The 70,365-nt window shown below is 50.4% G+C and overlaps 2 protein-coding genes across 3 annotated transcripts; both read left to right on the top strand.

The window, feature by feature from the left end:
* Positions 1 to 4,895: 4,895 nt before the first annotated feature.
* On the top strand, positions 4,896 to 5,818 carry LOC133762376 (small ribosomal subunit protein uS5-like). The gene is given in 2 exon segments (XM_062195375.1): positions 4,896 to 4,982; positions 4,985 to 5,818. Coding segments are annotated over 2 exon segments (846 nt in total). The 5' UTR covers positions 4,896 to 4,915; the 3' UTR covers positions 5,764 to 5,818.
* A 9,414-nt stretch (positions 5,819 to 15,232) lies between these two features.
* Positions 15,233 to 45,515, top strand: ALOX5AP (arachidonate 5-lipoxygenase activating protein). 2 transcript variants are annotated; one of them, XM_062195376.1, is made up of 5 exons: positions 15,233 to 15,316; positions 22,862 to 22,961; positions 32,154 to 32,224; positions 36,080 to 36,161; positions 45,043 to 45,515. In XM_062195376.1, the coding sequence occupies exons 1-5, from the start codon at positions 15,247 to 15,249 to the stop codon at positions 45,203 to 45,205; spliced, it is 486 nt and encodes a 161-aa protein (XP_062051360.1). In that variant the 5' UTR covers positions 15,233 to 15,246; the 3' UTR covers positions 45,206 to 45,515. The 2 variants fall into 2 exon arrangements, with proteins under 2 accessions (XP_062051360.1, XP_062051361.1); XM_062195377.1 differs by lacking the exons at positions 15,233 to 15,316; positions 22,862 to 22,961 and adding an exon at positions 31,840 to 32,038 and having other exon boundaries at positions 32,158 to 32,224.
* Positions 45,516 to 70,365: the final 24,850 nt, after the last annotated feature.

Here is a 70,365-nt window from a genome sequence, read left to right as displayed (position 1 = left end):
CTCTTCCCCGCACACTGCTGTACCACTCAGTCCTGCTCCCGAGGTCTCTGACTGCCCTTCAGCCCTTCCTCCAGCCTTCTCTGCTTCCCCAAGCCTTTCCCCATGCCCTTTGGGACACGCCCACCATCCACCACCAATGCCACTGCCACCACAACCTCTTCTCAGAGTGCTTTGCTCACCTCTTGCTGTCACTGGAACCTGGCACCCCTGAAGCCTTCTCACAGACGTCATTTAATTCTTGGCATCCTGAAAGCCTTAGGATAAAAATTGGGTCTACACTGGGGGCCGAGGTCATCAGGAGGTGGGATTTGGGTAGATGTGGCTTCCCTCTGCAGCTTTCAGACCATAGCCGCTGCGAAACCCTTGACCTCTGAGGTCACGGCAGCCCTGTGTTCAGAGCTGTCGCTGACTGCCTTCTCCCCCACTCTCATGGACCCACACCTGTGGCACATCCCTTGTCGCTTTCCCTTGCCGACTTCTGCCATCATCTTGAGTGACAGCAGCATCTTCTGGATGCCTTAGCCGGCACAGCTTTGTGTTTGTGTTCTAGTTGCTTTTAAATTGCAACAGTTGATGTCTTGCCACCGAGTTGCCACTTTTTGCTATTGCCATGTGTGTGTGCCCCCAGCTTTCTCCTTTCCCTGCAAGAGCAGTGCAGGCTGAAACCCCAAGAGCTGAGGATGGGTGCTGACCGGAGGCTGAGTCCTGTCTTCATTGTTTACTGGTTGTGTGATGATGGGAAAGGGACTCAAACTATCCAAGGCTCAATTCGCTCATCTGTGGTGCAGTGACAAAAATGGAAGTTGACCTAAGTCCTTTGTAAGTATTAGGGGTTCTAATGGCTCTAAGAGTTCAGCATAGGGGCCAGCACTGTGGCGTAGTGGCCTAAGCCTCTGTCTGCATCACTGACATCCCATGTGGGTGCCAGTTCTAGTCCCAGCTGCTCCTCTTCTGATCCTGCTCTCTGTTGTGGCTTGGGAAAGCAATAGAAGATGGCCCAAGTGCCCATATGGGAGACCCAGAAGAAGCTCCTGGCTCCTGGCTTTGGATTGGCCCAGCTCTGGCCATTGTGGCCCTTTGGGGAGTGAACTAGCAAATGGAAGACCTCTCTCTGTGTCTCTCCCTCTCTCTGTAGCTCTACCTCTCAAGTAAATAAACAGAATCTTTACAAGGGGGGGGGCATGTTTCAGCACAGTATCTGGTACACTTAGGACATATCAATAGATGTTAGAGATTATTTTTGTTATGATGATGACTCGAGCTAGGATTTCAGCTTCAGCACGTGTTCACCCTGGGATCTTTCTTGGTCTTCTCATCTGCCAACGGGGGGCGGTGGGGTTATAATGCCTCTTCATAAGCTTATTGTAAAGATCTACATGAGGCAATGTGTGTAAGGTTGCTTCCTTTTAGCTTCATCCAGTAAATGTTCTCTTAGTTTTATTCTCATCTCTCTTTATACTTTTAAAAGTTATTGATTGATTGATTTGAAAGGCAATAGAGGGGGAGAGAGATTGCTAGAAAGAAAGATGTTCCTCCCACAGTTCACTCCCCTGTGTGAAAATTGAGGACAGGCCAGGCTGAAGTCAGGAGCCAGGAATTCCATCTGAGTCTCCCACATGGGTGCCAGGGACCCGACTGCCTCATCCGTGGTCTGTTCTCTCCCAGGGTGCACACCCACAGGAAGCTGGACCGGAAGCGGAAGGGCGAGACTCCAGCCCAGACAACTCTGATATGGGATGTGGGTGTCCCAAACAGCAGCTTGCCCCACTACACCACAACACTTGCTCCCATCACTTCTCCTTCTTCTTTTGCTTATTCTCTGCGGTAGGTATAGACTTAGGGAACTAAGCTTATTACAAACCTTTGTAAAATGACCAGGCCCCTTAGGGCCTTTCCAAGAGTCAAACATTGTTTAATGAATAGTCTCTGTTAAATCTGTTTTGACTGTGCAGGATCATCTTGTGCTGTGTCCCAGTTCGTTGGCTGTTCTAGACAAGTGGATGAGCTCCAGGTGAGTGAAGCAACTGTTCAGGACATTCTGCCGATAAACTCGTGTCGGTTCCGATTTGTGAGTGTGATTCAAACACAGCCTGGCAACAGTGGAACTGTAGTTCAAATGCTTTGTTTTCCTCTCTGAAGATACTTTTAAAATGTGTGTTTGCATTTGGAAAATGCTATGTACAAAGCCCTCTGGTTACCCAAAAAGATCTTTAACTAGCTTCGTATATAATATGAATTGTATTGTCTCGCAGGATATGTGAAAACATCTGTTTTCCTTTGAATGCACAGTAAACATGGAAGGACCTCTTGGGATATTGTGTAAGTCGACGTAATGCAACATTCAGGAATGATAAACAAAATATAATCACAGTCATCAGGGCATGTGCACATTTCATATTAATGACACCGGAGCCTTATGTTTAATGCAGTGTTAAAAGTCGACAATTAACCATGGTGGAGTCAGGAAATTCAATTAAAATTATCACAGTCATATGAATTTAGCCACATCCTGTATTAGTTTAGTTATGAAATCCATTTAACACCACATGCAATAATGTTTTCAGCTAGTTTATTCAAAAGGAAAATAAGAACAAAACCACTAATGCCATGTATCCTCTGTTAATGGGGTCAGGCTGATTTCTGGGGGGGGAGTGGGCGAAGCTTGATTTCTACATATTTGAATGGCCAGTCATTTAATCTGAGTAGTGCATTTCCTTGCTTGTTGCATAATTTCTGTCAACAGCAGAAAAGAACAGCAAACAGAGGAGCTTTTCTCTTTCCCCTACTCCTTCCTGAGAGCTGTGGCTAGAGTACTGTCTGCAGTGTCAGCATCCCATATGGACACTGGTTCGAGACCCGGCTACTCCACTTCTGATCCAACTCTCTGCTGTGGCCTGGGAAAGCAGTAGAAGATGGCCCAAGTCCTTGGGCCCCTGCACCCATGTGGGAGACCTGGAAGAAGCTCTTGGCTCCTGGCTTCAGATCAACCCAGCTCCAGCCATTGCGGCTATCTGGGGAGTAAACCAGCAGATGGAAGACTCTCTCTCTCTCTCTCTCTCTCTCTCTCTCTCTCTCTCTCTCTCTCTTCCTCTCTGCCTCTGCCTCTCTGTAATTCTGCCTTTCAAATAAATAAATAAATCTTAAAAAAAAAAAAGGGTAACCAAAGTCAATAAAGTGCTAGAACTTCAGCCACCCTCTCAAATGCCCCGGACCATATACTGTAAGAACAATGATAGAAAAGGGGTCTCTAGAAGGACTTCTTGGGGATGGCACCTGTGTTCATCCAGTTGCTCAAGTCAGAAATCCGAGAACCATTCCTAATCCCTAATCCCTCACTCAGCCTTGTAGCTACTATTTAGTGAACAGGTCTCAAAGCCACTCGATTCTGCTGACTCCCCTTGCCACCCTACGAGTTTAATGGGCAGTCATTTCTCCATAGATCTCTGGAACATACTCCAGCCACTCTTCCTCTGTCCTACAGTGCTCCTCCTCTTAAAGCCGCCGGGTGACGTCTCTCTGACCAGGATCATTTAATGGGACTGGCAAGGCCCTTTGTGATGGACTTCTCCAAACTCCTCCCTCACCACTTTTCAATCCAGTTTCCAGATCAGTGGCGTTGTTTTCAGTTCCTCAGCTGCTTGGTGACTATCATGTGCTCAGGATCATTGAACACAGCATCTCCTGTTTCCTTGTGTCTTTGCTAAGGCACCATCTCCTCTGGGAAGAGTTCTCTGATACCCTCTGTAAAGAATGTTGAGATGTTGCCTACTCAGCATCCATTTCCCATCCATCCAAGCTCCATGCAAGGCAGTGATGTGCCCAGCTGGAAGACTACATTTCTAGTCTGTTCTGAAGCCAGGAGTGGTCATGTGACAGCCACCTGGCCAGTGAAATAATTGTAGAAGTTGAAGGGTGAGATTTCCAGGGAAGCTCTTCAAAGGAGTAATTCCTCTTTTCTCATTTTACTCTTTCTTTCCTTCTTCCTAAATGCAAAACAAATGTCAGATACTCCAGAAGCCATCTTAGACAATAAGGTGATGTTAAAGTGGAAATAGCACCTTATGATGGTGAAATGGAAAAGACATCTGGCTCCTGCATGGCCTTGGAGTTGCCACACCTGCTCTGGTTTACCTATCAATGGAATTAATTTGCATGAAAGAAAAAAAAACTTTATGAGTTTAAATCCTTGCTAATTTTTTTGTTTATAGCTAAATGAATTTAATCCTAACATTTTAATACTAACTGGATCTATTGCTTAGTACCAAGCCAATAAGTCTTGAAGTTGGGTAGCATCATTTCTCTTTGTTCTTCCTCAGTTTTCTCTTAGCTATTTTGGGTCTTGTGCCTCTCTATATAAACTTTAGAATCGGTGTGAAATCTGCAAAGATAACTTCTTGGGATTTTATTGAATTGTAGTGAATCTGTAGATTGAATTGTGAAGAAATGACATCCTGACAATATTGAGTGTTCCTATCTGTGAACATGTGTTATGTATCCATTTATTTGGTTCTTTCTTGGTTTCTTTTATTAGAGTTTTTAATTTTCCTCATTTATAGCTTGCATACATTTTGTTAGGATTATATCCAAATGTATTATTTTAGGGGGTTCTAATATAAATGGCATTGTGCTTTTCATTTCAAAATATCAGTTGCTTATTGCTGGTATAAAGGAAAGTGATTGACTGTTGTGTCTTAACCTTGTATCCTGCAACCTTGCTTTAATTGCTTATTAGTTTAAGGAGTTTTCAGTTGATTCTTTCAGAATTCCTTCACAGACAATAATGTTTTTATTTCTTTCTTCCCAATATGTATATTTAAACTTACTTTTCCTGTCTTATTTCACTAGCTAGGATTTCCAGTACAATGTTGAAGTACAAAAAGAAATTATGGCTTCTTCTTCTCCGAGAGAACACCAAATGGCGGATGACGCCGGTGCAGCAGGAGGGCCCGGAGGCCCCGGGGGCCCTGGGATGGGAGGCCGCGGTCCTTCCGCGGAGGCTTCTTCGGCAGCGGCATCAGAGGCCGCGGCGCCCGCGGAGGCAAGGCGGAGGACAAGGAGTGGCTGCCGGTCACCAAGCTGGGCCGCCTGGTTAAGGACATGAAGATCAAGTCCCTGGAGGAGATCTACCTGTTCTCCCTGCCCATCAAGGAGTCCGAGATCATCGACTTCTTCCTGGGCGCCGCCCTCAAGGACGAGGTGCTGAAGATAATGCCGGTGCAGAAGCAGACGCGGGCCGGCCAGCGGACCCGCTTCAAGGCATTTGTGGCCATCGGGGACTACAACGGCCACGTCGGCCTGGGCGTGAAGTGCTCCAAGGAGGTGGCCACCGCCATCCGAGGGGCCATCATCCTGGCCAAGCTGTCTATCGTGCCCGTGCGGAGAGGCTACTGGGGGAACAAGATCGGCAAGCCCCACACTGTGCCGTGCAAGGTGACCGGCCGCTGTGGCTCTGTGCTGGTGCGCCTCATCCCCGCGCCCAGGGGCACCGGGATCGTGTCCGCCCCTGTCCCCAAGAAGCTGCTGATGATGGCTGGCATCGACGACTGCTACACCTCAGCCCGGGGCTGCACCGCCACCCTCGGCAACTTCGCCAAGGCCACCTTCGACGCCATCTCGAAGACCTACAGCTACCTGACCCCCGACCTCTGGAAAGAGACCGTGTTCACCAAGTCTCCCTACCAGGAGTTCACCGACCACCTCGTGAAGACTCACACCAGGGTGTCTGTGCAGAGGACCCAGGCTCCAGCTGTGGCCACAACATAGGTTTTTACACGAGAAAAATAAAGTGGATGGAGCCTGCAAAAAAAAAAAAAAAAAAAAAAAAAAAAAAAAAAAAGAAATTATGCCTTGTTCCTTAATTTAGTAGAAAAGCTCTGATTTCTCTTCCTTAAGTCTGAAGTTCACTGTAAGGTTGTGTGTGTGTGCGTTTAAGTTCTTTTTTATGTTGGAAAAGTTCCCTGTATCCCTAGTTGTTTGAGGATGTGCTGGCCACAGAGGGTGCTCACATTTCGTATTAACCAGTTGATAATTTATGAGAGCAGCAGGGGCTGGGGCAGAGCCCGTGGCAGGTGAGATCCAGAGCAGCAGAAGGCCACAGCTCCTCCCTGCAGTGCTGCCATCTCCCAGCTGATCATCGTGGCCAAGTCGTGTGAGCCTCCGGTTCCGTCTTGTAAAATGCGCTAAATAAGGGAAGGCATGCCGAGGGCTTAGAATCTGGGGACGTGACGAGTCCTCAGTGGACTTTTGCTGTTACTATTTATTCTTGGGTGGGGTTCCTGTCCCAGGATGTCCTGCCCTGTGCCCTAGGACCAGACTCCAGAGGCTGTTCCATTCTCTCTTGATTTGAAATACTTAGACCCTAAGACTTTTTCAGGGTAGTAGGTATATAATTTCCTGAGGACTTTTCTCTGAATTCCCAACCGAATCAGGAAAACTCCTATCTTTTAAGCGATTGGTTGCTTTTTAAAGATGGTTTATATTTAATGCCTTCTCTTAGATGTCATTTTTCTTCTTCACCTTACTTCTTTTGGAACGGAGCAGGTAGTCCAACCTCCTGGCTGAGTGGCTTCTGGTGAAGATGGTGGAGGACCTGAGACCAGGGGCAACTTCCAGCAATTTCTTTGGTTGTTTTCCATAGATGCAGAATATATTTATTGTTTGGGCCAGTCCCAGACATAGGTCACCTGACTTTAGAATCACAAATGGATGCTTGTACCACCCTACCTAAAACAGAGGAACAGGGGTTATACAATGAGATATTGATGTACCTGGTGTGGTCCCAGTGGCAGCATTGCTGGTCCATGTAGGAAGGTGAGGTGACAGAGCTTCCCAGCACCTGCTACTTCTAACCTATCGGAAATGCAAAGCCAGGAGCCTCTCCGATCTGCACATTCTATACGTTAGCTACTATGAATTTCTTTGTTGAACCTTTACTAGATAAATTATTTCCATGCAATATACTCTTACCCCTAAATGAAAAATGACTAAGCTGATGAAACATCCATGGGTTTTTGAAATGCTCACTTAAATTCAGTGATATTGAGGTATAATTTTTAAAAATATTTATTATTATTTGAGAGGTAGAATACAGACAGAGAGAGGGAGAGACAGAGAGAAAGATCTTTCATCCACTGTTTCACTCCCCAAAAGGCTGCAAAGGTCAGAGCTGGACTAATTCGAAGTCAGGAGCCAGGAGCTTCCTCCAGGTCTCCCATGTGGGTGCAGGGGCCCAGGCACTTGGCCCATCTTCTGCTGCTTTCCCAGGCCATAGCAGAGAGCTGCATTGGAAGAGGAGCCACCAGGACATGAACTGGTGCCCATATGGGGTGCTGGAGCTGCAGGTGGAACCTTAGCCTACTAAGCCACAGTGCTGACCCCTTGAGGTCTAATGTCCATACTATAAATGAATCCATTTTGACAAATATGTGCTACCATGTAACAACCCCAAAATAAAGATACAGAACATATTCATCACCCTCAGAAGATTCCCGTATGAGCTTTCCCAGTCAGTCCCTGCTGTTCTGCTTTCTATCTGTGTAATTATACTTGCCTTTCTGGAGTCCCACGAAAATGGAATCATACAGCACCCACTCCTGGTCTCTCTTCCTTCTTTCAGCATAATGCTTTTGATTCATCCAGGTTGTGCACACCAGGAATGTCTTATTTTTATTTTTTATTTATTTTTTTTAATTTTTTAAATTTATTTGACAGGTAGAGTTACAGACAGTGAGAGAGAGAGAGAGAGAGAGAGAGAGAGACAGAGAGAAAGGTCTTCCTTCTGTTGGTTCACCCCCCAAATGGCCACCACGGCCAGCGCTGTGCCGATCCGAAGCCAGGAGCCAGGCCACAGCAGAGAGCTAGACTGGAAGAGGAGCAGCCAGGACCAGAACCTGGTGCCCACATGGGATGCTGATGCTGCAGGTGAAGGATTAACCAAGTGAGTCATGGCGCCGGTTCTGTCTTATTTGATTACTGGATAGTTCCCTTGTTGAATGTACTAGAGTTTGTTTATCCATTCACCAGCTGATAGACATTTGGGTGTCTGCTTTGGGGCCATTTTGAAGAAAGCTGCTACAAACATTATAATACAAGTCTTTGTGTAGACGTGAGGTGCATTTGTACCTCACAAAAATTCTGGGGCCTGCCACTGCTGTGAAATTTCCCAGGATTCCAGTCATCTGGGCATTTCTGCACATAAAATGTGAGAATATGTGTCCCATACAAATACCCAAAAAGCAACTGCAGCAGGGAAAGATTGTAGTAATTAAGTGGACAAGATGTTCCATCCTGAGAGCATTAGCCCGCTTCTTTTCCCAGCAGCCAGTCCCTTGCCCAAAGGGCTTACAAACATAAGGCCATGGGGACAGGGCTATGGATGGACACAGCAACACGGCTTTCCACTTGCTAAGTGAATTTGGCTGCCACCACTGCTGAGCATTTAACTGCCAAGAATAGAAATCCACACCAATATGGCATGAGCCCTTGGGGTAGAGAAGGTGACTACAAAGCCACCTGGTGTTGGACTGAGCACCCTGGGCCACGTCCCTCCTGGAAGGGGCAATGCTTTGTCTTCATTGGAATAGGTGCTTTCTCCGGTTATGGATTTGCCTTCCCTAACCTCAGTGCTCTGCCAGACCCACCATCCCTGAACAGAATTTTGTTTGTAACGAAATCCTAGCCACCGTACCTCTGTTCAAGGCATTGATTCTACTACAAAAGCACGACAGTGGCTTCCCGATCACGGTCTTCTTTGATCTTCACTGGGAGCAGGTGGCTTGATTTAGCAAGTGGAATGTGCTTTGAAAGGCTCAGTTATAGCACAGCTGGGTGTCCAGCCTTTGCAGCCCTGGAGTTACGTCCTGCAGGCTCTGAGCCACCTCTGCATGATGCTACCTCTCCCATAGTCAGAATTCGTGGGTCCAGGAATCATGGGTTAAAATGGAGTGACTTTTCTCACTGTCGCCCCTGGTGTGGGCTCTGCTAGTCTAGAAGTCTTAGTTCCTAAGAGAGTAGTAATGTTGTTGTAAGGGAACCCACAATGATTCCAGGAAATTGGAAGGTGAGTTTGCTCTCTCCTATGCCAGTGAAGCAACAGGCAAATCCACCTCACAGGGGGTGGATTCTGATTACCAAGGGGAAGTCAGACCGCCACTAAGCAATGGCGGTGAGGAGCATGCACTCCATGTCTGGTGATTAATGTCAGTGACAAACAACATAATAGCATAGGACTAATAAAGGTCTAGGCCATTCAGGAATAAGGATTTGGCTCACCTCACCCAGGTAAGGGGCTGTGACCGCCGAGGTTCTTACTGAGGCAAAGGAAATACAGAATGAAGAATGGAAGAAGGTAATTGCAAATATCGCTCAACAAACACATAACTGGTTTTAGGAATTGTGATGGCCATAGTATTTGCCTTTTTCATGGTTGCGAAGACTTTCTCCTACATTTTCTTCTAGAAGCTTTATCTTTCTGGCTTTAGGTTTACATGTAAGGCTCATTCACAGTTCTGTGATTTTTGGGAAAGGTCAGTGTTCCTTTCGTATGAGCATTCATTTGTTAGCACACTCTGTTGAAGACTTCCCTTTCCCCATTGAATGACTTTATCATCAGCTGAGTCTAAATGAGCAGCACAATGCTTGCTCAACTTGGAATTGAATGTTCTCAAGACAGCCTGCCTGTTTCCGACCTCCTTTCCTTAGACAGCCTGTAAGACAGACAAAGCCAAGGTGTGAGCAAGGCTTCCCGTGCCTGCGGGATCCCATGCCTGAGGGATCCCATGCCTAAGGGATCAATGCCTAAGGGATCCTGTACCTAACCTTTGCTTTTGCACTTGACACACTGTGTCCTGCTCCTCTCCCTTAGGGCGTGCTTACCTACTTTTCATGCAGACCTAAAACAACACGCTGTTGTATGTGTTTGTGATGGGAAAAGCAAGAGGATTTATGGATGCTGTCTTGGTCGCCTGCTGTCGTGTGAGAGTCATGGACATCTGCTTCTGTTTGTCTGTACCGCCCTGAAATGACCAGTTTATAACCTGAGGGTCTAGCAAATGGCAATCATATCTACAAATGCCATTTTGATTTGTAAAGCATGTAGCTCAATGACCTGACAGGCACTGAACCAATAGCATTTGAGGTTACAGCAAATTCCCTCTGCCAGTTTCCTTACCTGTAGAATGGCCTGAGGATCATCCCAGGTTGGTTCTAGTCCATACGGAGCCGCAGACTGTTCATGGAGGGAAAGGCCGGCGGCTTGTTGCCAGGGAACTGGAAATAACACTTCAACCAGGCCGCTTTGGGTCTCTCAGAGACCATCAGCCTATGACTGCCTTGTCTTTGTTCATAACAATTTTTCACATCAGTATTGGTCTGAATGTCCTTTATCTCAACCGAAATGGAAAGGAGCTGTTTCCTAACCATCTACAATCTGTACCTTGTAGACCTAGACTTCTTTAAGCCCCGCCTCACACTGGCCCCACCCTGTGTGCCTGCTCCCTCATCACCTGTGGACAGGTGAATCCCAAAGCACAGTGAGGGCAACCTTGACTGGGAAGCAAGGGGAGAGCTGTCACCTGAGGTGGGGACGGAGGATCCATGAATGCTGCTGCCTGACAGTCGGGCGTAGTGGCCTCGTGTTGCCATGGTGATGGAGGCGCACCGATGCTAAGTGTATGAGCAGCCCCCATGCTTTTTAATAACAGCTGGTCAGTGCCACTGCTGTCCCCTGCCGAGTGGCTGCTTGGCCCCAGCTGTCCTGCTCTCTGTTGACAAATGGTTGTCCTTCACAGTCAAAGTACTAACAGTGCTCTAATTAATGAATGTGCTAATTATCCTTTCTACTCCCAGCACATTTGTCTAACTAACCTGTCACACACAGACAAGTGCAGCATATGCGTGAGAACTGAGGGCCTCGGAGCCCGGCTCGGCAGGAGAGGGGTGGGCTCGCAGGCTCAGAGCTCTGGGATGGTTCTTGTGAAGCCACATTTAACAGGCAGGAGTCTCTGGGATATGTGACCTCCTGTGAAGTGTGTATTTTCCTTCCTTTTTCCTTTCCTTTCCTTTTTTTTTTTAATCACTCTTTGGGGTCGGGGAGCCACTGCTTCATTAGCCAGCCTGTGACGGGATTGCCAAGTACAAGTGCAGAAGGATTGGGCAGACTCCGGCTCTGCAAATGGCTCCAGAGCAGGGCTCAGGGTGGTTTGAACCCCAGACCCTGAAACTAGGCAGGCCTGGGTTTGGATCCTTGTTCCCCTCCTTGCTGGGTGCGTGAGTCCCTGACTGTTAAGACTTCTGAACCTCAGTTTCTCCTTTTGGGCAGTGGGGGGAGGGATGATAACTTAGCCCCTAGTCTCGAGGATTGCACTGAGGAGGCAGGGGTAGCGCTCTCAGGACAGTGCCCCTTTCAAGCCAGGGCCCCAGGACACAGGTGCCCAGGGCCTCTGAATGCTGGACTGCTCTGGGCTGTTTCTGGCCCTGCCCAGAGCTGGCGGTGGGCTGCAGGCCATGCTGGGCCTGGATCCCAGCGAGGGAACAGCACCCCTCCCCCGCCCCCTCCCCTTTCATTTTCACTCTGTCTCAGCAGCTCTCTATAGAGATGAATGGCGTTTCTAGAGGCTTCACCTCTGGTAAGTGTTCCTCTGCGGCTGCAGGCAGAATCTTAATGTGCGCACTGTAATTTAACGGGCTGACTGTTAACAGCTCTTCCTGGGTGAAGGGGCCACGCTCCACCGGCCAGGCCCCTATGGGGATCACTGCCCTGTGAGTGGCTCCGGGGAGCTCAGAGCGGGGCCTGAGCCTTCCGCCAGGTGCCTTTGGGGCCTTCTAAGATGCAAGTGGCTGGACACTTACCCTGCTTGGCTTACGGGGCTTGGAAATGCTTGGAACACAGGCAAGAGAGGCTGCCCCTCGGTGGATGGCTGCGGTGCCTGGTGCTGGTTAGATTCCAGGGCCGTCCTGGGCCCCCCAGTCTGGATCCTGCACATGCTGTGCTCTGTGTGCTACAGGTCATGCACGTAATTTGTACCCCACAAACACAAACACTTGAGCAGGAAGGAGATGGGGATGAGCTATCAAGACACCAAGGCGTAGGATAGAGAAAATTTTTCAAAAACTGGACATTTTAGTCTAGGATTGCACGTAGTGGGCAGTCAGCATCACAGTACTCCCCCTTAGCAGTCTTTCTTTGGGAGACTCCGGTCAACCCTGCGATGCCTGTGACAATCGCCAGCGTCTTCCATCTTCCTGCCATCTGACTCAGTTCCCCAGGCTTGGACAGCTGGCCAGCCTGTGCCCGCAGGGCTGCCCTGAGAGTTTAGGTGAGAGAAGGCCACTCTGGACAGGGGGCAGGAGCTGTGAGTCCTAGGTGGACGTATTTTCCACCTTGGGGAGAATGCTTGTCTGAGAGAGAGGAAGTCTGACATGCTAAGAGAAGCTGAGGGGACCACAGGCTGAGAGGGAGACAGAAAGAGAAGGGTGGTGAGGGAGTGCTCCGTTCACAATGTCTCCATTGGAGAGGGGGAGAGAGAGAGAGAAAGAGAGAGAGAGAGGAATCCACTCTCTCCAAGGTCCATCCATCTCTGCCCATTTCCACTTTTGGTTACTCAGTTCTTTGAGTTCTTTGAGCCAGTGCATTTCCCTTTTGCCTGAGCTAAACCTGAGTTTCTATTGCCTTCAACTGGATGACTTTTATGGGGATTGACCTTCATTTCTGACCCACTACCACTAAGATATGGCAACTATTAGAAGATATTAAGGGATTCTGTCCCGGTTGCCCCTCTTCCAGGCCAGCTCTTTGCTATGGCCCGGGAAGGCAGTGGAGGATGGCCCAAGTGCTTGGGCCCTGCACCTGCATGGGAGACCAGGAGAAGCACCTGGCTCCTGGCTTCGGATCAGCGTGGTGCACCAGCGGCGGCGGCCATTGGAGGGTGAACCAACGGCAAAAGGAAGACCTTTCTCTCTCTTTCTCTCACTGTCCACTCTGCCTGTAAAAAAAAAATAAAAAAATAAAAAAAGAAGATATTAAACTCTTCATGGGAGTTCAGACTTCTTCTCTATCAAAACCTAAATATCCTCTGAAAATTAAAAGATTGCACCTACAAATGAGATCTCACTCAGGTCAACACTCTAATCTTGCTGGAGCATAGTCCCTCTCCAATCCTGTAATAGCTATGGGATGGTTAATTTTTTGTGTCAATTTGACTGCGCTAGAAGATGCCCAGAGGGCTAGGATGTGTGTGTGTGTGTGTGTGTGTGTGGCTGCTTCTGGAAGAGATCAGGATGTGGATCAGTGGACCGGATCAGGAGAACCCTCCCCACCGGTGTGAGCAGACATTCTTGAATCCACTGAAACTCAATAGAACAAACAGGAAGGAAGAGCAAGTTTTCTCCTCTCTGTAAATGACTTGAGACACCTATTTCTTCCTGGCCCTGGACCCCGGAGCCTGGATTCTCCAGCTTTCACACCCAGACAGCTTTGTACCACTGGCCTCCCTGATAATCAGGCCCGTGGACTCAGACTGGTCTACACTGCCAGCCTTCCTGCCTTTCTGGCTCACAGATTGTGGCACTTCCTGCTCTCCACAACTGTGTGAACCACTTCCCACGATAAATCTCCTTTTGATGTATCTCCACATCAGCTCCATTTCTTTGTAGACTTCCACCTGTGCAAAGTGCGCCAGACACTCAGTGCCCAGGAGCAGCATGACCGGCCTGGCCTGCCCTGACTGCTGGCCTCAGCAGTCCAAGCTCTACATGCCACCCTCCCCCCCTTCTAAGTTGAGCCCAAGATGCCCATGCTGGCCCCTGCTGTTCTGGGATGAGGCTATGGTCCCTTCCCCCACACTGACCTCTCTTGGGGTCAGATGCTGCCCCCAGCTGCCTCTAATTACAGTGGCCAATGTTTTCCTTCACAGTGGGATTTTGATAAAAGTGCCTCTTAATCAACTATGCTAAATAGCTGAGTCTGGGACAAAGGTGGCAGGAATCTCACACTTTCTACAGTGCCCAAGGGGTTGCTGTCTACACAGAGAGGCCTCCTGTATGATGCGTGGCTTCCACCCAGCACCCCCCTCCCCAAGCCCACTCTTGCATTCTCACAGACGCTGGTGCCTCTCCACTCTCACAGTCAATGAAAAGAATTCCAGGGTAGGCATTTCCATAATTGCTCCGAAAAGCCAGTGTTGGATGGTCTTGTTTGGAAGTTCTCCTTCAAGGTAATTATAACTCCATTTCTACCCCTTACGGAATTCTTTGGTTTTGGTTTTAGTATTTTGATCGAGTTCTTGCATTCTTTTCATTCCTTTTATCCTGCAGAAAAGGAGACATCGTCTGCTCTCTACTCATGGTCATTCATTTATTCACTCATTCATTTGTTCATTTATGTCTTCTGTGGCTGGTATCCCATGGTGTGTTAAGTGCTCATTTTTTTTCTAGGAATTCAAGATAGAAAGGACAGGCTTCAGCATACCTCTTTCTGGTGCTCTATAAAAAGTTTCATTTTCCCCTTTTTTTAAGGTTTATTTTATTTATTCAAAAGACAGAGTTACAGAGCAAGGTGGAAAGAGAGAGAGAGAGAGAGAGAGAGAGAGATACTCCATCTGCTGACTCACTCCCCAAATGGCCACAATGACCAGAGCTGAGCTGATCCAAAGCTAAGAGCCAGGAGCTTCTTCCAGGTCTCCCACATGGGTGCAGGGGCCCAAGGACTTGGGCCATCTTCTGCTGCTTTCCCAAGTGCATCAGCAGGGAGCTGGATAGGAAGTGGAGCAGCCAGGACTTGAACTGGTGCCCATATGAGATGTTGGTGCTGTAGGCTGGGACTTTAACCCACTGCACCACAGCGCCAGTCTCTCCTTTGTTTCTTTGTTGTGATCAGAGATCCCTGCATCTCCCAGAGTCTGGGGTCCTCAGGGGGCTCAGGTTGCACAGGGTCTTAGGTCTGAGATTCATTCCGGAGGCTGTGAGGGAAGCACCCCTGGCATTAGTGCTGGCCCCTCAGCTCCTCCCCCCGGCACCCTGTTCCCCCTGGCAGGTTCCGCACAGCCACAGCCTGGGCGCTCTGGCTGATTTCAGAGAATAGGAAGGAGGGGAGGAAGAGGAAAGAGGAGGAGGCAGCTGTGTAACCGTGCCGGGGCCTTTGGAAACTCTGGTGGTGAAAGACGGAGTGCAAGCCCTCACTTCCCCTTCCTGCACTGCGCAGGCTGCCGAGCCGGGGCCACAGCAGTCCTCCCTCGGGCACCTGCAGCAAGCATGGATCAAGAAGCCGTGGGCAATGTCGTCCTGCTGGCCATCGTCACCCTCATCAGCGTGGTCCAAAATGGTAAGGGGATGAATACCTCCTCCCTCCAGGGAGATTTTGTCCTATGGTTATTCCTAAGTCAGCCTTAGACAGGGGTGTGTGTGTGTGTGTGTGTGTGTCTTTTCTCTATGTCTTCCTTTCTATTTAAATGTATAGTGGGCTACTATAATACTTTTTTGTAATACTTTTTTTCTCTAGCAATGTATCATTTTTGAAGCATTTTTTTTCATATGCGTTATGTGCTTAGAGAGAAAGAAACTTTTCTCTTTGGGGTTTGCATCTCCATTAACCCTATTATCAATTAAGAAGCCAAGCAGGGTACCCAAATACGTCCCTTGCAGAAAGACCTTGTAGGAAGGTCTTGAGCTGCTCCCTAAAGTTTGGACTTAAGACTGTCTTCACAAGTATTTCCGGCGGTGCTGTGTTACAGTTTATGTAAGATACAAGAGGAGGCTGGTGCCGCGGCTCACTAGGCTAATCCTCCGCCTTGCGGCGCCGCCACACCGGGTTCTAGTCCTGGTTGGGGCGCCGGATTCTGTCTGTCCCGGTCTCTCCTCTTCCAGTCCAGCTCTCTGCTGTGGCCCGGAAAGGCAGTGGAGGATGGCCCAAGTGCTTGGGCCCTGCACCCGCGTGGGAGACCAGGAGGAGGCACCTGGCTCTTGGCTTCAGATCAGTGCGGTGCGCCGGCCACAGCGGCCATTGGGGGGTGAACCAACGGAAAAGGAAGACCTTTCTCTCTGTCTCTCTCTCTCACTGTTCACTCTGCCTTTCAAAAAAAAAAAAAAAAAAAGATACAAGAGGAGAGTAGTTCCTATGGGTGGCTGTGGCGGCTCAGTGGCAATAACTGAACAGGGACGCGTGGTCACAAGGTGGATGTTTGTGTGGTGAGCGCCTTTGGGGTGTCCTGATCCCGGGCCCCATCTTGAGCACATTCAGATGCTGAAGATTTTGCCTTCTGGGCTCAGGGAGAGGTACCCGTGGGCCTCGCACACCACAGGGGTGTAACTTTGCATTCCCTAAGTAATGTCCTGGATGGAGCAACACTGGGCAGCTACCTGGCCCACACATTTCTATATGAAATCACTCACCACCGAGTTCCAGCTCCAAGGGAATAGGGGTTTCTCTGGGCTGCTCTCTCCTCAAGCCATTGCTGTTCCATACAGCCTGCTGTGTGCACCTGCAGAGACCCTGCTCTGTGCCAGGCCGAGTCCTGGACACATGGCGGCACATCAGTGGAAAAGATAGCTCCGTTTCACCTGCCTTTAGGGACAGGAAAGGACAGCTGGAAGCCAGCAGCCACCTCTTCAGCTTCTGTGAAGGCAGCTACACAGCAGGGCGGCCGGGCAGTGCTTGCTTAGCTCCGGGTGAGGTCCTGCCCTGCCCCTCCACTCCTCCGTGTGACTGGTGGGCATCAGAGGACCGGGGACCCCCTGCCCTGCCTCCTGCTTCTGCGGCTGGGGCTGGGCTCAGCTGGGAAGTTTGAGTTTACTCTTACCCGCCCCCTCTCAGCTCAGAGTGAAGTTGTGGGTTTACAGGGCTCCCCATGGTGGGAACGGCGTCTTCACCTCTCCCACTGGAGACGTCCCAGGGACCTGCCCTGTCCTGGTGAGCCCTGGGCTTCCCCACCGTGGCTTAGCAAACCCAGAGCACACTGGCAGTGAATGGCAGAATTGGTGATCATTTTTGGCAGATGGGATCAAGGTTTTTTCAGTGGCACAAACGGGAAAGGGAGGTGGGATTGTTGGTGGGAAGACGTCTGGGCTCTCACAGCCATAGTCTCAAGACCTTGACTTTCCAGACAGACCAGGACAGCAGCCAGGATGAAGGCTTCCTGGCCGGGGAGATACAAGCCCAGAGCAGCAAGGGGCGACCCTGTGGGGCTGGGCAGATAGATGGCTGCGGTGTGAGCTGCAGTTGGCAGCGTGGCCCACACATCACCGCCCCTGTCTTCCCAGCCCCTGGGAGCCATCCTGGGCAGTGGGTGGCCAGAGTGGCTGTCCCTCCGGAGTTCTGGGAAGCCACAGAGGGCCCCTTGCCCACCTGACAGTAGTTTAGAACTAAGTCACTTCTGGGGAGAGACCAGAACCTCCAGGGGATACCAAGCTTATCTGTGAGGACTTTTTGTAACTGTTAAACGTGCCTGTGCAGAACAACAAGAAAATTCAAATAACTGGGGAGGTAACACCTTGACTGGTTGCTAGCTGTGAATTTTTAGGATCATGAGCAAGTCCAGGCCCCCCTTTGCAATTCTAATTCACCTCAACAGTTGCAACCACAGACCTACCGTACAGGGTTCCAAAAAATATGCAAACACTCTTCTTTCCTCCCCCTCCACTCAAGATGCCCTGGGAGTGGTAAACAACATTTGCCTGTTGTTACCAGGCACCGCCCACACTCTCCCAAGCCACAGGGTCCATGGCGGTGTCAGGTTCCGTGCTGTCTGAACACTCTGCGGGCCTGATCTTTTGGTTGGGCAGAGCCATGCCCGCTTGGTGCAACTTCCTCCTCTGCCTTCCAGATGTCCTTTAGTCATCAAGATCTTTGAAACCAGTGGCACTCTTCCAGCATGCAGACTTGGCAGAACACAGCATGTCCCAAATACGCTGTGCTGGGCCACAACTAGCGCAGCTTGGTTTCCAGGGGCTTGCGACAGGTGCACCTCCGTCAATAACGTGCAGGGAGCTCCACCTTCTCCTGCCCAGGGGCCGGCAGCTCTGCTCTGTAGGAAACCTGGGAAATGCATGTGCGTGGTCTCCCCTCTTGTGATGGTCTGATTGGTGATTTTTTTTTTTTTTTTGACCTTACGATGATGTGAAAGTGCACGCAGCTGACCGTTCTGGCTTTCACCTTCAGGACTGTGTTCAGTAACTTACAAGAGCTGGTCCACACTTCACTGTAAACATGGGCTTTGCGTTGGATAAGTTGGCAGTATTCTGAGCATGTGTGAGGTAGACAGGGCTAAGTGAGGACGTTTGGGGGGGTTAGTATGATGAAATGTACTTTCCACTTACGATATTTTCAACTTAGGACGGACTTATTGTCCGTCCCCATCATAAGTTGAGGAGCACTTGTATTTGCGTAAAGTGTTCTTCTTGGGAAACCAAACTCATGACCTCAGGAGGAGAAGGTGAGTGGGGGAGGGGCCAAGGGGCACTGGGCCGGGTGTGATGGCACAGGAAGGACCCCTCAGGCAGGCACTGTTTATTCTCAGACATTCCAGTTGCAGGGGAAGGAGGGTGTCAGGAGCTAACGTCGCCCTCTGTCCTCCTGGAGAGGCGGCCTTCTCCACATTGTTTCTTACAGTGAAGCCAACAAGGGAGATGCAGTGGCCCTGTGGTTGAAAGGGTTTGGGAGCCTTGTGCTACGGGGGGCAATGGAGCCGCTGACTCTGCTGTTCCCGGCCCAGCATGTGGGGGCCATCGGAAGACCTGGCAACCCGCCCTGGGGTTTGACGGGCTCTAGAAGCAGAACCGTAGACTCAGGCTGCTCCCTGCATGAGGCCTCTTCTTCAGCTGGACAGTCCGGTGGTGGTGGGGGGGGTCTTGCAGCCCTGAATCGCCCTGTCCATTGTTAGATGCGTGGAGAGCATGTTGTGCATAGGATTATCTCATTGCATTGTGCACCCCACCAGATATTTGCTATCATTTATTCCTTTCTTACAGGGAAACAAAAGGAGGCTCAAAGTTTCAGAGCCAGTGGCAGTGAGCCATAGTTCCAAACCTAAACATCTGGCCCTAGAAAGCAGGCGTGTCTACTGCCTCCACTTCGTTCATTCACACACTCGCTCCTCAGGGAGTCCTTTCTTCCGTGGAGCTGAACTCCACTGCCTGTACCTCCATCCAATGGCCCTGGGACTGTTCTCTGGGAAAGCTTAGATTAAGCTGTGCCTTCTGCTTCTGTGTGTGCAGCGTCATCTGTTACGTCCCTTCTTCAGCATAGCCTTTCTCATGTGACTCGGTTTCCTTGGCGTTGAGTCATTTCTCCTCGGCTTGTGTTCTTTCTGAAATGTAGACGGTGTACCTCAGACCCAGATGCCAAGCCTAGTAAGTCGATCCGTTATCCTTTTGAGGATTTGTATCACACTACTGACTCATCTTTGCAGTTAGCTAAAACCTCAATAAATATATTTTAAAGATTTATTTATTTATTTGAAAGTCAGAGTTACAGAGAGAGAGAGAGTAAAAGGAGAGACAGGGAAAGGTCTTCCATCCGCTACCCAAATGGCCGCAACAGCCAGGCTGGGCAGGGCCAAAGCCAGGAGCCAGTAGCTTCTTCTTTGTCTCCCACATGGGTGCAGGGGCCCAAGGACTTGGGCCATCATCTACTGCTTTCCCAGGCCATAGTAGAGAGCTGGATTGGAAGTGGAGTTGCCGGGACTCGAACCGGTGCCCATATGGGATGCAGGCAGAGAATTAACCTGTTGTGCCACAGCACCAGCCCCTCAAGATTTTACATGATCTTGAGAAAGTTGCTTAACTTCTCTGATTCACAGTTTCCTTGGCAGAGAAGTGGAGTTATTAATAACTTGCATACGTGGTTGTGGAAGGCATTGCGTGAGATCACATAGGCGAAGCAACTGGCAGCACCCAGTGGGCGGCAGACGCTCAGTAACTGTTTGCTGCCTTTTCTCTGTGTGTGTCTGTCTCATGCTGGTTTGGGCCCAGATATGTGTGTTAATGGTCTTTGTATGTGTGGTTTCTGTGAGGTACTGGAGGAACACAGGGGTTGGGAGAGAGTGGCTGGTGGGGAGGAAGCAAAGGTAACTCACTTTGGCATTTTTAGCTCAGAGACAAGGAAAGCTGGAATCCGAGGCAATACTGGTCTGAGACAGGCTTGGTCTGCTTTTGTTCTCGGGGCAGGAAAGAAACACAGGAAAGACTGAAGAAGAAGACTTGAAGAAGGTGGCAGAGCTGGGGTGGAGACCACAGGTGGAGCGCTTAGGCTTGGGAAAGAGGAAGGGGTGGTTTCTCTGAGCAATGTGGGGAAGAAGTACGGCCGGTGCAGAGAAGAGCAGGCCCGGTGTGCGGCCGGGTGAGGTAATAACCTCTGACGTTCATAGTCCTGGTCCTGCTGCCGTGTTCAGAGGCCAGGGACGCCGTCTTGGCTTCTGGAAAGAAAACCACCAGAGTTTTCAGTTGTGGCTCCGTGGTTCGTAGAGACATTCTGACGAGACAGGTGGACTAAACGCCGTGGAGCGCACGGAATCCTGCAGGGAATAAAATGGCAGAGACATCCTCATCGGGCCAGCTCGAGGTGAATTCCCAGCCTCACGGCTCCCCACGGCTGGGATGACTCTGAGAAAGGTGCCTCAGCCCCCTGAGCCATGGGGTCCTCATTTACAGGGTGAGCACACGGCCACCCACTCCACGGAGCTGGCCCAAAGCTCCACCAGGAAATATACAAGGGTTCTCAAAAAAGTTCCTGATGATGCATATGAGGAAAAAAAGCTACGCGTGGCTCTCTGAATTGTTTGGTGTCAAAGCAGCTTATCTTTTCATTCTGTTTTGTGATGAACTTTTTGAAGCACGCTTGTAGGTCAGATACACACTGGAATGTCTGGGACGTGGTGGGTCGCTTCAGACAGGCCAGCCCCGTGCATTCGCTGACCACGGGCACGTTCCTGCAGAGGGGGTGTGTTTTTGCCAAGAAGAAAATTCCCGAAAGCCTTTTCTCCATGTACACCACTGATAAGGCCGCCTGCTCATGTCTTTGTGCAGGGGTCGATGTGTAGTGAGTGAAAAGGATCCCGTGGGTGGATCCCTGATGACCACCCCCACCCCTCACTCCTGAAATAAGAGTCAAGGAATAACATAGGAGGGAGGAGGGAGGCCTTCGTCCCCTACCACCAATCAAAGCCTCCGGAGTGTGTCTCCTCGGCGTCTCTCACAGGCCCACAGCCATCACCTAACCAGCCCCATCTCATCTCCACATTCTGGGTCTGGCTGCTCCGCCTCTCCAAAGACAGAGTGGCTTTCTGATCCTGCTCAAGCCTCTCTGTAGCTCCTGGTTGCTCTCAACTGGGACTCAAGTCTGAACCTCTTTACCCAGTTCCCAGCAAGGTCACGGGCAAACTCCACGGGCCCTTCTCAGGCATCATCTTCTTCCAGGCAGGGCTCCACGGCTGCTTTCTCACCGAGGCTCCCTCCGTCCTCTGGACTGAGCACTTCTCACGACCCCTCACCCTGTTCTACTTTCCCTTCGCTGCACCGCTCAACACACACTGTCACTGTAGCTGCTGTCTCCTCCTCCATTGTCCTCGGCAGAACAGAAGGTCCTGGGGCCAAGGCTCTTTGTCTGTCTCGTTCTCAGAGGCAAGTGAAATGTCTGGTGCCCGGTGAGTGACAACAGTGTATATCACAGAAAGAATCATTCTCCAGTGGCCTCGTTGGCCTCACCTGTGGTTCTACCGGGCCCCACTCCCCAGCCTAGGCTTTCTCCCCTTCTAAGCTGCTCATACCGAGCATAGACAGCTCTTGCCTCTTTTTTTTTTTTTTTTGACAGGCAGAGTTAGACAGTGAGAGAGAGAGATAGAGAGAGAAAGGTCTTCCTTCCGCTGGTTCATCCCCCGAATGGCTGCTATGACTGGAGCTACACCAATCCGAAGCCAGGAGCCAGGTGCTTCCTCCTGGTCTCCCATGCGGGTGCAGGTGCCTAAGCACTTGGGCCATCCTCCACTGCCTTCCTAGGCCACAGCAGAGAGCTGGACTGGAAGAGGAGCAACCGGGACTAGAACCCAGTGCCCATATGGGATGCCGGTGCCGCAGGTGGAAGATTAACCAAGTGAGCCACGGCGCCGGCCCTGGCAGCTTAAGCCTCTTAACCTTGGCCTATCCCATTACACTTGAGCAGGGTGATCCCCACTGGTACCCCCTGCTCCCCCGTGTAATTCCTACGTGTTCTTCAGGCTTTATCTGAGGCATCATTTCCTCTAGGGATTCATCTGTTGACTCAAACGTGGAATTCAGCTGCCTCCCGCGAGCCTTGGTAGCACCAGGCATGCAGTTGATCTCATCCTGGCACGAATCCCTCTGCAGTGTCATTCCTCCTTTATCCTGTGTCCCTTTCTTGGGCGTGTAAAGTCCTTGAAAGTGAAGGCTGTGACTTGCTCACGACTGCGTTCCCAGTGCTGCACAGTGATTAGCAGGCGGCAGCTGCCGCACACATTGCTGCTAAATGACATCTAGTGGAGGACATTTAGGGCTGTTTGGAGGTCAAGGAAGGTAGCATTTAATGGTCTTGTAAGGCAATGAAACAACATTATTTAAAAGGCAGAGAGAGAGAAAGAGAGAGAGAATCTTCCACCTGTCAGCTCACTCACCATATGGTAAGAGCCTGAAATTCCATCTGGGTCTCCCACATGGGTGGCAGGGCCCAAGTGTTTGGGTGATCCTCCACTGCTTTCCCAGGCACATTAGCAAGGAGCTGGTTTGGAAGAGGAGCAGCTGGGACTCGAACTGGCAGTCATATGGGTTGCCAGTGTCGCAGACGGTGACTTAACCCACGGTGACACAACACCTGCCCCACTCGTGCCCGTTCTAACCAAATCCAAACCTTCTTCTCTGGCAGGATTCTTTGCCCACAAGGTGGAGCATGAAAGCAGAAACCAGAATGGGCGGAGCTTCCAGAGGACAGGGACCCTTGCCTTTGAGCGGGTCTACACTGCCAAGTGAGTCCACACCCTGGGTGGGGGCATGGGGGTGGGTGTGGGTTGAACTTCACCTATGAGATTTTGTGGACACACTTCACTGTCTCAGTGTATTTCTGATGTTAAAAGAAAGGAAGTAGGGAGATTGGGGGCGGGGGGGATGTGTGTGTGTGTGTGTGTGTGATTTCAGCAACTCCAGAAATACCTGCAGGAGTCACTTTGCCAGGGGTTGACCAGTTCCCTGCAGGGTTAGTGCAGAGGCACTGCTGTGAAATCCACTCATCACTTTGGCTCAGGAGCAACAGGCAGGACACAGCAGCAGCCCTCAGCTCCCCTGCCCCTGGCTTTCCTGGAAATCTGGGGGTGACGTCAGCACATTTCACAACCAGGTCTCCTTGAGCCACCAGGACAAGAGCAAAGAGAACAGAGCCTGGTGCAATGGCCTTTCCCTCTCTCAACCTTTCCTTTGAAATAAAAAACACTGTTAGAAAAACACCTGACCAGCTCTGGGAAGGTGAGTGCAATCTATTTGGGATGCAAATTTGAACGAGTCTTATTCAAACACTTGCTTTTCTTTTGTGCAGAATGAATGAATTTAAATAGAGATTTGGCCTGCTGCTCCTGTCCTCCCCCGCCCCCCCCCCCCAAGAATGGAGCCAGTCACCAAGGAAGGGGCCAACCAAGGGGCCATCAGCTCCCTCCCAGAGGTGACTCTGATGACCAGAGAGATCTTCCAAATTGGGAGCCAGGGCCAAACCAAAGGAAGCACATTTATTTTGCATCATAGGAACAGTATAGGCAAGCTCAGGGACTAGAGTTCAAAGGCTCTGGCCCTGAGGCTCTGTGGGAGGACCTGGGAGGAAGGGAGTGTCTCCCCCAGGGACACCTCTGTCATGTCCTGTGGAAAGCTGGCTTTTGATAGGAGGGCCTACACATCACTCACTTCAGCCCTGTGCCTCATCAGAGTACTTTGAGTTTTCTCAGTGAGGTGTAGGCATGGTGGGTTGGCAGGGGACTTCTCCTGGCAGGTGTTCATCATAGCCGCTTTTCTCCCCCGGCTTCCCAGTTGCCCAGTGAACACTTTCTGGACCACTCGTGGACACGCTGGTGGGGTCATTGCAGGCTGATGTCCTGGCTCCTCTTCCTCTGTGGGCCCTTGGCTTCTCCAGGCTTAGTGTTCAAGCTCTGCCTGTGTGCGGTGCACCCCAGAGCCCTCACCCCCCATTCTGCCCACCTGCTCTGGGCTCCTCCCTTGCACCAAGCTCTCCTGCCCTGAGTCATTCCAGCAGCCTGAGCTGAAGGGAATCCTTGGCTGCACTCCCTACAGGGATTTCCACGGGAACCTCTGGGCCACTAGCATGTTGGTGCTCAGCATCCATTGGAGAAAGTTAACGATGTGGTTTCAGACACTCTAGGCCCATGTGACGAGCACAGGGGAAACAGGCCATCACATCTGCACCATTTGCAAGGGGAGCAGCAAGAGCACTCTGCTAACAGGACCTGGGAACAGCAGGTGCAAGAGTGTGCCTTTGATCAGGGGCAAGGTCAATGTCTCCAGAAAGCATAACTGCTCCTCAGCCCATGGCAAAGAGCAGTGCCCCCGCCCCGGAAGATGACGTTCTCCCCAGCTCCCTGGCGTTCTCCTGGACCCCTTGGCTCTCCCATTTTGAAGTGACAGTGGAATTTCACTGTTCGGGGGTGGAGGTTGACTTTCCGCTTTGCAGGCGATGAGGGAGAAATGGAGCACACGGGAGCCGTTCTGTTCCTGCCACTTCCCCCGAGGCGCGAACTAGCTGTGGCTAAGAAGCCATCGTGTTTGCACCTGGCCTCGCCAGCTGTCAGCCTCCAAATTGCAGAAGTGCCCTTTGGTTGGGGGTTGTGCCACCCGTCTTGGTGGGGCTGGGAAGTTCTGTAATCAGGCCAGGGTCTCAGAGGTAAGGAGGCCAGAGAGCAGAGGGCTGGGGCACTGCTGCTGCACAGGGCTCCCCACTGTAGCCCAGGCCCCAGAGACCCTGTGTCTGCCCCACTTAGCCTCTGTGGGAGGGAGGGGAAGGAGGAGGAGGACGCAATGGCAGGGAGAGATAGGAAGTAAGGTGGTGGCTGCGGAGAGAACTTTCTGTAAGATAAAGGTTGCTCAGACTCCGCTGTGGTTCCCTTACAAACACCACTTCCGCCCCGGCCCAGCAGACAGAGGGTGCATGATGATCTATAGGGGTGCAGGAAGACACGAACCATATTTAATCTTCCTATCCAAAAAGTAAGGAATGAAGGCTTACTCACTTTTCATATACAGAGAGTAATACATGCAGTGTATATAATTCATACATAAATATACCTGTCATAAGGTTGCATAATCAAAAGTTTTGGTTGACAGGGTGTGGGATCATAAATGTTTAGAGACCGTGGGTATAGAGGGAAAAAACAGTGTAAAGGATGAGTGATACTGGGGGATGCATATTTCTCAGCATAAAATACGACAAGATGGCTTGAGAGTCTGGGGTAGTTGATTAACAGATAGCTCCGCCAGTGTGGTCTGTCAGCTCAGACGTGGCCTTGACTGATGAGTCTTTCCATCACTTGTCTCCCGCCAGGACAGAGCTGAGTCAGGTGTGAGAGCTAAGGGGAGCTGACCTTGACTCTCTGTTGAGTTGTATAAAATGTAGCTTGATGCCGTTTTTCCAGCTGATGCACAAAGCTGGAATGGTCTTGGCGGAAGTCTGGTTCGGGGAGAAAAATCCTGGTGCGTGCAGGGGAGCATGGGCTGCAGAGAGGAGGTGGTCTCTGGAGATGTGTGATTTCCTTAAATGTGTGCCAAGGAGCCCAGGTTCGTGGGTTACTGACAGGTGTTACTGGGAAGAGCAGGTTCTTTATGGCCAGACTTTTTGAGAACCTTTAATGCACTAAGGGGCCCTTGGATTCTTGGTTCTCCAAGAGAAGAAGGGCTTACTAACCCCAGACCCTCCCCCTTGGTTGCCCCTCCCCCCTTTTTGCAGAACATATAAAGGTTTAGTGTTTCACAAAACACATTATGAGAACTGCCGCTGGTGCCGCTGCTCCTCTGCCTCTCTTGGCATCCATCGAAGGTTCAGATTTAAGCGGCGTAGACTGGCAAAATTATTTGAAGGCGGCAGGTCTACAGTGATCCTATTGATTAGTGTCAATACTGTTGTTAACAGTATTTCCTCACTTCAAATTGATTCAAACCAATTAATGGAACATCAAAGTGTTAAGTGGAGAAAAACGAAAGGGCAAAGAGTGAGTCATTTTCTCCATGAACACATCAATCGTGTGGAGCACCAGACTAAAGTGTCGCAATATCTGCTAAGCAGCTCCTATGCGAGCTCCTTAAAAAATGGGAGTCAAATGGGTTTGTCAGTTCTATTTCACAGAAAAAAATGACGCGGGGTGAGTGTTTGGCACAGTGGTTCAGACACCACCTTGGATGTTCGCATCCTGTGTTGGCGTGCCTGTGTTCAAGCCCCGATTATTCCCAATCCTAACTTCCAGCTAATGCATGCTCTGGGAGGCAGTTGAAATGGCTTGAGGACTTGGGTCCCTGCCACTCCCATAGGGGATCCAGATTGAGTTTTGGGCTCTTGACTTTAGCTTGGTCCAAATGTGAGCATTTGGGGAGTGCAGTAGTAGTAGATGAAAGATTCTCTCTCTCTCTCTCTCTCTCTCTGTCTGTCTCTTTGCCTTTTGAATAAATTAAAAAAAAATTCAAAAATTAAACAACGAAAACTAGAAAATTGCACAGAACTAAATCCTTAATAATAGTGCATTTGTAGGAAGGACCTTCTTTCTAGGGGCTAAAAAGAAAGACATTGGAGCACTTAGAGCCACCATTCAGTGAGTGCTCCCTGTGAGCCATGTGGTGCTTCCTCAAAATTTATTCTCAGGGAGGAAATTGCTAATGTCTCCCTCTCCTCTTCCAGATGAGCACAGTGAAGCTCCATGGGGCTGGGAAGCACCCACAGCCACACAGCCAGTGAGTGGCGGCCCTGGTGTTGCACAGAGGTTGCATGATGGTTAAACACCACAGTGAGCAGCCGTGAGGCCCCACGGCAAGAGGCTGCCATGTCACTGGTGGGAGGGAACAGCACCCTCTCTCGGAGGGACTTCTGTGCATGGATTTTGAGTGGCAGCTGCACTGGAAGTTCTGGATAGGGAAAGGGACCACCTGAGCCAGAGCAAGGGACAGGGCTTTTGAGAATATTCAGGAAACCCGTTCTCCCTGAATCCAGAGCCTGTTTTCTACAGATGGGAGAGTTTCATTCAACTGCAGATGGACCATGTTTTATTAAGAACTCAGGTGGCTGGAAATAACAGGCCAGAATGATGGAAGGGAGGACCCAATGTCAAATCGCTGGATGGTTTTCTCCAAGGAGCAGATCCCTTGGACAATTAAGGATGTTTCTGCTTTTTGTATCACCCAGTCAAAATCACTCCTTAAAAACAAACAAAAAAATCCCAGAAACGTGGGAGTGAGGAATGAGCAGGGGAAGTATTTGGCACTGACAGATTTTCAAACGATGAGAACATCAGCTGTTAGATCCCCTCAGACACAGCCTGTTCTTCAACCAGGTATGAAAGGAATTTTTCCTCTAGTTTGCTTGAGCTGGGAAATGAATCACATTTTCTCAGTCTTGAGAAATTTTGCAGTTTTGTGCCTCTGTTAATGTGTAAGGATGAGGTGGTGCTGGTGCTCAGAGCTGCTGCGATTGTAACTTTGGGACCTGTTTACTCAACAGCTTTGTCACCCCAGTGGGAGATTTGCATGGGCCTCCTGCCATTTGGAGTTCTTACTGCGTCTGCCAGGTCAGGGAAAATTGTGAGGTTCTGCTCTTTCTGTCCTATGCCTGGTTTTTGGCTGTGCCTGAATCCCAGCACAGGACACAGGAGCTTCCCACTATTTCCATTGATTGGCTTGTCTGGGAAAGGGTCTCTGGACCATCAGAGGGGCATTGTCTCAGTCTGGTTTCTGTTACTGTAATGAATGCTCCAGACTGGGTAACTTACAATGGAAAGAGGCTTATTTATCTCCTAGTTTTGGGGACAGAGAGTCGAAACAGCATGGTGCTGACTGACAAGGGCTCCTTGACCACATCCCATCATGACCGTGGTGTGTGTGAGAGGGAGAGATCACACAGCAAGAGAGGAAGTCAAAGAGCAAGCTATTCGGGGACCAAGCTCACTCTTGTAATGACCCTCTATAAGAACTAAGCAGGGGTCCAATGAGAACAACAGCAATCCACCCCGAGGGCAGTGCCACCAATGACCTAGAGACCTCCCAGTAGGCCCTGGCCTTTCAAAGGCTCCACTGTGAACATCGCTGCACTGGGGGACCTGACTTTCAACCCTGGAGCCCCTGGGGACACACTCAAACCATATCCAGGCCACGGCAGGCGTGAAGGCCCCCATAGCCAGTCAAAGACGGCCCGCCCAGTCTCTCTGGGTTCTCTGCAGGGTAAAGATCAAGACCCGGCTGTGAGGCCCGCGCTGTGGCGCAGCAGGTTAACGCCCTGGCCTGAAGCACTGGCGTCCCCATATGGGCACAGGTTCCAGTCCCGGCTGCTCCATTTCCTATCCAGCTCTCTGTGATGGCCTGAGAAAGCAGTAGAAGATGGCCCAAGTTCTTGGGCTCCTGCACCCGCATGGGAGACCGGGAAGAAGCTCCTGGCTCCTGACTTTGGATCAGCCTAGCTCTGGCCGTTGCGGCCAAATGGGGAGTGAACCATCGGATGGAAGACCTCTCTCTTTCTTTCTCTTTCTCCTCTCTCTATGTAACTCTGACTTTCAAATAAATAAAAACAAATCTTTAAAAAAAAAACCTGGCTGTTCCAGAGCTCTCAATGGTACCACTGAGGAGGTGACCCCAGCAGTTTAAGAGATTTGAAAATTGCATCTCTGCTAATACCTGTGTAGTGTGAATCACTCTGAACCAGTGGTTCTCCAACTTCAGCGGGCATCAGAGTCATCTGGAGGGCTTGTTAAAACACAGATTGTGCAGCCCTTTCTCAGGAATTTTAATTCTCTGGGTCTAAATTGGGCACAGATATTTGCTTTTCTAACAAAGTTCTTGAGTGTTGCTGATGCTGCTGGTCTGGGGACCACACCTTGAGAATCACTGCATTGGACTTCGGCTCTGACAGCTTCAAAAGATCTTAGAGTTAAGGAACATGCCTCAGCCTTACAGGTAGAGAAATTAAATCCAGAGAGATTGCTTTGCCAATGATGAACAGCTAGTCAGTGTCAGAAGTGGACTAAAGGGGCTGGCTCTGTGGCTTAGCGGGTAAAGCCGCCGCCTGCAGTGCTGGCATCCCATATGGGTGCCAGTTCAAGTCCCGGCTGCTCCACTTCCTATCCAGCTCTCTGCTATGGCCTGGGAAAGCAGTGGAAGATGGTCCAAGTGCTTGGGCCCCTGTACCCACATGGGAGACTGGGAGGAAGCACCTGGCTCCTGGCTTCGGATCAGCACAGCTCTGACCATTGCAGCCATCTGGGGAGTGGATGAAGACCTCTCTCTGCCTCTCTTTCTCTCTGTATAACTCTGACTTTCAAATAAATAAATAAACAAACAAACAAATCTTTTTTTTTAAAGAAGTGGACTAAATCCTGACAAAGCATCTTTTCCACTGCATTGCCTTGCTACCTTCCTTTTATGCCTCCTGTGTCTTATTATTTTCCATTGATGCTGCTCATCTCTTAGGTTACTTTGCCATGGATGTGCGTACTCATCGTCCTGTCCTACACTGTAAACTCAAGAGGACACCTGCTATTTAAATTAGTCATCAAAGAGATAGTTCCCCATGCATGTCCAGATCCTAATCCTGGGAGCCTATGAATATGTTATGCTGCATGGCAAGGAGGAATTCAGGTTGCTAAGCAGATGACTTTAGCTTAAGGATTTATTTTATTTATTTGAAAGAGTTACAGAGAGAGGTAGAGACAGACAGAGAAGTCTTCCATCCGCTGGTTCACTTCCCAGATGGCCACAATGGCTGTAGCTGAGCTGATCCGAAGCCAGGAGCCAGGAGCTTCTTCCGGGTCTCCCATGTGGGTGCAGGGGCCCAAGGACTTGGGCCATCTTCCACTGCTTTCTCAGGTCATAGCAGAGAGCTGGATCAGAAGAGGAGCAGCCAGGATGAGAATCAGTGCCCATATGGGATGCTGGTGCTTCAGGCCAGGGCTTTAACCTGCTGCGCCACAGCCCGGGCCCCACTAAGCAGATGACTTTAAATAGATGATTCTGGAATACCTGGGTGGGATCCCATGGGGGTCTTTTAAATATGTAAGAAGGGGGCACGAGAGTAGATGTCAAGAGTTACTCAACAAGAAAGACCTGATTGGCCATTGCTGGTTTTGAGGCTGAAAGGGGCCATGAGCCAAGGAATGTAGGTAATGTCTGGAAGCTGGAGAGGCAGGAGAATGAAGCCTCCCCTAGAGTCCCCAGACAGAACACAGCCCTGCTGACACCTGGCTGTTAGCCCAGGGACACTCATTTTAGACTCCTGACCTCTAACGCCATGACGTAATACATCTTTGTTCCAGCAGCAGCAGCAGCAGCAGATGTCATGTGTACTCACAACACGATGGTGAATTAAAGATGATTGGGGGTAGGAGGGTGGGGAGGAGGCGGGCGTTCTGGTACAAAGGTTAAGTCACCCCTTGTAACACTAGCATCGCATATCACAGTCCCTGTTTGTGTCCTGGCTGCTCCACTTCTGATCCAGCTCCCTGCTAATGTGCCTGGAAAAGCAGTGGAGGATGGCCCAAGTGCTTGGGCTTCTGCACCCACATAGGAGGACCCAGATGGAATTCCTGGGTTCTGGCCTCATCATGGCCCAGACCTGGTTGTTGTGGCCATTTTGGGGAGTGGATCAGCAGAAAAGGATTCTCGGCCGGCGCCGCGGCTCAATAGGCTAATCCTCCACCTGCGGCGCTGGCACCCTGGGCTCTAGTCCCAGTCGGGGCACCGGATTCTGTCCCGGTTGCCCCTCTTCCAGTCCAGCTCTCTGCTGTGGCCCAGGAGTGCAGTGGAGGATGGCCCAAGTGCTTGGGCCCTGCACCCACATGAGAGACTAGGAGGAGCACCTGGCTTCTGGCTTCGCAGCGCGCCAACCGCGGCGGCCATTGGAGGTTGAACTAACAGCAAAGGAAGACCTTCCTCCCTGTCTCTCTCACTGTCCACTCTGCTTGTCAAAAAAAAAAAAAAAGATTCTCTCTCTTTCTCTCCCTTCCTCTCTGTCACTCTGCCTGTCAAATAAACAAATAAATGTTAAAGAAAAAAAAAGGAGATGATGGCGGTAAACACTGGTGTCAAGCCCCTGGAGATGAAGACTGTGCCTGTACACAGGGACTGTGCCATCAGCAAGCTAACTTTGTTAGCTTTTCTGAATTGACCTTAATCTGCCTTTTAAAAAATGAATTTATGTATTTAATTTTTATTTATTAGACATACACACAGATTTTTCATCCACTGGTTTAGTCCCCAAATTACCACAACAACCAGGGCTTGGCTAGCCCAAAGCCAGGAGCCTGGAGCTTAAACTGGGTCTCCCATGTGGGTAGCTGGGACCCAAGGACTTGCGCCATCACCTGCTCCCTCCCAGGATGTGCATCAGCAAGAAGCTGGGATGGGAAGGGAACCTGGGGCTTGAACATAGGCATCCTGACGTGGTGCGAGGGCAGGCATCCCATTTGTATCTCAAATGCTGCTCCATACACCTGCCCCAACCCTGGTCGCTTCACTGCTTGAGGATCACTTTTCCTCTCCTTCCTGCCAATCTGGGCTGATCTGTGTGTCTGACACGAAGGTTTCCTTAGCAGGGCTCTGCTGCCTTCCCACCCCCACCAGACTCAGCCACACCCTCCTGTCTGCATTGCTCACTTTGCAATTCCAAGAAGTGCGCCGGCACAGCGAAGGAACAGGAAGCCTGCCAAAATGAATACATCAAGAAACCAGGGCTCTGCTCGGCTTCGCTGTAGGAGCAGAGCAAATGGATTCTGAACATGTGTTTGCTTTACGCTGCGATCTGTTCCCAATGTGGCAGCCGCCTCTTCCTGGGCAGAGAGAGAGAAGCGGAGTTATGAATGGGGTTTGCACCTCTTGTGCGATGATGATTCTTGGCTTGGGATTTGGGGTAATTTTCAGAGCACACTGTAGCAGTTATGTTTTTCTGATTGTTTTCTCCTTATTTATGTGTTCCCCAGCCAGAACTGCGTGGATGCCTACCCTACCTTCCTGGCTGTGCTCTGGACCGCAGGGCTACTGTGCAGTCAAGGTAAGTCCGACATCCCTTGGTGTGTGCTCTAGAATGTGCATCTCACAGAGGGTCAAAGGGCAGGCATTTTGTTGAAAAGACTTTGCCTGACCTCCAGCTCTAACCTGCAAAGCCCTTGGAGAGAGGAGAGCCCCCCGGGATGTTGTGTTCCGGGCACGCTCTGTGCCTGTGTGGAGCGGCTGTGATAATGCATTGCTAATGCTTGCTCCCAGGTGGTTGGTTGAGAGCTGCTGTGCTGACAAGGGTGGTTTAAGGCTAAATGTGACTCAGAATCCTTAAGCAGTATGAGCTGGGATACAAGGGCATTGTTAATGAGAGCGCCTGTGGGATCTATTCTGGGACTGCTGTCACTTGGCTCTTTTGCTAATAAGCCTCCGAGCGTGGTGGCCCTCCTTTGTACACGTGTCTGTGGCACCATCGGCTGAATTCTAGGTCCCCAGCCTGCCCTACGTTATCAGCAGCCCACAGTCTCAGCACCAGCAAGTTGGAAGAACGGCTCCATTCCCAGAGTTGATTTAAAATGGAACGGAAACCAGAGTCTTATTTTCCGATCCCCTTTCTCAATTTGGCAGTCAACAGGCTTGGTCACCACTGGCACCTTGTCTGATGGTGGCGAGGCATAAACTGGCCCAGGGCTGCAGCCCAGCAGGGCCCGTGGAAAAGCCCGCAAGCAGTCCAGCAATGAACTGTTTCATCCTTATCATCTTCTCCCCACTCGGAAAAGTAGGCAGAGCGGATGTTTTCCCTCTGGTACTGTTGAGGACACTTTGGTTCAGGGAGATAAAGTGATTTGGTCAAGGTTGCTCAGCAGGTAACTCACAGAGCCAGGCGGGGAGCCCAGGAGGTGGGGCTGTGAAGTATCCCCTGACTTTTTGTGATGATGTAATAAACGTGCTTGGAGCATCCACAAATGCCAGATCTTGCTTAATAACACAGAGACAGTGGTGGGGCACCTGCCAGAGGCAGCAGGGTGGGGGTGGGGTCATGGAAAAAGTGAGTGAACAGATGAGGCATTGCCAAGAGCAAGAGGCGCCATGGAAGTGCAAAGCAGGTGCCGGCGCGGAATGCAGCTCGGGGGCACCATCTGGCCTCCTGCTGCGCTCCAAAGGCTGTCGGCAAGCTCACCGCTTGCTTTCCACCTCCTGTCCCGAGTTAAAGAAGAAACACGTCTGGCGTGACTTGAAACATCCAGTCAGATCATGCTCAGGCCAGCAGTTATGGCGCTTTGTGTCTTAGATGCTGCTTGATCTAGATGAATCTACAGATAAATATAATGGGAGCTTGAGGGTGTTTCGGAGCCCTGGAAATAGGAACCTCATTCCCAGACAAGGTTGGCATCGGCAGAGGACACCCCTGGTGGATCATTGTCATTTATTGGAAATGTTGGAGATCATAGAACTTTTTCTTTTTTAAGATTTTATTTATTTATTTATTTGAGAGATAGAGTTACCTAGAGAGAGAAAGAGTGAGAGACGCTCCCCAAATGGCATCAATGGCCAGAGCTGGGCCGATTTTGAAGCCAGGAGCCAGGAGCTTCCTCCGGTCTCCCACATAAGCACCAAGCACTTGGGCCATCCTCTGCTTCTTTCCCAGGCCATAGCAGAGAGCTGGATCAGAAGAGGAGGAGCCAGGACTAGAACCGGCGTCCATATGGGATGCTGGCGCCAAAGGAGGAGCGTTGGCCCACTACGCCACAGCGGCGGCCCCCAGAGATTATAGTTGTTCAGCTGAAAGGAAGCCTGGAGATCTTTCTAGCGCAAACCCTCATTTTACAAGCAAGAGCCTAAGCCCCCGAGGATAAACGTGTTGCTCAAACTTCAGAATGCTTAAGTCTTGATTTCTACTGCCCGGTGTTCCCAGTAGCCCAGGACCCCATGGAAGCCTTCACTATTGCCTGCAGAAGGGCCACACATGTAGCCGTTTTCCACCTGAGTGCCATTGGCTTTGTTCAACTGAGCCCCATTGGTCAGAGAAATGAGCCACCTAGATGAGAAAACCCAAGAAAAACTTTGTCCAAGGCAGAGAGTGGCGTAGGATGAATTTCACAGTGGTGCTTTTGGGCTTCAGTTCTCCCATCCTCTGGGTAGCAATCTTGGTTGGGAAGGCAGGTGAATCGGTGGCAAGAAGTGGGTGTTGAGCAGTGACAGACTGGAGGCAAGGCCAAGGACGCTCACGGCTGGGGTGCGACCCAGGGAGCTCACTCAGTTTTTCCAAGCCTGAGTGTCCTGGTTGACAACAGAACCTGGATCTTTCCGGCAGTGCTCCTGTGATGAGGAAGGCGATAATGTGCACATGGCCCTGGAAACGGCGCTCGGTGTGTAGCAGACTGGAGACTGTCAGGATCTGGCTGTTTATGACTCCCAGAAATGGCACTTGCTTGTGGTTCCGTCTGACGATGGAAGCTCCGTAAATGCTGTCAGGGATGGTGCCGGTGGTGGTGATAAAATCTCGAAATTAGAAAGACCTTGTTTCAAATCTTGCTTCCTGGGCCGGCGCCGCGGCTCACTAAGTTAATCCTCCGCCTTGCGGCGCCGGGCACACCGGGTTCTAGTCCCAGTCAGGGCACCGGATTCTGTCCCGGTTGCCCCTCTTCCAGGTCAGCTCTCTGCTGTGGCCAGGGAGTGCAGTGGAGGATGGCCCAAGTGCTTGGGCCCTGCACCCCATGGGAGACCAGGAGAAGCACCTGGCTCCTGCCATCGGAACAGCGCGGTGCGCCGGCCGCAGCGCGCCAACCGCGGCGGCCATTGGAGGGTGAACCAACGGCAAGGGAAGACCTTTCTCTCTGTCTCTCTCTCTCTCACTGTCCACTCTGCCTGTCAAAAAAGTAAAAAAAAAATCTTGCTTCCTTTGACCACGTGACTATTTTCCATGTGCCAATTATTATTATTATTTTTTTTGGAAGGCAATAAGCACCAGGCACGATGCCAGCCAGGCCCAGAGATGACTCAGGAAAAGACAACTGGCCTCCATAGATGTTTCAGTCCTAGCCAGAATTTGCCCCTTTGTCAAACGGTGACCCTAATGTGTCCCTTAGCAGGTGTCTGGAAGGACTGGAGACAGGGAAAAGGGGTGTGACTGGTGTGTAAAAATTGCTCGTCAAGACAGTTAATTTGATATTTGAATGATTTACGGAGGTTTTCAAATTGCCTTTATTTGCACTGCCCTGTTTCGCCCTCATACTAATCCCTAACAGGTTGGAAATCTGTACTCAGGCCCTTAGTCAGATGCAGAAGGAGCTTAACACCAGCCCCAGACACCACCAGTCCTAGTGGATCCGGGTTTTCCAACCCCCAGCTCCCAGGTTGGGAGGCGGTGGGTTTCTTGGGGCGCTGCTTGAAGCTGTTGCTGAAAGGGCTGGAACAGGGATGGAGTCTCCTTCCCTGGAATCTTCTCTCACAGCAGCCATTCTTCAGGCCCTGTTAAGGGATGCATGGCTGGGAGCCCCCCCCCCGAAGTGAAGGGTGTGCTTTGCAGAGGGCCAGCCTCAGAGCTGAGCTCAGAGTTCGAGTCCTGCCTCCCAGCCCCTCCTCACCGGCTGACAGCGCCACCTGGAGCCAGGTTTCCCCATCTGGAAGTAGAAACGCCAGTTACTACATGGGAGCACGCGTGTTAGGTGATGGACATGGACATGCAGGCGCTTCCTGAGCGAGGCCCTGGTGCAGGCTGAAGGGAATCGCACTCACAGGAACGTCCTCGGGTTTCCTCCAGCCCCCGGGCTTCTATCTGCAGAACCTGTGGCCTCGGCTAGATTCTGTGATCACCGTTGATCGCATAGAGGCTGTGTACACATTGTGCTGAGCCAGTGCGTTTTGGCAGCTCTGAAACTAACACGCGTGTTTTCCTTCCTCCACTTAGTCCCGGCGGCCTTTGCTGGCCTGATGTACTTGTTCGTGAGGCAGAAGTACTTCGTTGGCTACCTGGGAGAGAGAACTCAGAGGTAGGCGAGGGACTGTTGAGGAACCGTGGGAGTGATTCGTGCTTTCCGAGCGGGAGGAGTGGTGGATGATTCCAAATGACGTAGGGACTAGCGCTGATGGCTTGGGATGCAGGAGGGGGAGGCAGCCTGGGATCCCTCATCTTCTTCTCCTTGAACTTAGAAACTGAAAACACAGCTGGGAGACTTGGCTAGATTTCCCATGAAAGCATTCCTCTGTCTAGCCTTGGAATTACAAAGGGTGCTTTAATGCCGGCCACCACACGTTTCTGCAACCCTATATCCTGAACCTACAGTCTGCAATGACTGTTTTATGTCAGGCTGCCCCAGCCTTGGGGGAGGGAGGCACTCCGCTGTTCATCTAGAGAAGCGAGATCTGAAGCCTGCGCCTTGTGATGACTTATTTTGAGCTACAGCTTTTCCAAGAACCTGCAGCAAGATTAAAAAAAGAGTTTATTTATTTTAAAGACAGAGAAGAGAAAAGAGAGAGAGAGAGAGAGAGAGAGAGAGAGAGAGAGAGAGAGATCTCATCCATTGATTCACTGCCCAAATGCCTATAGTAGCCAGGGCTGGGCCAGGCTGAAGCCAGGAACTGGGAAGTTAATCTGGGTCTCCCACAGTGACAGGTACCCAACTACTTGGTCCATGCTCCCAAGGCATGCATCAGCAGGAAGCTAGAGTTGGAAGCAGAGCTGGGACTCAAACCCAGGCACTTTGGTATAGGATGCAGGTGTCTCAAGTGGTGTCTTACCCTATGTGCCCCAATGCCTGCCCCAGAGAGAATGCTAAGAACGTAAGATGCATGGGGAGACGCTGAGACCATGACTATAAGCAACCATCGAGTGGCTTTTAGATATTGCCAGAGAGCAAGCTCCAAGGCAGCCCTGTGCTTTTGTGACATCTGAGCTGGGAAATCTGGATTTTAGTAAAATAAGCAATGCTACTTACAGAAGACCTGTTGGCGTCCCAGTATGCCATTGTTTCCGTAGCGACTCGAGTGCTTAATGGACCAGACGGGCTTTGAGAGCCAGGAATACATCCTGGGAGGCTGCCACTCCATGTGCCAGCCCCAGCCATCCTGGTGTGTGTCTGCCTCCCACTCTGGCTTTTACAATAGCACACTTCTCTGGTGGTTACCGGGCTCCCGGTGTAGACAGCATCGTTCAGCAGCGACAAGGGCAGTGGCATGCTCCGGAGGTTGGCAGAGAAATGCTGGGAGTCTGTGAGGTTCAGGGACTTCAGGGGTTCATGGGGAGCTGGGCTGTAGTGGGGAAAATGACCACTGGCCTAGCGATCCCTTCCCCACCCCCAGCCCCTTCTCTCCCCACCAGTGGCGCTCTTATTTACCCATACACCTGCAATGCTCTGTCTCTCTCATTCTTACCCACAGTGTCCTAAATGGTGCTGTCTCTTCTCCATTACCCTGATGACCTGTTGTGAAGAGAGAGGGGGTAGAGGGTCCAGCTTGGAAACAAAGCGTTCTCTGTTGGACTGGCTCCGGGTGTCCGCAGCCGTATCTTCCTCCCACCAAGTCCCAGGGATTGGGCTCTGTCACCCTTCTCCACTCTCCTCTTTACCTGTCACCACTAGCTCGAGATCCTGCAGTTGCTTTAATCCTGAGAAGATCCGCTGAGCATGGCAAAATTTGTCTGCTTACCCAGTGACCCTTTAAAAGATATTATGGACGAATCACTCTTTGGGAATAAAAAGAGGTGGCCAAAAATGTACGATAGGGTATAGACTTGTAAGACATCTTATACATATTCAATTTCTCTGGACCTCATTGGACTGTGAACGGCCTGACCTCCTGAGCCCCGCCCTCGTCTCCCCCATTAGATGATGAGTAGTATCATCAATAGAAATGATATCTCCTGGAGGAAATGTCTAATACGAATCTAGACCATAATTCAGTCTGAGCTAGATGCAAGACTGGGGGGTATTATGGTAAGGGGGAGGGGTTTTTCAATTCTGCCTTCTAATATCCTCTTCAGTTAGACACTCTAGAGCTCCTGTGTCCCTGGGCTGTGCCACCTTTGGGCTCTGAGGATACCTAACACTCCAGTGCCCTTGGGATCTGCTTTTGTCCTTGGCTCATCAGCCTAGGAGAGGACTGTTCCTAAAGAGCCTTCTTCCAGGATTTCTCTCTTGGGCGGCCAATCGCCTCTGCTCTTTTCCCCGAAGTTGCTTTGGCCCTGTCCAGTTCAGACTCTCTGCTGTCATATTTGGTGTGACGGGTGGGTGAGCCATCACTGAACTTACCGCCCCTAGGAAAGGGACCTACTTCAGGCTCCAGGCTGCCCCAGGGGGGTTTTGCTGCTTCCTTCTCCAGTTCTCCTAGAAGTTTGTTGCTCTTATTTGCATCCCTAATCCTGCTCCCGAACCCTTTCCTCTCTGTCCTGCTTAATCCATCTGTGGCATGATTACTACGTAGTAGTTACAGGTGAATCCAGGTTTCTTCCCTTTTTTTTTTTTTTTTTTTATTTTTGACAGGCAGAGTAGACAGTGAGAGAAAGAGACAGAGAGAAAGGTCTTCCTTTTGCCATTGGTTCACCCTCCAATGGCTGCCCCGGCCAGCACATTGCGCTGATCCGAAGGCAGGAGCCAGGTGCTTATCCTGGTCTCCCATGTGGGTGCAGGGCCCAAGGACTTGGGCCATCCTCCACTGCACTCCCGGGCCATAGCAGAGAGCTGGCCTGGAAGAGGGGCAACCGGGATAGAATCCGGCACCCTGACTGAGACTAGAACCCAGTGTGCCGGCGCCGCAAGGCGGAGGATTAGCCTGTTGAGCCACGACGCCAGCCCTCTTCCCTTTCATTCTAAGCCACCACCCGTACCACACTCAAGGGCAACCAGCACCGTATTACAACACTATCTGCTTCTTATCATCCGTCTTCCCTGGCTGGACTAGGCTGCCTCCTCTCTCTGTGCCTCAGAACCCTGTCCCCTGTGGGCGCCCCCACAGCATTCCTCCTGACACTTTGGAGCTCTCAGCTCCATGGTGGCTGGACTGCAACACCAAGTCACCTGTCAACAGCATAAATGCGTTTCTCGCAGTGCTGGACGCTGTGACTTCCCAGGTCAGGGTGCTGGCCATCTTGGTGTTTGCAGAGAGCTTTCCGTATCCAAGATGGCGTCCGGTTGCTGCATCCTCTTAGAGCGAAAGCCCGAATGGTAAAAGGGGCTGTATAAGGTCACTAATCCCATCCACGGGGCCTCACCCTCATGGCTTAATCATCTCCTAAAGGCCCCACCTCTTAATGAAGTTGCCACCTAGAAATTTTGAGCAACACTTTCACGCCACCGCCATTGGTTTCTCTTGAGGCTGATGAACTCAGGCTACCCAGCTCCACCTTCTCCTGGGTTGCTTGCTTGGTCCTTTAGTCACTCAACACTCATTCGGTGAGTATGCACTGATGGCCTCCACTGATCAGGGGTCATCGCCAGGCCAGAAACATTCAACTTACTAAGATATGAATGGATTTACTTTTCAAAAGGTAACAAGACTGATCCCTCGTAGTCAGTTCTTCTTAGCGTCAGTATTTCAGAGTCTCTGGGTCCCTCCAAGTGTGGACCGTACTATTTCTCAGCAGAGTGTGAGGGCAAGCTGGCTTTTTCTGGGAGCCCTGGGGGTGCATGTGGGTATCAAGGATTGTGTTTTTCAAACTGATAGCTGCCCAACAGCAGTATCAGAATCACTGGGGTGCTCATTAAAACCTAGAGGTTCCTGAGCCCCGCCTCCAACTTCCAACATCAGAATCTCTTCACACTGCACTGCACTGTAATACATGCTTCAGGTGAGTCACACATACACTGCCACTTGTGAACCACTGAAGGCTTTCATACCTTTTTTCTCTATTTTTATTATTTGAGAGGCAGAGAGATAGAGAGACAGACAGACAGACAGACAGGGAGCTCCCTTCCCCCGGGTTGCTCCTCAAACGACCAACACCACTGGGGTTAGGCCTGGCATAATGTGGGATTTGGCAACTCAATCCAGGCCTCCCATATGGGTAGCAGGGATCCAAGTACTGGAGCCATCAGCAGTGCCTCCCACAGTCTGCACAAGCAAGAAACTGGAATCAGGAGGTGGAGCTGGGACTGGAACCCAGGTGCTCCAGTGTGGGACGTGGGCATCCTAACGCTAGGTCAAACCCTGCCCCCACGCCTCTTTCCCGAAAACGAGTCATTCCTTTGACACCTATTGATGGAGGGCCTGATTGATTGGAAACAGCCGGCTGCAGAGTGGAGACCACACCCTGCTCTCACGGAACTTGCAATTTTTCTTTCCTGCAGAAGTCACCAGGTCTAAAGTGACATTTCCCTGTCGACATGGAAATCATTTTAAAACCAGAGGGACTGTAAAATGTTCTGCTCCTACCTTATATCTTGTGCACATTAAGGGCTGCGGTGGGAAGTGGTGCTGTTGAGGCAGGGGAGGGCAATGACTGGCTGGGGTCCCCCAGGGCTGGACCCCGGGGTCTCTGGAGCTGGGGTTCACCACCTCCCACACCACAGCCTCTCGCCCCTGATGTTGTCAGCACATTTGAGATGGGATTTGCTTAGCAAAATGCCTCTTATGTTTTCTTTTCTTTTCCTTCAAAGATTTACTTATTTGAAAGGCAGAGCAACGGGGGGGGGCGGGGGCGGGGGGGGGAGAGGCAGAGAGAGATTCTCTATCCACCAGTTCAGTCCCCAAATTCCCACAACAGCCAGAGTGAGGCCAGGTAGAAGCCAGGAGACATCCAGGTCTCCCACACGGGTAGCAAGGGCACAAGTACTTGGGCCATTTTCTTCTACCTTCCTAGGTGCAGTAGCAGGGAGAAAGATCAGAAGCAGAGAAGCCAGGACTCGAACCTGTACTCCAGCCTTGGCTACCAGGGCTGCAATTGGCAGCTCAGCCCCCTTTGCCACAATGCTGGACCCTTTTCTGTTTTGTGTTAGTTTTTGCTGCGTGTGGAGGGCCCATTTGTTTTAAAACTTATAACCAAATCCCAGTCTGCAAAGCCTGAGGGTGGCCTCTGGAAGCCAGTGTGGTACAAAGAGCAGGGCACCAATATCACACAGGAAGGTTTGAATTCCCTCTGCTTCTGCCCGGCTGTGTGTCCCCAGGCAAATCACTCAACCTCTCTGCTCTGTTTCCCCAGCTGGCAAACAGGTTGATAATGCAGCCTCACGCAGTGCTTGTGGGAGTGCAGGGACTTCACAGACAGGCAATGCCTCCCCCCAGCAGATGCTTAATTACTGAATTCAGAGCTTCCCACCCGTTGAGAGAGCATTATGCACCAGCTTTCAGAAACGACAGAGAGATGTCTGCACTGTTCAGGGGCTGAGGATCGTGCTTGAGCACCGCGCAGGCGCCCGCTCTTCCTCGTAGGCTGTGCCTTGCTGTGTCTTTGCCTGGGCTGGGGGACAGGTGCTTCCTCTGCACACACCATGCCCACCTTCCGGGCAGCAGCCTCACCTCCAAGCCTGAGAGACTGCATGATGCAATCAAGGAGGAGCCTGCCTTGGGGCCAAGGTCACCCTTAGCCCTGCAGGGGAGGGAGCAGGTGACTGGGTGCTTGCATCCCCACCTGTGCCCCCAGGAGTTAAAGCGCCATTGTCCTCCTGGCTGCCGTGGAATCCTACCTGCGTCCCCATACACCTGTCTCCATCCCCAGACACTGCCATTCCCTTCATCACCAGGGCTTGATCGGTTTTGTTGTGAGCCTAAAACAGCTTGGCAGATCGCTTGTTCTTATTTCTGTAATGAGCACGCCATGGCCTCGTGCATGTGGATAAATCTGAGCCGGCACGAAGCGCGACTGTTCACAATTTAAGTTAGCGGCATCCTCTACTTGCTGGCTTAAAAAATATCCCTCATTTGCACTGCTTCATTTCGTTTGCACTTTTCTCGCCGGCACTCACAGGTGACTCTGTTATTTCTGCTGGAGCTGCCACAACGAAGGCCCGCAGAGTCAGAGGCTTAGGTGTTGGAAATGCATTATCTCACAGTCCTAGAAGCTGCAAGACCAAGTTCAAGGTGTTGGCTGTTGGTTGCTGCCGATCCCTTCTCCCTGGTCTGCAGATGGCTACCTTTTTACCTTGGGGGCATGTGGGCATCTCTCCGGGACACCTGCCCTATGAGATCAGGGCCGGACCATAAGCCTATGGTTAGCATTATAGAAGAGATCTTGACCCCAGGAAGGGCATGGAAAGCGGAGTTGTTGATCCAAGGGTACAAAAGTCCAGTAGACTAAGGGAATCAGTTGCAGTGACCCACTGCATGGCGATGGCTGTTAATAATGATGTGTGGCCTGTTTCAGCATTGTTGGAAGATTACACTTTAATGTCCTCGTGCCCCCCAAACTAAGTCAATAGGGAGACGAACGTGTGAATTCACTTGATGAACTCTTTCCAAACCAAAATGTGCAGATGAAAACATCCTATTGTGTCCTATAAATGTACACAGTTACCACTCATCAATTCAAAATAAATTACTGGCCAGCGCTGTGGCTTAACAGGCTAATCCTCCGCCTTGCGGCGCCAGCACACTGGGTTCTAGTCCCGGTTGGGGCGCCGGATTCTATCCCGGTTGCCCCTCTTCCAGGCCAGCTCTCTGCTATGGCCCGGGAAGGCAGTGGAGGATGGCCCAAGTGCTTGGGCCCTGCACCCCATGGGAGACCAGGAGAAGCACCTGGCTCCTGCCATCGGAACAGCTTGGTGCGCCGGCCGCAGCGCGCCAACCGTGGCGGCCATTGGAGGGTGAACCAACGGCAAGGGAAGACCTTTCTCTCTGTCTCTCTCTCTCACTATCCACTCTGCCTGTCAAAAAAATAAAATAAAATAAATAAACAAAATAAATTACTAAAAAGCAAGACTTCATCTCCAAGTGGAACCCCCGGTCTCAGGGACTGGGGCTTAGGACTTCCACACACAGGGTTTGGGGGAGGCACAGTTCGACCCACAACACTCTGCTTTGGGACCAATTCTGTTCCCCAGCAAGGAGACAGAAAGCTTCATTTCCTGTTCAGGGCTGTGAACAGGAAACCAACATGAGACAAATGGAGCTGGCCTGGAGCAGAGGTGGCCTCGGGCCAGCAGAGCCTCTCACAGATCTGGGTGTCCCTGGGTCACTTAGGGAGCATGTCAAAATGCAGATTCTGCTTCAGCAGGTCTGCAAGGGACCTGAGATTGCCCGTTGCTGGTGAGCGCCCAGCCCGTCGCTGCTGGTCCACGGACTGCACTTGGAGTAGCCAGGAGGCTGATCCCTAGCAGCCCAGACACTTTCAAGCACTTGCTGTAGGGAAAACCCAAGTTACACTACGAACCTATGGGGCGCCCTGCCAACAGGTACCATCTCCAACATGAGGCCCGTGCAGGGCAAAATCTGCTGCCTCTGTGCTCCAGCAGGGAGAAGTGGGGCTCAGCACGCACCGACCTGCTCGGCCGAGCAGGCTGTTCTGATTGCCACTTGCTGCGCTTGCCGCTGCGTTTGCTGACAGCTCGTGAGTCATGGGACTGGACTTGGCAGGCGCGCTAGCACCGCTCACATGCATCAGGGCAGGGTCCTGCAGGAAGAGGGTGGAAGCCAGGCTGCCTTAGCATGCAGTCAGGCGGCCACGTCACCCAGGGGCGGTGCCTCCCACCCCCGCTGATGCTCCGCCTGAGCAGCTTAGGAGTTACAGCCTTGAGAACGAGAGGGAAACATGAATGTATGAACAGTGTACAGGCCCTGGGGTATGCATTCAAGGCTCCAGTTAAGATGCCCGCTTCACATATGAGAGTGCCTGCCTGGGTTTGATTCCTGGCTCCAGTTCCAATTCCAGCCTCCTGCTAATGCAGACCCTGGGAGGCAGTGCTGATGGCTCAAGCCATTGGGTCCCTGCCTGCCACCCACGTGGGAGACCTAGTTTGAGTTCCTGGCTTCTGGCTTCAGTCATGGCTCAGACCTGGTTGTTGTAGGCATTTGGGAAGTGAACTGACAGATGGGAGATCTCTCTGTGTGTCTGTCTCCCTGCCTCTAGCAGGGTTGAGAACGCCTGGCCTGCAGCCCATCTAAGGGCCAGGAAATCATGTGACCTGGCCCTACTGAGGGAGCTGCAGGCGGGGCTTGAAATTCAGTCCATCCGTAGCAGGCTCATTCTCAAGTTGATCATCTTGTATGGCCCGCAAATGATGTTCTAAATATCCCAATGGCCTTTGGTAGAAAAAAAGTTTTCCCACCCCTCCTCTAGAGTCAAAACAAACAAACCAACAAAGGACCAAAAGGACCTGGTGGCCATCAATTGCCCAAAACTGAGTGCCTGGCTCTCATTACAGAGAACATGGGTTATTTCTGGGCAGCCTTGGGAGAACAGGTTGAACGCTAAGATGCTGAAGTACCCGTTAGATCCCACCAGCTTTATCAGCTCATTTAAACCGTGGCTTCTAGCACAGTCCTGCATTCTACACACAGACAGCAGTGAGGGGCTGATGGGCACCCCCTGAGAGGGGCAGCTATGGCAACAAGGATAGGGTCCCTCAGAGAGGAGAGAGTCTTTGAGCCGCAGTGCCAGCCTCCCTCCAGCTATCAGGGGGCGGGAGGTAAAAATCAGGAGAGCGAAGAGAAGCCAGAAGCCGGCAGAGCGGAGCCCTGGGAGGATGTGCTTTGAGGTGCAGAGTCTTTGAGCCTGCTTTGAAATGTGATCCACGGCCAGTGATAGCTAAGACACTTCCAGCCTGCCTAGGCCGTAAATGGAACGTTGTAGAGTAAGAAGCACTATCAATTAATCCCCACGTACCCGAGGACGGTCCTGTGTATGTGTGTGTGTGTGTGTGTGTGTGTGTGAGAGAGAGAGAGAGAGAGAGAGAGAAGAGAGATCTGTGCATTTATGCTGCAGCTGCCGTGTCTCTCCTCTCCCAGCACCCCTGGCTACATCTTCGGGAAACGCATCATTCTGTTCCTGTTCCTCATGTCCCTGGCCGGCATACTCAACTATTACCTCATCCTCCTGTTCGGCAGTGACTTTGAAAACTACATAAAGACCATCAGCACCACCATCTCCCCTCTGCTTCTCATCCCCTAGCTCTCTGCTGCATACGGGGCCGTGCGCTCGTGCGATCGATACCTCGGAGTCGTCATAACTCAGAGCCTTAAAGGATCCTGCTCCTCTCTGGGCAGCAGTAAATCTAATCACCATCTGGCACTCACGGCTCCAGTTAACCTTGCCTTTCCGAGAAGAAGACAGTTTTGTGTCAGCTCCTCCCCCTTGAACTCGGCAGTGGCCTCAGTTTTGTTATTCAGATCCGTTCTGTGTAGCTCTTGGCTTATCCTGCTCACCCAGCATGTTTTGTGACCAGATACATATTTTCCGAAAATAAAACACGGAGACTTCTTGTGGGCTGCTGGTTGTTTTTTGGATGTGCAGCTACAGTTGAGCACCTAGGTTGTTTTCTTCAACGTGAATGGTGACAGTGAAGAGTGCACAATGCTTCCTGTGGGCAGATGCTCACATGTACACATTAGGGAGCTCACTGATTGTGCACCCTCTCCCCCTCCCACGCACACCTTATGTGGATTAGGCTGATACCTTTATGTGCTAACAGCAAGTCACACACTCACCGTATCATGCAGTTTAGTGGGTGCTGTGTGTCCCTGTGGGAACCTAATGTAATGCCAGGCCCATCACAGGTGACCCCCAACATTGTTTGCCCAAGGGAATAAATGAGTGGGTGAGTGAATACCATCCGTGTGTTGAGCCATTGCCCCTGTCGTGGACAGATCTGAGGGGACCCCAGTGTCACTTGTCCCAAAGAGCACAGCTTGGAGGATGGCAGGCCGTGGGTGAGAGTCCAGGACAACCAGGGAGAGAAGCCAGCTCCTCTGCAGAGTCAGCTGCCCCGTTCTGAGCCCTCGAGGGAAGCATGGCCCCTTTGTCCTCTGAATATCAAGACGATGACAACCTCAGGAAGGAGGGGACGAGGGGCCTGCTGGGGGAGCGGAGCTGAATGTGGAGCCTGGCGTGGTGTGAGCTTGGGATCCACGTGCTTCCTGTGTGACCATCAAGGCGAAGGCATCTCGCAGTTCAAGGGAAAGGCCCTGTCTTAGTCTGTCCCATGCTGCTCTAACAGAATTCCCGAGACTGGGGCAATCTACAAAGAACAGAGATTTAAGTCTTAAACTTCTGAAGGCCGGGGCATTCCGGGTGGAGGGTCTGGGGTGAGGCTTCTTGCTGCTGTGTCATTCCATGGCAGAAGGCAAAAGGGCAAGAGAGCGGGCCTGTGTGCATGGTCACAGGTGTGTGCGTGTGCACAGGTGTATATGTGTGCATGGTCACAGGTGTGTGTGTGTGCCTGTGTGCGTGGTCACAGGTGTGTGTGTGCCTGTGTGCGTGGGCACAGGTGTGTGTGTGTGCCTGTGTGCGTGGTCACAGGTGTGTGTGTGCCTGTGTGCGTGGTCACAGGTGTGTGTGTGTGCCTGTGTGCGTGGGCACAGGTGTGTGTGTGCCTGTGTGCATGGGCACAGGTGTGTGTGTGCCTGTGTGCGTGGTCACAGGTGTGTGTGTGCCTGTGTGCGTGGGCACAGGTGTGTGTGTGTGCCTGTGTGCGTTGTCACAGGTGTGTGTGTGTGCCTGTGTGCGTGGGCACAGGTGTGTGTGTGCCTATGTGCGTGGTCACAGGTGTGTGTGTGTGCCTGTGTGCGTGGTCACAGGTGTGTGTGTGCCTGTGTGCGTGGTCACAGGTGTGTGTGTGTGCATGATCACAGGTGTGTGTGTGCATGTGCAAGGTATGTGTGTGCATGGGCATGTGTGTGTGCATGTGCCCTGGTGTGTGTGTGTGTGTGTGTGCATGGGCATGTGTGTGTGCATGCAAGAGAGCGAGGCGAGAGAGAATGTGTGTGTGTATGAGAGAGAGCGTGCCAAGCTCACTGTGAAGCCTGTTCCCGCGGTAATGAACTCACTCCTGTGATAGCAGCGTGAATCCTTCCGTGAGGGCTCTTAATCACCTCTTAAAGAGCTCGTCTTTCCATACTGCCGCCCTGGGGATCACGAGTCCAAGACATCCACATGCAACAGGTCCCTGCTTTGCTTCCCGGCCCCACCCGATGGTCCAGACTGGGATCCCCCCCCCCGCCGGGGCTCGCACTGCCAGGGCCCACCCAGCAGGAGGCTCTCGTCACCCACGGCCCCAGGACAGTGGCTTCTGCTTCCACCCTCGTAGAGGGCCGGACTCTACTATCCACCCCTGCCTCTCGTTTCCTCCTGGGGGCTGGGAGTCATGGCAAGATGCAGAAGGAAGAGGCCCCAGGACCCCCTCAAGCCTGGGCCGGAATTTGAGGGTGGGAGGGGCTGCGGTCATCCCCAGTTGACCTGGAACTGAGGGCTTCCGGAATGTGGTGCTTTCAGTTCAAAAGTGGAGAAACCAAGAAGAATCAGTCACCCTTGTGGCGGGCCGGGCCAGGTTATGCACCCTGGGACCTGGTGGCACCTTAGAGACCAGGCTGCCCACACCGACCATGGGGCTCCAGAGCGGGAGGGGCCCAGCAGAGGCTCGCTGGGGGAAGCCTCGGGGTGGGGAGAGTCACGGCTGATGGGGGAAATAGAGGATGCTTCATCATTGTAGTAAGGAGGGTCTCAGGTGCAGAGCTGCTGAGCGAGGCGTCCTTTGTCTACACAGCACTGTGTAGTGGTCAGATGCTATGCGAGTCTTCTAGCCAGGGAGCTCAGCCACTGCTTATCCCCTTCTCCCTGAGCCCTAGTCGTGTGTGTGTTAAACTGGGATGCCCACGGGGCTACAGTGAAGCAATCAAAATGTTTGGCACATGATATGAGCTGAATAAAAGCTACTCCTTCGGATGGGCATGTTGTACTGGTTTTCTATTGGGCAGCAAATTCTCACAAGCTCTGCGGCTCACAACCATACCTCTTTTCAACTCGCACCTTCCCTGGGCCTCTGCTCATGGTCCTTCCAGGCTGTCATTGAGGTCTGGTTGCGGGCAGAGTTGGATTCTCTGGGTTGCTGGGAATCCTACAGGAGTTCTGTTCCTTCATACAACTTGCTCCACAGCACGACGGTTTCTGTCTTTACGGTCAACGGGAGAGCGTCCTCGGTGCTTTCTCTAGCTCCCTGTTTAAAGGACTCACATAAAAAAAAAGGACTCACCTGCTTGTTTTCCCCATGAGAGTGCCCAGTTCCATGCAGTGGTCTGTCCACGTTCACCCGTGTGCCTTTCCCCTCGCCTGGCCCAGTCTACGCTGCGATCACACAACGCCACAGGCGGGTAGCCTGTAAACAAGAGGAAGTTATTTCTCACAGGGCTCAAGCTGCGAGGTGAAGCTGTCGAGGGAGCCGCTGCCTGGCGGCCTGGTGAGGTCCCAGCTCTGGCTCTGTCCTCAGTGACCTGATTCCAGCTCCCACACCCTCCATACTCAGTCACCGCCCACAGCTCCCTCTCTGTAACTCCTGATGCTGGGGCCTGCAGATCCGAGTTCAGGAGAGCGGGCAGGAGAGGGGTTTCTGGTCGCACGCGGCTCCTGAGCCCCCCTCGCCCGGCCCCACTGAACTGAGACGCGCTGCAGACGCACCAGGCCCGGGAGCTTTTGAAGACTTCACAGCAACAGGAGCAGAATGCAAAGTGTCTCCTTCAACTTTTCCTGTTGGTTCCACATTAAAACGGTAATCTTAGGGACATACCGCGTTCAATAAAATATGTTATTAGAATTAATTTTATTTCTTTGTGCTTTCCTTAATGCGGCTATTAGAAAGTTTTGAGTGACATTTGTACCTTCCATTACTTTCCTCTTGGATAGCATTCATTCATAAGTTGGCAAGACCTAAGGGCTGGAGAAAAGGCTGGATCTTGTTCTAAATACTCATCGCTAGGTATGATTTCTTCTAGACAATCTGGAAAAAATGAGCTGATGAAAGTTTCCACAATTGACAAAACTGGTCCCATCCAGTGTGGATAACACTCACGGTTCCCTGACGCTTCTTGCCATGTGATCATGAGACTGTTTCATTAAGCATTTCTGATCACAGTTGTGGTGCGTCATTAAAATAGCATTTTTACAGTCAGCCGAGAGGCAAGGGTTATCTGACTAGGGCGAGAGAAACAGGTTGTGGAGCTGCTGTGTAAATGAAATTACCAGAAAGCAAACCCTACTGTCTTGGGGGATTATTCTTATTAAAATGCTTGGAGAGGAGGTGTTTCTGCTCTCTTTTGCAGAATCGCTCTGCAAATGAAAACCTTGGCTTGGCACATCAGGAGACCGTAGTCCCAAGACAAGTGTTTCCTCCTTGCCTTGTTTTCCTTGCTAAGCCCTTAGCTGCTGTGCAGAGAGGTAACACAAATTGACTGTGTGGAGCACATGTATTAAAATTCACTACAGCCCTGCAAATGGACGCATTCTTACTTGGTCTGAAAGGAATCAGGACAGGCCTCCCGAGAAACAGGTGAGCCGGCTAAAGGCATGCAGTGGCACTCTGTCTCCTTTTTGACAATTTTTGGAAACAAATTTGAAAGGAAATTTGGAAATTGGCTTCAATAGTTGATGAAGCTCCTGCAAAAAAATGGGTTAATAGACAGGAACCCACTGCATTAATATAATGAGATTCAAGCCTTCTCAGCGTTCAAATGAATGAACAGCCATTTAGTCAATCAACAAGAGGCCAAGAAGATGAACATTTGGTGCAGGATTATTTAGTTGCTATATATTTATATTCAATATCAGAGCTATGGCAGCAAAATCATGGCCACAGTGGCTGGCTGGGAATGTCTAATCCGATTTGGAGCCAGGAGACTCTGCCCACCGATGACATAATCTACTTCTCTTCCTGCTATGCTCTGAATGTTTGTGTCTTCGCAAGTCCTGTGTAGAAATCCCAACTCCCATGGCCTGTTAGGAGGCGGGGTCTTTTGGGAGGTGATTGCGTGGTGAAGGCAGAGTTGTCATGAATGGGATCAGTGCCTTCTAACAGGGACCCAAGGGAGCTGTCTCTCCTCTTCTGCCACACTGGGACACCCTGAGAAGGGACCATCTATGTATCAGTAAACAGGACTTCACCAGACACCCCATGTCCTCTTGGACTCTGTATTAGAGCCTCAAGAACTGTGAGAAACAAATTTGTGTTGTTTAGAAACCACCTGGTTAAAACAAAAAGCAATTCAAATCAATTGGCAATTTACAAAAAGAGTTAAAGATTTTAAAAGCTATTATTAAAATTGCTATATTGGTCTATTATGTTATGTTATATGTGTGTACATATTGTATGTCTACATGGGAAAATTTTATTAAGAATTTTATTTTAATTGGCTTATCGATAAGATTGTCGATAAATTTAAGCTGCTAAAATTAATCAAAGATTCATTTTAATTCGAGTGACCTGAAACTCTGTATCATATGTTTTATACTTGTTGGTAGAAAGAAACTAAAAACATTTTATATGTTTGTACTTAAGTTTACTGGTTAAACAAACTACACCATGTTAGATATTTAAGAGGTGTTTCCAAATACATGATTCTTAAAATTTATAGAAGGCATTGGACCTTCTGGTAAATGTTTTCTTAAGTTGTTAACTAGTGGTTGAAACTGTTTGCTAAGTATTCATGTGATATTGCTACTGTCAGCAAGCGATCTAGGATTTGCTCCCTCATTTCTCTATTCTAAGCCCAACTTGTTCTTTCATTTCTCTATTCTCTTCAAGGTAGAAAACTAATTCTATTATGAAGGAATCTGTAGGATGCACAATTTAATCTTTAGACCTTATAAAAGAGATGGCTAACATTTTTCTGTAATAGCATAGCCAAAATAAGAACTTAAATTATAATCTCATGGCTAGATTTACTTCGCCATCAGCGAAGTAAATGGTAAGTAGAAAAAACCTCCCTTTCAGACCAAAGGGAAAGAAAGTTTTAAAGTGAGAATATAATTTTCCTCATGGGCATTGTCTACCTTAGAAAAATTACTACAGAACATGCCTGTGACTATAGACTTGTAGTTCAGGCCACCGAAGATTGGAGATGGGACTTGGGCACTCCCTTGACTTGCATCCTCTGGTCTGCTTTAACACAAACCAGGAGGAAAAGAAAGCTCGGCATCAGAAGCAATGGGTGGCAGGCCTATTAATGGCTGATCTGTACAGTGATCTGCCCTCAAGGAGACCCAACAGGCCAGTCCACTGCAGTGGCTTTCAATGTGGTAAGCCTGGGCTTCAGCAGAAGTCAGCTTGTGAAGAGCCCTGGCAGCTCTGCCAAGAGTTAGATCACTGGAAATGGACCTGCCCTGGAGTCGAAGGATGCCCAGGTCAGAGCCACAGATCTTATTGGCTCTGAGCTGAAAAGCCCTTCACTCAGCCCAACTTCCAAAGTGACCACTGCAGCTGAGGGGATGGTCAAGTAGGGTCAGCAACATTGCAGGCAGAACTGTAAATTTCTTGTTAGAGATGCCCCCTGCCTTTACCTGGCCAGCTCTCCTCCCAGGCCAGCCAAGTAATGAAAGTCAACAGAGTGCCTTCCCCTAGGAGGTTCACACCTCCCTTAGGATATACCCCATGTGAAGAGATAGATAGGTCTGGGCCTCTTAACTTACAAGGCCTAAAGCCCACCAGATTATTATCAAGCCCCTTCTGTCAGGTTATATTTGCCTCTCAATCAGAAAACTTAATTGTAGCTTAGACAGCACCTTTCTTAGCTCCTCTAATAATGACTCTGTCCGTTGTTCTAGACCCTGTCTAGCATACTTGGGCCTCATTCCTTTGTAATCATAACCTCTACTCTACCACCAATGGCTTTACTCCCAACCTGTGTGTACTGATGGTCCTCTTCCCCACTTAATGGTGTAAAATTGTTCAGACCTGGTAAATGCCACTCTTAGGATCACTGGTTACTATCCTCACCCTGTCTTTTATGACCTTGTCTAAATATGATCAGAGTCGGTGAACTTGGAAGGCTTCCATAGCCTTGGCAACTCATGACGAGAGCCTAGGGTGGTTACTGGCGCCATAAACTAGAGTGTCAATTTGTTGGGTCAACAACAGGAGTCACTGTGCACTTGCTCCTCATGTGGGATCTCTGTCCTTAATGTGCTGTACATTTTGATTTAATGCTATAACTAGTACTCAAACAGTATGTTTCACTTTGTGTTTCTATGTGGGTGCAAACTGTTGAAATCTTTACTTAATATATACTAAATTGATCTTCTGTATATAAAGAGAATTGAAAATGAATCTTGATGTGAATGGAAGGGGAGAGGGAGCGGGAGAGGGGAGGGTTGCGGGTGGGAGGGAAGTTATGGGAGGGGGAAGCCATTGTAATCCATAAGCTGTACACTGGAAATTTATATTCATTAAATAAAAGTTAAAAAAAGAAAAAAAAAAGAAACCACCTGGTTGATTGTACTTTGTTAAGGCAGCCCGAATGGACTAAAACGCTCCCTGGTTAAACTTAAACTTCCCAGTGCATCAGCCAGGGACATATTAAAAATTAAAGAAGGATCACTATTATTTATGACTCTTACTGCTCTTTTTTGCTTTTTAATTTTTAAAAAAAATTATTGTAGTTATTTATTTTTAAGGCAGAGACATACACACACAGACACACACACACAGAGTGAGAGAGAGAGAGAGAGAATCTTCCATCTGCTGGTTCACTCCCCAAATGGCTGCAATGGCTGGAGCTGGGACAATGCAAAGCCAGGAGCCAGGAGCTCCTTCAAGGTCTCCCACATGGGTACAGGGGCTCAGGTACTTGGGCCATCCTCTGCTGCTTTCCTAGGCGCATTAGATCAGAAGTGGAACAACCAGGACTCGACACAGTGCTCACATGGGATGCCAGGGCCCTAGGCAGAGGCTTAACATGCTACAACACAGCACCAGCCTGTTTTTTTTTTTTAAATAGATTTCTTTATTTGAAAGGCAGAATTGCAGAGAGAGAGAAAGGTCTTCCATCTGCTGGTTCACTCCCCAAATGGCTGCAACAGCTGGGGCTAAGCCAGGAGGAACCCAAGACCCTGAACTCCATCCAGGTCTCCCACATGGATGGCAGGGGCCGGAGCACTTGGGTCATTTTCTGCTGCTTTCCTAGGCACATTAGTAGGGAGCTGGATCAGAAATGGAGCAGCTGGGACTCCAACTGGTACTCACATGGGATGCCGGCATCAAAGGCAGCAACTTAACCCATCATGCCACAAAGCAGGCTCTTATTACTTTTTTAAAAAAATTTTCATTTAAAAAACATTAATTAGCTTTTAACAGAATCAATATAGTTCATACATACAAGTTTAAGAATGGAGTGATATTCCCTCTCTCCCTCCCTCTCCATGTATCTTGTTCTTTCTTTCTTCTTTTAGTTTTTGAGATAACATTTTATTTTATATTTTTAAAGATTTATTTATTTATTTGAAAGGCAGAGTTATGGAGAGGCAGAGGCAGAGAGAGAGAATGAGAGAGAGAAGTCTTCCATCTGCTGGTTCACTCCCCAGATGGCTGCAATGGCCGGAGCTGAGCCAATCAGACCAGAAAAGCTTGAAACTTCTTCCGAGTCACCCATGCAGGTGCAGGGGCCCAAGTCTTGGGCCATCTTACACTGCTTTCCCAAGCTATAAGCAGAGAGCTGGATTGGAAGTGGAGCAGCCAGGACTCAAATCGGCGCCCATATGGGATGCCGGCACGGTAGGCGGCAGCCCCTTGAGACAACATTTTGAAATTAAATTATAGTAAAAAGGCTTAATGGCTCACCAGATAAGAAATTTAATAAGTAAAAAGCAAAAAGATACTAGGTTAGTGAGAATAGAGGCAATGGTTATAAACAGTAACCGAGAGGGAAATGACCGTTTTATCCATATACAGTAAGTATTAAAGTAATCACAGATTGAACTAAAATTTTTTAAAGCAACTGAATTAAAATTTTTTAAATTATTTATTTGAAAGGCAGAAAGTGATAGAGATAGAAATGGAAAAGAGAGAGAGAGAGAATGAATGAATTTGCTCTTCCTTCAACTGTTTTGTTCTGTTTGGGCCCTCAGTGGATTGGATGAGCCTATCCAGACTGGTGAGAGGTATCTTCTTTACTCAGTCTCTCCATCCAAATGTTAATCTCTCCCAGAAACACCCTCACAGACACACCCAGAATTAATGTTTCCCAATTATCTGGACATCCCTTAGCCAGCCAAGTTGATACATGAAATTAACCATCATATATGTCTTATCCCCTTTAATTCTTTCATCAACCCATTAAGTGCATGACATCAATGTCCTCATTTCACAAGTCAGGACATTTGCCCGAGATGGAAGAGCTGGGAGATAGCATGTCTAGGATCCAAATTCTAGTATACCTCTTCTTGAAGCTGTTGGGGCTTTGGCAGATGGGGCCATGCATGGCTCCTGTGATCTTCTGGTTATGTGACCACCCTGAGATGTTTAAGGGGAGTGAGAATCAGATGTATGTCTTCAGCCCTTATTATCACATTACTAAGAAAGAAATTCTCAGATCTAATTTTGCCATAAATGCATACTCTTTTTTTTAAAAAAAAAAGACTTATTTATTTACTTGAAAGTCAGAGTTAGACAGAGAGAGAAGGAGAGGCAGAGAGAGAGAGAGGTCTTCTGTCCGCTGATTTACTCCCCAGTTGGCTGCAACGGCCTGAGCTGTACTGATCAGGAGCCAGGAGCCAGGAGCTTCCTCTGGGTCTCCCACATGGGTGCAGGGGCCCAAGGACTTGGGCCATCTTCTACTGATTTCCCAGGCTACAGCAGAGCTCTGGATAGGAAGTGGAGCAGCAGGGACTAGAACCAGCGCCCATATGGGGTGCCGGCACTGCAGATGGCGGCTTTACCCACTAAAATGCATACTCTTTTAAAGCAAGCATTCTTTTAGAAGTAGGCCCCAGACAATTTGGTGGAGTCGACCTCTTGACAAAAGCTCCCTGAGACAGAAGCCAGAGGTGGGACTCTGATGCCCGAGGGTTCCAGCACCTCCTAACTGGTGCTGATCACAGGGCAGCCTATGGAAGGACTTCAATGCCACCCCTAGGGACTCAGCTTAGGCCTCACTAAATACCTACAGCCAGCTCACGCAGCCAGGGAGCACCTTGACAATATTTCATGTGGGCACCGCAACTTTAACCCCTTGAATTTTACCATCGAAAGCCCATTTCTGGGATTCATCGTGCTCATTAGCAAATCTCTCATGCCACCGATTAAAAACCCACTTGACACTCACTATGCCAATTTTCCAAGTCTCAGGTGATGACTGAGCTCTGATGAACGGAAGTCTTTCTGAGCTAACACTCTCTGACCACTCCTGGAGGGTGAAGCTTCTATTAGAGCAACGAAATGCCCCGAGAGCTGAGCATCCAGCTAATACAAACCCATAAGTCAATTCTCAACAACCAACTATTTTACGTTATGTACACCATAAAGTGAATGCATGCTCTTAATTGTCACGCCATAAAATTTGTAACAGACATTGTTCTTTCTAATTGACCCAGATAAACAATAAAATACCCATGCTGCCTTATTCTTTTTATAGAGACTCTTAAACCTTTAGCCCAAGTGAGAAAATACCAATGATCTCTGAATGATCACTTTTTATTGTGGTAAAACACTGCGGCATCTGCTCATTTAATCTTCCAAACCCAGGCCTTAGTCTTAGTGTGGCTCTGACAGCATACCCAAGGCTGGGCACTGTGCACAGGAAAGGGATCAGTTTGGACCCACAGTTCTGGAGGGGAGACTGGATGACCACATCTGTCACAACACAGCAGGTGCCATAGCATAGCAGAACAGGGGAGAGCAGAAGAGGTTAACCTGCTTTCATGGTAGCTAACCTAGTCCCACAGGACCTAAACCATTTCTGGGACATGGGTATTAATTCCTTCCCGAGTGGTGTCTTCATGGCCTCTAAGCCCCACCTCTTAAATGTTCTACTACCTAAATATAGCTACGCTGGGAACCAAGCTTCCACCAAATGAACCTTTGGGGGACAAGCTACACCCAAAAACACAGCAGCCAGGTACTATTACCACATTCCTCTCTGACAGAGCCTTAGAGACAGCAAATAATTTGCCCCAGATCACACAGCTGGAAACTGATGGACGTGGGACCAGGGTCTGAACCCCAGCGATGGGGAGACTGGACAACCCTGAAATTACCCTCAGTACTGTGTGCATGTGGAACTCTAGGTGGCTCAAGTTGTTCCAGGGACTGCAGAAGTCCGGGGTCAAGTTCCACTGCTGTCATCATGTTCCAGAGAGACTTCAGCACCACCGTCTAAACCGGCCCCCTTGCAGCCCAGACCCTTGCCTGACCTAAGTCACCCTCTCAGTGGGTGCTTCATCCCCTCTTTGCAGACAGACATATCGAACCACGTCTTTTCATCTAAAAACACAGCAGCATTATCCTAACTTATGGAAAATTTGTCAGGTAAGACAAATCACATCCACACAAAATCAATTGATCCTGGGTGTCCTGTCATTTATTTTTCTGAATTTTCCTATTTAGAATTGGGCCCCCAATGAAGAAGACTGTTCCACACTGAAAGAAAAAAAAAAAAAGAAATAAAAGCACAAGCCTTTAAAGAATGCTGTGGATAACACTTTCCCAAGCCTTTAAGACGTGTAGGCAACTTCTAACTCTATGGTCCTATGGTCCTTTGCTGTTTGAAAAATAACCTACTCATGTGTGATTTGTACCAAAGCAAAAATGATCATGTTTCTTTTGGTTTTGGCATTGTGTTGACAGGAAACATAATGGAAATATCCGACTTGCTCTAAAGCAAACTGACTTGCAAAAGGTGAGCTGAGATTGAAGAAGTAGACATTTTCTTAAAATAAGTTGTCCTTCTCCTTTCCTTCTGAGCAATCCTGAGGGTTTTTTTTTTTTTAAGATTGAGTTGTTAATTTGAAAGGCAGTGTTACAGAGAGGCAGATGAAGAGACAGAGAGAGAAGTTTCCATCCGCTGGTTCACTCCCCAGATGCCCACAACGGCTGGAGCTGCACCAATCCGAAGCCTGGAGCCAGGAGCTTCTTCCAGGTCTCCCACGCGGGTGCAGGGGCCCAAGCACTTGGGCCATCTTCTACTGCTTTCCCAGGCCACAGCAGAGGGCTGGAGCAGCCAGGACATGAACCAGCACCCATATGGGATGCCAAAACCGCAGGTGGCAGCTTTACCTGCTATGCCACAGTGCCGGCCCCTGCATCTTGAGTTTTAATGAAATATTATTTCAAGAATTAGCACAAAAATAAAATACATGGTTTTTATTATCTGTCTCTTTTTAAAGATTTATTTCTTGATTTATTTGAAAGGCAGTTACAGAGAGAGAGAGAGAGAGAGAAAGAGATGGAGAGAGATCGTCCATATGCTGGTTCACTCCCCAGAGGGCTGCAACAGCCAGAGTTGGTGCAGGCCAAAGCCAGGGGCCCAGAATTCCACCCTGGTCTCCTACATGGATGGCAGGGGCTCAAGCAAGCACTTGAGCCATCGTCTGCTGCTTTGCCCAGGTGCATCAGCAGGGAGCTGGGTAAGAATTAGGGCAGCCAGCACCTGAAGCAGTGTCCATGCAGGATGCCAGTGTTGCAAGCGGTGGCCTCAGCTCCTCTTATCTTTTTCCCACTCAAGCCATAAGCACTTGCCTTAAGGGTTGCCAGACATTTCCATTGGAAAGGGCCTATACATTTTATAGTAAATTCCACCTACACGTGCCCAGGCACTTACCACTTGAGTGCCGCCCAGCCCATCTCCTAGAAGTTAGGCCACAACCGATGGGTGCCTGATAGCCCTTTGAGGCTCACTCAGCCCTTGCAGCACCAAGGTCTCACTGGGTGCAGCACAGCACCTGGTTATATTATGCCCAAATTCACGAACTTCCCACTGCCGTGCTCGGCTATGCAGAATGGAGACGTATCTTGGGTAACTATATCAGAGCTGAGGGAGAAATCGGTGTGAAATGGATGTTTCTAAAAAGTCTTGACATTTCTAATGCAAGCCTCTGTTATCGAGTTACTTCTGGGGAAATAATAGTTAGGAGTTAATTAATGGAAAGAGACAGCAAGACATATCAGCTCCGTAATTCCTCTTCTACCACCAGTCCTACAAGCCAGGCACCTAGGAGCAGCCCCCTCACTGTCAGCTGTTGGCTCAGGTCCCTGCCTTAGAGGTGGTCATGTCCTCCTGCTGGATCTCCAGCCTCCTGGGGAAGCCCATTCCCCAGACATGTGTGAGCCACATTAAAGGGAGGCACTGAAGGCCAGACATCAGTAAGTGGCACTTGGAATATGAGTGGACCCTCTTGGTTCATGCACGGTGCCTTTAAACTTGGTATGGCAATTATATGCCTTTCTTTCTTTTTTTAAAAAATTATGGAAAGTTAAAAAAATATTTATTTGAAAGGTAGACTGACAGAGAGTGAGTGAGATTTTCCATCCACTGGTTCATGCCCCAAATGGTTGCAATAGCTGTGACTGGGCCGTGTTGAAGCCAGGTGCCAGGAACTCTATCCGGGTCTCCCAGATGGGTGGCAGAGGCCCAAGCACTAGGGTCATCATCTGCTGGCTTCCCAGGTACATTATTAGGAAGCTGGATTGGCAGCAGAGTAGCTGGGATTTGAACCATGGGATGTGGGAGTCCCAAACAGCAGGTTAGCCCACTGTACAACAACACCTCCCTCTGCCTTCATTTCTACTCCAAGTGTTTCTTCTCCATTTACTCCAGTCTCCCCAACTAGGTTGCATAATCCACAAGGGGAGTTTGTCCTACATTTCTGCTGTGTATTTTTATTTGTTATTTATTTGCGGGGGATGGAGGGGTGTAGGGAGAGAGGAGGAGACCAAGAAAGAGAGAGAGAGGTCTAACATCTGCTGATTTATTCCCCCAATGCCAGCAATGACCTGGATTGGACCAGGAGTCAGGAACTCGATCCAAATCACCCACACGGGTGGCAGAGACCCAGCTCTCTGAGCCATCACCACTGCCTTCCAGAATCTGCACTAGCACAGCTGGAGTTGGGAGACAGACCTGAGACTCAAAGCGAGGCATTCTGATGTGAGACACAGGCAACCGAACCAGAGCCTCGAGCACTAGGCCAAATGTCGGCCTGCCTTGTACAGGCTCAGCAGCAAGCCGAGTACTAAGAAGGTGGTAGGCTCTAGCTAATTCCTTCTCTTGATACTGCAGAAGCTTCTGAGGGTGCTGGAAATAGAAAGCTTCCCGAGGACAGGGGCTGTGTGCAAACCATTTTTGCATTTTGCACAATACCTAATTTAATTTGTTGTTGACAGCAGATGCTTAACAGTTATCATGGAGAGATGGCGACAAGTGGACCAAGTCATAGTAGCCCTACCAGCACATTCATAGCATCAGTCATTGCGGTGGGCTGGGATTTAGGTCTTCTTCCCGGTGTCCAAGACATTACCTGGCATGGGCTGATAGCTGTCTCTTGGGAGCGGTTTCTTCACTCCACTCTCAGGGTTCCTCCTATGACCTGCTTGGCTGCTGGTTCTTCTCCTCTCAAAGGTGCTACCCAGGTCTCCTGCACATCTGCAGAGTGCCCGGGTGATTTTACACCTGACAACTGCTACTCTTTCCTGTCCTACAAAACAGACCTCTTGGCATAGTAGGCCAAGTCTCTGCCTGTGTTACCAGCATCCCATATGGGCTCCAGTTCATGTTCTGTTCGCTCCTTTTCCAATCCATCTCCCTGCTATGGCCTGGGAAAGCAGTGGAAGATGGCCCAAGTCCTTGGGCACCTGTACCTGCGCCAGGGACTTGGATGAAGCTCCTGGCTCCTGGCATCAGATAGGCCCAGCTCCTGCTGTTATGGCCATTTGAGGAGTGAACCAGTGGCTGGAAGACCTGTCTCTCTGTCTCTCCTTCTGTCTGTCTGTAACAATGCCTCTCAAATAAAAAACCAAAATCTTAAAAAAAGAAAAGACCTCTTTCTTGATCCCCAAAGTTACAAGGCCCCCTTGCCTGTATCTCCACTTACTACATCCAAAACAAAGTCCCCTCCTCCAACACTTTCTCCCTCTCTGCTCCCACCTCAGGACATGTTCCGAGGCACATCCTGGCCATGGCAAATCCTCACAGTTTTAGCTTCAAAAGATATTTTAAAATCTGATCATTCTCACCACCACTGCCACCCCCACCTGTTCTAAGTTTTCATAAAGTTCCATGAGGACAGAGACCTCTCTCCGGTTTGCTTACTGCTCTCCCATCAGTTCCTGGAATAGCTCCTGGTACATAGTAGGTGCCCAGGAGCTGTTTAATGAGCGAATGTCCTGCTTAGAGTATTGTAATCCCCTAGTTCCAGCTTCCCAGCCTGCACACTGTGGGCACTCAGGGCCAAGGAAATCTGTTTTGGGAGTTGTCCTAGGTATTGTAGGGTGCTTAGCAGCTTCCCTGGCCCTCACCCACTATGTAGCAGCATTTCTTAACCCCAAGTTGTGACAACCGATGTCTCTAGACATTGCAAATGTCGCAAGAGGCAGAACTACCACTGCTGTTTGTCTCCTACACTGTGCTCCTGCCTGCATGGTCTCTGGGCCAACAGAGTGATGCTCCACACCTGTCAATCAACTCGTGGCTTTGTGTTGACAAAAGCAAACCCCAGCTGCCTTGTAGCGCCTAAGACATTGCCATTCTCCTTTGTCCTCTTCCTTCCCCACTGCTCCTTTGTCTTAGGCCCACCCCTCATTCAGCCTCAGATCACCTGGGGCCTCCACATTCCCTCCATTCTGCCAGGAACACCTGCTCTTAGCCATACATATGGAGCTTCCCCAAGAGGCCATCCATCACCACTCCCCTTCTACAAAGTAGCATCCTCCTTCTATTCTTGGCACCCCGTTTCCCTACCTTACTGGCTTTGTCTGTTTTCTGCTGCTAGAACAGAATGAAGGAGGCTGTGTCATTTATAAGGACAGAGGGCTATGTGGCCTCATGGTTCTGGAGGCTAGAAACCCAAGCTTGGCACCAGCATCTGCTCGGCTTCTGGTGAGGGCCTCATGCTGCTTCGACTCATGGTGGGAAGCAGAAGGGCAAGCAGGCACGTGTGAAAAATAGAGAAACACAGGGCCAGTCTTGCTTTATAACACCCTACTCTTGCTACGATGAATCCATTCCCTAACACCCAACTCATCCCATAAAAGCCTTTCCACCTTTAAATGCTGTTTGAGTTTTGACATGAGTTTTGGCAGGGACAGGCCGTATTCAAACCACAGCACTTGCTCTGTCCCTCCCTCTTAACAGAGAGACTAGAACAGGGCCTGGCAGGGCACAGGTGCCCACAGCATGTCTGTTGGGAGTGACAAATGCCTGTGTGGGTGGGCACAGAAGACAATGGCTCCACCGAGGTCTTCACTGTCCTCCTGCCTATCACAGTGTGTCCTATTTCCTCTTAACCCTGAGGAATATAGGCCCAGAATCCAACAAATGGAATAAAACAGACCAATATAAACAACCAAAGGCCTTGCAGGTGCTGTCTTCCAGAAATCAATGTGAACCCACTCCGCTTTGTATTTGAGCTGTTGGGGGTTTAACAATATAGCTGGTGATCAGTGCTTGGCATTGGGTATTGAATGGCACAGGTGCAAAGCTGGCTTCATCATTTACCCCGAGCGATCATGGGCAAGCTGCTTTCCCTCTCTTTGCCTGAACTGAAGGAATGTTCTGAGGATTCGGAGGATTACAGCTGAGTGTCTGAGCAGATGTAAGCCCTGGGTAAATATTTGCTACGGTTGTTATCTGCTGTGAATATGATGTCCTCAGGAGGATTTGGTCTTGGTGATGTGATGAAGTTCTAGAAGGTTCTGCAAAGGCCTGGCATTGTGGCATAGCAGGTTGTCTCGCCTGCCATGCCGGCATCCTGTATGGGCACTGTTTAAGTCCCAGCTGCTCCACTTTCAATCCAGCTCCCTGCTAATGCGCCTGGGAAAGCAACAGAAGATGGCCCAAGTACTTGGGTCCTAACACTTATGTGGGTGACCCAGATGGAGTTTCTGGCTCCTGGCTTCAGCCTGGACCAGCTCTGGTCATTGAGGCCATTTGGGGAGTGAATCAATGGATGGAAGATCTCTCTCTCTCTCTGTCTCTCTCTCTCTGTCTCTCTCTGTAACTCTGCATTTCAAATAGATAAACAAAAAAATGTTAAAGACATTTTTGTTTCTGTCACAGATTCAATAACTTATTCCTGGTTCATTGACAACCTACTATGTGCTAATGGGGACTCTACTATGTGCTAATGGTGTTCTGGGGACTGGGGATATGGACAGAACAGGACAAATGGGATCTTACATTCTTTTTTGAGGATTCAGATAGAACACGAATAAAAAATGATCAGGCAGTCGTAAGCACGGTGATAAAAATACAATGGGTGGTGAGATGGGGATAGGGGTGGCTGTAGCGTTCCTCACCAGGAAAAGCTGTTCTAAAGGTGACCTTGAAGGAGTTTGCTGAATCACAGGACAATGGCAGCCAGGCAAACACCTGGGACACTCATCCAGGCTAAGGCGGAGCCCTAAGCAGGAATGGAGGCTGCTGTGTCTCGGGGCAGAGAGAAGGCAGCGTGTGGAGTGGAATACAGACTGTGGGGTGAGTGGGAGGAAAGGCAGGCATAGCGTGGCCTCGTGTGCAGCTACAGACACTGGGAAAGCATCTAAGTGCGTGACAGGGGCTGGGAGGCAGGAGAGGGTGAACACCGGGAACGGCATTTTATGAGACCGGGTGGGGCAAGGACCACAGAGGGGAAGCTTAGCAATCGGTGCCTAGGGGGACAGTGACAAGTGATGCCTGTGAGATACCGGGGCGGCCGTGATGGGGCAGCTGTCAGTCCTGCTACTGACACAGGCATCACTGCCCCTCTTAGTGCGCGCTGCTGGGTGACTGGCCAGCCCTCCCCAGCCAGGGGTTGCTTATCCCTGCCGCCCCCTCTACCGAGGTCTTTCCATGGACGTTCTGTGTGGGAGGAAAGGCTGAGGCGAAATTCCCTTAACTTCTAGAATGCTCTTCCATGGCTTCTAAAAATGCCAAGAAAATCGGCTAAAATAGTGTTGACTCGAAAGGGAGCTCACGTGGCTGATTAGGAACCCTGTGCTGGGGGGGGGGGGGCGCTGGGGTATGGTGAGTGGGGCCACTGCCTGCAGTGCTGGCATCCTATGTGGGCGCCGGTTTGAGTCCCACCGCTCCACTTCCGATCCAGCTCTCTGCTGTGGCCTGGGAAAGCAGCGGAAGATGGTCCAAGTCCTTGGGCCCCTGCACCATGTGGGAGACCTGGAAGAAACTCCTGGCTCCTGGCTTTGGATCGGCGCAGCTCCAGCCACTGCGGCCAATTGGGGATGGAAGACCTCTCTCTGTCTCTGCCTCTCCTTCTCTCTGTGTAACTCTGACTTTCAAATAAATAAAATAAATCTTAAAAAAAAAAAAAAGAGTCCCGTGCTGACAGCACGCGTACACTTATCAGCTTTTGACAGTGGCAACAACTTTCTGAGAGGACTTCAAAATGCTCAAGAGAGATGGAACTACAACATCCACTGCTTTTGGTGTCCAAAATTTTGAAATCTGTCCTTCAAGAAGTATACGAAAAATGCATATGGTGAAAAAAACTATACAGAGATTCCAACATTATGTTGGCACCAAAACAAGCTTATCATTAAGTTCTATTTTTTCACAAACTTTAAAAAAAAGGTTCATTTGTTTATTTGAAGCACAGGGTGAAAGAAAGAGGGAAAGACAGAGAGAGAGAGAAAGAGGGAGAGGGAGAGGGAGAGAGAGAGAGAGAGAAACCTTCCATCTGCTAGTTCACTCCCCAAACACGCCAAGCTGAAGGCAGGAGCCCTGAGCTCCATCCAGGTCTCCTCTGGGGCGGCCGATGATGAGACCATCATGTGCTGCGTTCCAGGCTCACCAGGAGGAGCTGGACTGGGAGCAACACAGCCAGGACTCAAACAAGTGCTCGGGTGTGGGATGGGGACGTTCCAAGTGCCGGCCTACCCTGCTGCGTTACAAAGCACACCCCAGTCACAAACATTTTGAAGTCTGTGAATGAGGCTTGTTTTTAGGAATCTTGAAAAAAGCACATACAGACTTTGCAAAGGTTAAAAGCAGAAAGGGGCCCTGTGCTGCCGCCTATAAACCCTGCTATGAATGGAGCCGTATGTTTCCCATTTAACCAGCAGGCATTGCGTTGGTTGGATTTCCTTTCTGGAGCCAGTGCACAGAAGGCCACAGGGTGTCTTTGTTTTTTGCTGCTCTGACTTACACCACTATTTATAGACTTGCCATTTTCCATACTTAGAATACTTTCCACCAAGCAGCAAGTGAACTTGCTGGAAGCCTTCCACTTCCTGCCCATTCAGAAGAGGCCAACTGCCCCTGACAATGGGACCCAAGGCCCTGGAACTCTGCACCAGCTCACGCCGGCATCTTCCCACTTGTTCACAAGATCACTTTTAGGGCAACCTGCCTCAGGGTTGCCAGATCAAACACAGGGCATCCAGTTAATTTGGATTTCAGGTCCCTGATTAATTTTATTTATTTATTTATTTTTATTTGAAAGGCAGAGAAACAGAGACAGAGAGAGACAGAGATCTTCCATCCATTGGTTCACTCCCCACATGCCCTGGTCAGCCAGGGCTGGGCAAAGGCAAAGCATGGACTCCATCTGGTCTCCATGTGGGTGGAAGATTCGCATGTATTTGAGCCATCACCTGCTCTTAACACATCGGCAGGTGACTGGGTAGGGAGCCGAAGTGGGCCTTGAACCAGGCACTCCCATGTGGAATGTGTCTGTCCCAAGTGGGGACTCAATCTACTGCCCCCAATGCCCATTGCAACTGCTTTTAGGATAACATTGCCCCAAATATTGTAAGGACAGATATTCATTGTTCTTCTGAAGTTCAAATTTAACAGGGCATCCTGGACCTTCATTTGCTAACGTGGCAACCTTAGCCCTGCTAGGGAGGGGTGGGAAGAATTCCCAATGGCAAGGCCCTTAGGCCACACTCTCCCGCCTCCTGGCCCTGCCCATTTCTGGTTTCCTACTGATCTCTAACCACCTGGACTTGCCAACGTGCAGCAAGAGAACACTGTCGCCTGAATAAGCCCTCTTGTTACCTACTGTTTTAGTGTCTCCATTGGACTCTTGTCACTCTATTTAGGATAACTTCTTTCCCCACTGCCCTTTGGTAGAAGCCATTATCCATCCATGCCCCCACCCGCCCACCCAGACACCCAGCCAGTGACGAGTACTTATAGAACCCCTTCTAAGAACCAGACTCCACGCAGCTAATCTGTAACGTCTCTGGGAATGTGTCATGTGCTTGGAGCCAGCTTCTCCGGAGCCCTCCAGGCTGCAGGAAGCAGCTGTCATGATCAACAGAGCAGTTCTGATCCCGGCAGCTCTGGACCTGTCCGCGTTGAGCCTGTGTATCACACAGGCCACCTGTTGCCCTACAACTGCTGCCAACATAGGAGCCGTGCGGTGCAGGGAGGCTGAAAGCTAGACGAGACCGTTCTCCTGAGTCAGCTGGGGAAGGCGGACTGTGCGAACAATAGATCAGCCACACGTGGGATTCCACCAGGAGTTTATTTCTCATTCAGAGGCCATGGTTTGTAAGTCAAGGTCCTAGGCAGGGGGAGGGGTCGACGGGGCAGCCTACCTTAGCACAGGCACCCAGGGACTCAGACAGGCAGGGGCTCTGCCGTCGTCCCTAGGTCACTTCCAAAGCTGCCCAGAGGCACGGCCATTCCAGCCAGAAGAGGATGAGAGCCAACATCATGCGTAGGGCATTTCTGAGACCAGGTCTGGCAGTGGCCAACATCATTTCTTCTCTCATTGCACTGGCGAACCATGCGGCCCTCCTAGCTGCAGGAGAGCCCAGGCGAGGCCCCCAGGAAGAAGGTAAGAAAATTGATTTGGGAAAAAAAGGTGGTGGGGGAGGGGGGTGCAGCATTGTGGTGCGGCAGGTTAAGCTGCTGCTTGGGACGCCGGCATCCCACATTAGAGAGGAAGATGATCCCAGGGCTTGGGCCCCTGCCACCCACTTGGGAGACCTGATGGGCTCCTGGCTTCATCCTGGTCCAGTCCCAATCGTTAAGGCCATTCAGGGAGTGAACCATTGGATGAAGATTTCTCTCTCTCTCTCTCTCTCTCTCTCTCTCTTTCTGTGTCTCATTCTACCTTTCAAATAAATAAAAATAAATTAAAAAAAAAAAAACAGAGAATGGATTTTGGTTATCTTCTCTGAGCCTCAGCTTGCCCGTTTGTGAAGTCCTATGTTGTCTACCTCTCAAGGCCAATTGGTAAGATCTCTACTGGGTCCTGCCCCCCACAGGTCTGCCGGCATTCCCCAAGTGCCCCTTTCCTGGGGTTGGCCTTGCCCCCACCCCAAAGTTGCCCCGAGGACAGAGGGTAATGGACTTCTCTTCCATATTTCTCACGTAGTCTGAATCTTCTTTTTAAAATGTTTACTTATTTGACAGAAACAGGGAGAAAGAGAGAGAGAGAGAGAGAGAGAGAGAGCTCCCATACACTGGTCATTCCTCAAATGCCAGCAATGGCCAGGGAGCCAGGAACTCAATCCAGGTCTCCCATGTGGGTGGCAGGGACCCAGGCACTTGAGCCATCACTGTGGCCTCCCAGATTCTAAATTAGCAAGAAGTGGGAATCGGGATTGGAGCTGATACTGGAGTGCAAGCACGCTATATGGGATGCAGGTGTTCGGAGCATCATCTTCAATGCTTTGCAGAAACACACTCCCCAGCTTCTGGGTTCTTGCCCTCCTCAGGACTGTCTCCTGGGGCCAGCACTGTGGCACAGTGGGTTAAGCCACTACCTGTGACACTGGCATCCCATATGAGTCCCGGTTCGAGTCCCGGCTATTCCACTTCTGATCCAGTTCCCTGCTAATGCACCTGGAAAGATAGCAGAGGACGGCCAAAGGACTTGGGCCTCTGACACCCACATGGGAGACCCTGATGGAGTTCCAGTCTCCTGACTTGAGTCTGGCCCAGCTCTGGTCATTACAGTCATCTGGGGAGTGAACCAGTGGATGGAAGCTCTCTTTCTCTGTTTCTCCCTGTCTCTCTCTAACTATGCCTTTCAAATAAATACATCTATCTATCTATCTATCTATCTATCTATCTATCTATCTACTGGCTCCTGAAATGAAGCCACTGAGTTTCATGGTTTTCGCTCCAGTTGTTCATTTGCTAGCTGATTGCTTTGGAACTTGGATGCGTTTCTCCATGGAAATGGCTATAAGTGGGGTGGCTCAGCACCCCAGCAGCCCAGCCCCCCCAGCTTGTAGCCCCAGGCACCCTGACCGGTGTGCTGCAGCAGGTGCTGGCACTTGGATGGTTCCCATGGCAGCATCAGAAAAGGCCACAGAAGGGAGTAGGGGTGGAGTTCAGGGGCCCCAGAGAAGGATGCTTTGTGAGTGGCTGGTTCCCATGGCAACTGCAGGCAGCCTCCCCAGCAGCCAGGAACCCAGTAGCCCAGCTAGGAGCTGTCAGGAAGCTCAGGGTTTGGGAACCTGGAACCACCTGGGGCTGTAACATGGAGCAGATCATCTTTCAAGCTGGGGCATTTCTCGTACCAGAGTGCCTTAAACAGCTCTGCTTCCAAACAAGCTTTTCTGGAGCATCTGCATGCCAAATACAGTGTGGGATACTGCACCCAGGAAAAGACATAGTCACCAGCTCCTGCCTGGCAGGGTGCCCAGGCTGGAGGGTGAGCTGCACACAGAGGGATGGTGCCTGTCTTGCCCCCAGGGAGGAGGAGGACAGGAGGGAGAATGGGAAGCATCCGAGAGGAGAGGAGTGGTTTGGTCCAAGCAGTGGCCACTGCATATGCAGAGGATCAGAGAGAGGCGACCAAGCTCTTCTGAGGGAAGGGCAGGGGCACCACCTTAAGATCTTAGGTTCTGTTCTGGGAGGATGTGGGCCTTGGAACTTTCTCAGGGGGAATCAGTTGGGGATGATAACTCCAACAGACCCTTAAATACTGTTTGATAGGTTACCTAGCCTCAGGTTTCTTGGCTTCATAGGAAGGGACCATGGCCGGGGACATTTGGCCCACATCTCCGCTCCAGACTCCAGCTTCCTGCTGATGTGCACCCTGGGAGGCAGCAGCCATGGCTCAAGTACTTGCATTCCTGCCACTCCTGTGGGAGACCTGGGTTGAGTTCCTGGCTTCCAGCTGTGGCCCCAGCCCCACCCCAGCCACTACAGGCATTTAGGGAGTCAGTCTGCGAATGGGAGCTCTCTTTCTTTGTCTCTTTGCCTCTCAAATAAACAAATAAAATGTAAAAACAAAAAGAAGAAAGGAAGAAAAAACTCAAGGATGTTTCTCCATTACTTGACCAATCTGCCCATCCAGCAGTCCTGTCTACACCCTCTAGTGATCAGGGTTGTGCTCTGGCCTGGAGGTTAATGCTGAGCCCCTCTGAAGAGCAGGAATACTTTCTGTGTTCTCTCAAAGCATGCGAGAAAGAAAATGCCCTTTTCATCCCCTGTGTACGGAGCTTCCCGGAACAGGATTCCCTGTCTTACCAGTGCTTCCTGTGGTGAGGAGTGCTTCTGCCTCCCCCATGCAGCCAGCACCCACCCTCTCACCAGGCTCCACTGCCCCACTTGGCTGTGGGTTCTTGAAGTTCATGTCCATCTTTTGAGCCTTAGTTTCCTGGTCTAGGGGAAAAGGGACACCCACGGCGTGGGATCATAAATGCGACCGCGTGTTGCTTGATGATGGACATACTCGGAGAAATGTGTCGGGTGACTTTTTGACCCTGTGACCATGGTTCGTGCACTTTCACAAACCAAGAAGTCCATGGCATCTCTAGGCGATGTAATCTCGAGATACGACCTCGGTGAGTATGTGGTCAGCCACTGACGACAATGTTATGGCGTGCATGATGGTAGCGTGTGTTAAATGCTTTTACACAGGAAGCAAATGATAGTGGCTAAGGGAAGGCATTTCAACAGTTCTAAGATAATGTGGCAAAAGCTTTTTTTTTTTTTTTTTTTTTTTTTTTTTGACAGGCAGCGTGGACAGTGAGAGAGACAGAGAGAAAGGTCTTCCTTTTCTGTTGGTTCACCCTCCAATGGCTGCCGCTGGCACGCTGCGGTCGGTGCACCGCGCTGATCCGAAGCCCGGAGCCAGGTGCTTCTCCTGGTCTCCCATGTGGGTGCAGGGCCCAAGCACTTGGGCCATCCTCCACTGTACTCCCTGGCCACAGCAGAGAGCTGGCCTGGAAGAGGGGCAACCGGGACAGCATGGCAAGGGCCTAAAAGGGAACATGTCCCTGCCTTAGCAGCCAGGGAAGGCCTAGAACTGCTATCTATCCTTGCAAGGCTCCGGGTGGGAGCTTGTGTTCCAGGCGGGTACATGGAGCTGTGTGTGAGCGTGCTGTAGAGGCAGGACTCAGTCCCGCTGAGTTTATATCTAGAGCTTATATAATTGTGGGTGCATTATCTCAGAGTCTCAAGGTATATGCAAAAGTTATTGTCTCTGGGCTGACACTGTGGTGTAGCCGAGCTGGCAAAGCCACTGCCTGTGACAATGGCATTCCATATGAGTCCCCGCTGCTCTACTTCCCATCCAGCTCCTTGCTAATGTGCCTGGAAAAGCAGCAGATAGCCCAAGTCCTTGGGCTCCTGCACCCACATCGGAGACCAGGATAAGCACCTGGCTCCTGGCTTCAGCCTGGCCCAGCCTGGGCCATTGAGGCCACTGGAGGAGTGAACCAGCACATGGAAGACCTCTTTCTCTCTGTCTCTCCCTCTTTCTCTGCAACTCTGCCTTTCAAATAAATATTTTACAAAAGAAAAGGCCTCATGTCCACCAAGCGCACAGACAGCAAACTCGGTGTGCGTTTTGCAGATGCACTTAGTTTCATTAAGGAGAGGAGGAGGCTCAATGAGGGCAGGTCCTGGGAAAACACTGGTCTGTTCCAGTGCTCTGACCCCTGCACACTCCCTTCCTGTTGCCCCGGCAAGGCGCCCACGTGTGTGGATCAGGCTGACCTTGGCACAGACCCGTGGGACACTGGGGTCAGCGGGCGGGGTGCTGAGTCTCCACGCTGGGCAGGGAAGCCAGGGAACGGTGCCCACCCCCGCCTCCAGGGACTCCTTCGAGAGCCAGGCAGGGCTTCTGGATCTCATTACGCCACCGCTGCCTGCAGCCTGGACGCCGGGTGCGGGCGCGGGGGCCTGGTTTCCATCACTCCGCTGTTGACTCGGCCTGCAGCCGTCATCTCAGGG

Source organism: Lepus europaeus, chromosome 6 (assembly GCF_033115175.1).
Source record: "Lepus europaeus isolate LE1 chromosome 6, mLepTim1.pri, whole genome shotgun sequence".
Classification (NCBI taxonomy): Eukaryota; Metazoa; Chordata; class Mammalia; order Lagomorpha; family Leporidae; genus Lepus; species Lepus europaeus.
The sequence above is the reverse complement of the archived record's forward strand: the minus strand, read 5'-3'. Positions and strand labels throughout refer to the sequence as shown.

Coding starts and splice junctions, on each gene's coding strand:
- ALOX5AP (XM_062195376.1), top strand. CDS start 15,247: ATGGATCAAGAAGCCGTGGGCAATGTCGTCCTGCTGGCCATCGTCACC. Junction 15,317..22,861: donor CATCAGCGTGGTCCAAAATG/GTAAGGGGATGA, acceptor CTTCTCTGGCAG/GATTCTTTGCCCACAAGGTG. Junction 32,225..36,079: donor AGGGCTACTGTGCAGTCAAG/GTAAGTCCGACA, acceptor TCCTCCACTTAG/TCCCGGCGGCCTTTGCTGGC.